We start from the raw sequence: 60948 nt of genomic DNA, 5'->3' as shown, positions 1-60948 counted from the left end.
TTTTAAAAGAACTATTCTTTCTTCCCCAAAGTCCCGCCCTTACCACTGATGTGAATGGGCTCCGAGGGCAGATTGTCGAGTGTAAATGCTGGGGAGTCTTCGTGAGCCTCTGACCTACCACGGGGAGCACAATAGGGAAATCGTAGGTGGAACTTGACCGGGAAATTCCAAACTTCCACGTTGTGAGAATGCAGAAAGTTACCTGAGAAACCTCTGGATTATATCTGGGCCAATATACTCTGCAAAAAGGGCAACATTTAATTAAATGAAAGTGTAAAGTATTTCATAAGCATCATGGAAATCAATCTACTTTTATAATACTATATTTATTGCGAAGTAGAGGAAGCACAGTGCAGGAAAATTGACTGGATTTGAAATCTCGCTGAAGACATTTTTGTCGGGTACATAATATCTGTATGTCGGTACATCTGTATGTGTCTGTATGTTAGGTACATAATATCGGTATGTCGGTTTTACCCTGTTAGCAAATAGACAGGGAAATGTGTGTGGCCGTTGATAAGTGACAAAGCTATAGACGGTTTATTTTAAAATCGGAAGGATATGTTTTGTAAATATATATAATATATATAGGTCATTCCGCCGTATGAAACAAACTTTCAGAGATTTTGAGGCATTCTGTGACAAAGGATACTGCCTGTAACCAATTGTTTGTAAACACTATTATTCATTGACTGATACTTTTATTTTGTGAACGATAGACTTCATTTTTCAAGACAGGGATTGAGTTTGGGGGTGGCCTCAAATTAATGGTCATTGGTGTTGTGGGGTAAGAGAGTTATCCCAAGTGAGCACACAGCCAGTGGGCACTAAAGGTGCTTCAACAGTTCCCAATTCTCCACCAAAGCCAAAATTTTGACAGCCTCTTAGTTGTAAACAATTGGGGGGTTTTCCAGGCAGCACCTTTGCACCCACTATGCAATCCTGCCTCATATTTTGGGATGTTGCTGGAAAGGCCATCAGTTATTGCTCATCACTGGTTGCCATTTGAAAGGTGGCAGTGAGCCACATTCATGAACTGCTGCAATCCTTTGGGTGAAAATACTCCCACTTGCTCTTGGGTTGAAAATTCCAGCCTTTAGGACCATTTATGATAAAGTAACAGCCATAAATTAGCAAGGTGTGTGACTTGGAAGGTACCATGTAGGTGATGGTGCCCTTCTTGAGGGGAGATGGTGCTGCTTTAGGAGGTGCTAGCTGAGTAACTACAGTGCATTTTGTAGCTAGTACACAATGCAGCTAGTGTGCACCAGTGGTGGAGCAAATAAATGTTTTGGTTTATGGGTGGGCTAACAATCAAGCTGACTGCATTGCCCTAAATGGTGTCCTGCTTTATCTGTGTGTTGAAGCTGAACTCATCCAGGCAACCACAGAGTATTTCAGCCCTGAGTTGTGATGTAGAGGAAGGGCTTTGGGTGCTAGAAGATGTGTCACTTGCTGCAGGATACCTAGCCTCTGAACTGCTCTTGCAACATTATTTGTAACTGGATCAATTGAGATTTGGTCATTGCCCAGCCCTTTTGTGGAGCAAATGTTACTGCCAACATATCAGCCCATGTCTGAATACTGTTCACTGTCTTGTTGCAAGGATGGGCTGCTTCTTTTGCTAAAGAGTTGCAAATGGAATTGAACATTGTGAATCATCAATAAACATCCCCACTTCTGACTTTCTGATGGAAGGCAGGCCATTGATGAAGCAGCTATTGATATATGGACCTTGGACAGAACCTTGAGGAATTCCTGCAGTGATGACCCAGGTCTGAGATAATCAAATTCTGACAACCACAACCATCTTCCTTTGTGTGTGGTATGACTCCGATCACTGGAGTGTTTTGCTCTTGCTGCCCATTGATTTCAGTTTTATCTTGCTCCTCAACCCCACATTAACCTCACCTCTGGAATTCAGCCCCATTGTCCAGGTTTTGACGAAGACTGTGATGAGGTTTAGAACAGAGTAGTCCTGGCAAAACCTAAACTGGGCACTGGTGAGTAGGTTACTGGCAAGCAAGTGCCATGTGATAGCACCATCAATGATGGGTTCTGTCACCTTGCTATTGTTTGAGAATAGGCTGTTTGGATAGTAATCAGCCAAATTGGATTTGTCATCTTTGTGGACATAACAAACCTGGGCAACTTTCCACATAGTCAGGTAGCTGCCAGTGGGGTAACTGTACTGGAACAGATATAGCCACAGATAGTTATGGAATGCAATTCATCAATACTACAACAGGGATGATATCTGGTCCCAAAGCCTTTGCTGTATCCAATGTTCTCAGCTGCTTCTTAATATAGAGTGAATCAAATTGGCTGGGCAGCATTCTATGATGGAGGGCATCCACGTGCATCATTTGAGCTCTGGATGAAAATGGCTGTGAATGTACTCACCCATTGGGACCTGCCGTCATTGAAGATGACAATCTTCTTTGACCTTGGAAGTAGCAAGACACCAGCTGAGAGAGGACAGTAGGTAGTTTATTTTCACCTGTCTAAAATGACAACATGAAATTTTACAGGAAATGGAATCAGTGACAACAAATCTGAGGGCTAACTCCCTCGTGCCTGTAAGCCTGTTTGCTCCCTCTGGCGAGTCTACCAGGGGGACAGGGCATACCCAGGGAATGTGAAGGAAGAGTCTGGTACATTCACTATAGGGACAATTCTGTGAGTATGAAAGTGTTAGGTTGTTTCTTGACTAATCTGTGAGACAGCTCCCCCAATTTCAACACTAGTCCCCAAGCTACTTATAAGGAAGACTTTCCACAGTTGACCCTCCATCACATATGGTGGTTGATGCAGGACAGATGTTAATAAAGGACATCTATCATATCAATAGAGAATATGCTGGTAATCTTTCATGTAGCATAATTTTTTTGTGAACCAAGAAATTGAACCCAAAACCCAATAGATTGTGATTCATTTATCCAGTTTTGTAAACTTATTTTGATTTCCAGATGTGTGACACACAGACAAATGGTGGCTGCTAGATGCATGTAGGAACATCAAATGGAGAGAATCTGGGTTTCATAGAAGCAAGCCTTAACTAGAGAGCCAAGGCTCATTTCCCCCATGAATTATGGTGACCACAGCCACTGGGCCCCAATGCACCAAACTTTTTGTGCAGAAAATGTTCCAAACAACAATAAATGAAAACATTTTTCAGAACAGTTAATTTCAGTGTAAAATTAATATATTCTGAATAATCTTCTAGAATTTCTCAAGTTATGTTTGAATACAAGATTGCACTCTGCCGTCATTGGTCTCCCTGCTGAAATTACACATTAGCATTGAGGGAAGAAACTAAAATAGCTGGGGATCTGCAGTTTTTAGTAACCAGAGAGGAACTCATTCTCGCACGAGTTGCGGTTGCTATGGAGTGTAGGGAAAATACAAGTATGAGGGAACTGCAACCTTTCTTCACAGGGGAGGGAGGGAGGGAGGGAGGGGCTGGTGAAAAATGGCAGAATTGTTTCCTGTTATCGAGACATAAAAACCCTGCTTTCAACCCTCAGCGGTAGTTCACTCACTGCAAGCGGCACCAGCCATGGCTAACCTCAACGAGACAGTTCGGAGCTCAGGCATAGACTTTCCAGGGCACCTGCACACACGGCAGTCTTTGCAATATGCTCAGGAGTTCAAGTTTTGTGACACCGACACAGTAATCATTACATACCCCAAATCAGGTAGGAGTATTAGTATATCGGATGCCTCTCATAATTACTATTATTTTTCAAAAGTATTTATATCTTTGGCAATTATCAAAAGCATGAAGGGCAAGTTATGCAATGTGTGTACAAGACTCAGAATTTGATATCATTACACATTTTATCAGGTAGTTGTTTCAGTGACATTTTTGCACTTCCATTCCTGTATTTACTGTGTGTCAGTGTCGATACATGTTCTTGACTGTGTTCCATTGTCTCTGTATATGCGTGTGTTTGTACTTGTGTATGTGAGTGCCTGAATATTCCAAATTGATTGGAAAAGTAAGCTAGATGGAGGGAAGGCAGAGCAGAAATGGATGAAATTTCTACAAGAAATGGAGGAAAGTGCAGGATAGATGTATTCCAAAAAAAGAAAATTATGAATGGAAAAACGGCACAAATGTGGCTAATGAGAGAGGTTAAAGCTAAAATAAAAGCAAAAGGGAGGGCATACAAGGAAGCAAAAATTAGTGGGAAAACAGAAAACTGGGAAACTTAAAAACTTACAGAAAGAAACTAAGAAAGTCATTAGGAAAGAAAAGATGAATTATGAAAGGAAGTTGGCAAATAACATACAAAAGGATACTAAGAGTTGTTTTTAAATATGTGAAGAGTAAAAGAGAGAAACAGGTAGATATAGGACCGATTGAAAATGATGGAGAAATTATAACAAGTAACAAAGAGATGGCAGAGAAACTGAGTATTTTGCATCAGTCTTCACTGTGGCAGACATCAGCAATATATCTGACAGTCAGGGGTCTCAGGGAATAGAGAAGGAAAGCAAATGCTATGTTGGCATTCATTTCAAGAGGAATAGCGTATAAAAGTAAGGATGTGTTGATGAGGCTCTGTGGGGCACTGGTGAGACCCCACTTGGAGTACTGTGTGCAGTTTTGGACTCTTATCTTAGAAAGGATGTACTGATGTTGGAGAGGGTTCAGAGAAGATTTAAGAGGATGATTCCCGGAATGCAAGGGCTGACATACGAGGAGTGTTTGTCAGCTCTTGGACTGTATTCACTGGAGTATAGAAGAATGAGAGGGGACCTCAAACATTTTGAATGTTGAAAGGACTGGACAGAGTAGATGTGGCTAAGTCGTTTCCCTAGGTGGGTGAGTCCAGGACAAGAGGGCACAATCTTAGAATTAGAGGGCACCTATTTAAAACAGATGAGGAGAAATTTCTTTAGCCAGATGGTCGTGGATTTATGGAATTTGTTGCCACATAGAGCTGTGGAGGCCCGATCATTGGGGGTGTTTAAGGAGGAGATTGATAGGTATCTAATTAGTCAGGGGATCAAGGGATATGGGGAAAAGGCCAGGAATTGGGGCTAGATGGGAGAATAGTTTAGTTCATGATGAAGTGGTGGAACAGACTCAATGGGCTGAATGGCCTACATCTACTCCTTTGTCTTGTGATCTTGTGAACATACCAGTCCATATTTCTGGATGTCTGTGCATGTATCTGTGTTCAGCTTTCACTTCCACATGCACCCACCCCCACTAACTCCTGAATATATTTCAGCCTTGTCACCACTATAGCAAGGTCTGATTTTGTTCACGACACTCCTAGCTGATTGTAACCTTGCAGAGCCAGTGAGAAAGGCCTTTGAATGCATTTTTTTTAAAGCAGATAGAACAGATCATATATTGGCCCCAATAGATTGTCATTTAACCTGGCTGTGAGTCAAGGAACAATTTCTAGGTCATTGTCTAAAAGCATAATTGCTTACCACAGCCATCTGAAACAATTGGGGGAGTAGTTCACAGCAGAATGTGCTAAATAGAGTACAATGGGCTGCAACAATGCCCAATTGACAGATGTGGTGCCATTTCAGAATCATTTGCTCAGCTTTATTGGACCAACAAAATACAGAGGTTGAAATAAGATTTAAAAAAGTTCAAGGTCAAGATTAAGTATATTGTTTATAGGCATATATAACCAGGGTATATATGCCATGAAAGTAGCTTTTTGTAGCAGCAGCACAGTAAATTCCTAAATTCCAAAAATTAAGGTGACAGGCAAGCAGAAACTCACAATCCAGCTTGCAGTAAACAAAAGTGTCTGCAAACAGTTCCCAATTTAGAGTTCACTCTCCCTAATACAAAGAAAATTGTAACATAGGCAGTGGATTGAACTGAAATATCTGCAAGCAAATAGTTTCTGCTGGAAGGAGCGTTTGAGGCTCTGGAGTGGGCAGGGAGCAATTAAAAGGACTGCATCTCCCATCACTGCATGGGAAAATGTGACGGAGGACAGGCACAGTAGTGTAGCGGTTAGCGTAACGCTATTACAGCGCCAGCGACCCGGGTTCAATTCCGACCGCTGTCTGTAAGGACCGCTGTCTGTGTGGGTTTCCTCCGGGTGCTCTGGTTTCCTCCCACGTTCCAAAGATGTATAGGTTAGGAAGTTGTGGGCATGTTATGTTGGCGCCAGAAGTGTGGCAACACTTGCGGGCTGCCCCCAGAACACTACGCAAAAGATGCATTTCACTGTGTGTTTCGATGTACATGTGACTAATAAAAGATACCTTATAGGAGTGAACTGGGGTGAAATGAGGGGATGCTCCCTCAGGGACGATGGGGTAAGATGTATTTGTTGCTGGCTCTTATATGACTGAATGTACAAAAGGCAAATATTGCACCAGCATTAGTTCTTTGTTTAATCCTTAAGACTTCAAACTCCCAAATAACAATGAGCATCATGAACTGGAATTTTAAATCTAATTGCAAATATTGTTGAAAATAAACCAAAATATTCATTTTTGTCAATGGTAACTCTTCAACAGGGCTCACAACATTACAGCACCATTACAATGGATTCGTCTGCTGCAGCCATATCCTTAAGTACTTCAGATGGAATAATAACCTCCACCATTACAATACAATAATTCATCCAAATCATCTTTCTGTAGGTACCACATGGATGCAGGAGATTCTCACACTTATTTACAGTGATGGGAACACACTGCCTGCTAAAACTATCCCAAACTGGCTTCGGACTCCATGGATTGAACATTACTATTGTGAGAACGTTCTGGTGAACAAGACAGACCATCGAATTCTCACCACACACCTTCCCTATCACTTCCTTGCCAAGCCTCTCAAACAGTCTAATGCAAAGGTAGGCAAACTCACAGTAACAAGCATGATAATGTAGACAGAAGAGACTACAGATGATGGAATCTGAAGTAAAAACAAACAAACTGCTGGAGGAACTCAGGTTAGGCAGCATCCATGGAGATAAAGGGATAATCAATGTTTTGGGTCAAGACCCTATATCAGGACTGAGAGAGGGAGGTAGCTAGTATAAAGAGGTGAGGGGATGGGGTGAGGCAGTAGTCAGTGGACAATAAGTGGAACTTGGTGAGGAGGGGGCTAATGGGCAGATGGAGCCAGGCAGGGGGGTGGGGAGCAGGGGATGGTAGAGACTGGAAGATGATAAGTGGACACAAAGGGCTGCAGATTCTGGAATCTGCTAAGTAAGGAAAGTGATAAGTGGAACCAGCTAAGTACAGTGGGCAGTTGGAATTAAGTGAGGGAGGGGAAAGAAACTGGGGGAAACACTGCTCCCCACCCCTCCATTACCCAGTTTCTTTCCCCTTCCCCCCCCCCACCTGGTTCTATCTGCCCAACACCCACACTCCTTACCACTGGATCTCCTATCTGAAGCTCTTTGTTGTCTCCAAGCGAAGGAGGAAGCTGTTATGAGGCTACATTCTGTTTAATTAAACTTGCTTGAAAAATACTGTTTTGCAAGTAAATTTAAGAATAAATCTCGATTAATTCAGCATTATTTTATCCAAGGCACATCATCTTGCCTCATCATTTCAGTAGCTTTAATGAAGAAATAGTGCATGCAGCTGTTAGGTATTGGTTTCAATAGAAGATACTTAAAGGAGAACCTGACTTGGCTTGATCAAGGACAAAACCAGGTTTTAAATACCACCTGATTTAAAGACCACTTGAACTTCCTGGATTTTTTTTTCCAGCTAAGGTTCATTTGACACAGTTACTCTTATAGCTACTGTGTAGATAATGTATTCCAAAAGTAAACTTCAACTTGGTAGAATCATCATCCCAAACCCAAGAATAAAATATAGCAAAAAAAAGTTATTTTATGGAGGACATTTAAACATTGGATGAGCATTGGGTGTTCAAGTTAGAGCCCAGCCCAAGAGCAGGGAAATAGTATCAACCCAAGCAGCTTTTTTGGCTGGTAAGGGCCCACTGGGCTGACTGGTCTTTCCTATACCACAAATTTCTGTGCCAATATGATCATAATGAAGAATATCAATGTAAGCATTTATTATTTTGATATTCAACCTGGATATCAACCACATTCAGACACATGTAACACAACACATCATTTACTTTTCCAACATTAGTACAATTCTTCCTGGACCATCTGTATTTTTCCAAATTTTCACAACCATCTCCAAAGTAAATACAAGCTGACACTGAACTATTTGCAACTATGGATAAAGTGGAAGCATAAACAAGGCACTTAGACAAGCAGATAAAAAGACTTTACACACATCAGTTAGGTTGTTTATGATGGGCGAAAATAAGAAATCCATCCTTATGGGTGCTGTTCTATTCTCTTCTATATGTAGGGTTCATTTACCCTAACCATCCTTTGTCAACATTTTTGTCTGATATGTCAAAATAAATTCTTACTTGCTGAACGCTTATTTGCCTCATTTCTGCAGGTGATTTATGTTGCAAGAAATCCAAAGGATGTAGTTGTTTCATTTTATTACTTCCATAAAATGGCAAACTTCCTGCCCGAGCCTGGAACTTTTGGGGAATTCTTGGAGAAATTTATAACTGGAGAAGGTATGCATTTTGATCCTATATATTTGCAAACCACCAGATATATCGGGGGATTTCAATAAGAGGCTCTTCAACCTTTCTGAGAATTGTATTTTTTAAAACAATCCCAACCACTGCAAATATCAGTAAGTTTTGCCCAATTATGATGATTTACACATTTCCTGGTGTCTGTGGAAATAATATTTTCACTTCAATATTTTTGCAGGATTTTAAATTTGAATAATCAAAAAGCATTTGGATTAGATGTTTTGTGCCCGAAGTCCAATAGAGTTGTGCTTTTATATTACTGTTTCATGTATTGCAGAGAAGTAATTACAAGTTAAATTCTGTAATGTAAATACAAATATAGTAATAAATACAGCTACAGAAGCAAAGTCACCTAAATGATGAGAACCAAATCTGTGGTTTGAGCAATCCTTATGCTGCAATAAAAAAGCAGCTAAATTCCAAGTACTCTAGAACAATATAAACAATTTGGGGGAAGAGTAGAAGGGAAATTATGAAAACTTTCTTGTTCATTAGGTCGCTATTTGATTTTCTTTAATGCAAGTTGGACGTGCTTTGCCTTAGTCACATTCTTACTTCAAGTTGGACGGTACCAAAGTTCTAAACCCACTTGCACTTAAAAATGCAAGTTTAGTATGGAGCAGAGCTATAACTATGTAGAACTGCAATATTTAAAGTGCTACTTATTGAAATAAGTAGAAGTTGTCTTTTTTAGGCAGAGTAAGATAGTGGAGAATTCACCTAATATCTTTAGCACCTTTTTTCCTTCAACTTAAAACAATCTTGTTTGTGGGATGTTGATTTGCAAAATTGGCTGCAATGTTTAATTATTTAAAGAAATTACTTCAGAACTAGTTGGTTGCACAAATGAGTTTGCTAAGCTTTAAAGCATATGCGGATTATTTCTCAATTTTTAAGAACACCACAGGATATGATACATTTAAGTTACAAAATGAGACATCACTGGCATTTACTGCCACAAGATTAGCAATATAAGAATTACAAGATTTTTAGCATTTAAAAATCACTTCTAATATTGGATGATAAAGTTTGTATAATCAAATATCCTGCAATTTCAAAACAATTTTATTGTATTTCACATTCTGAACAATTAACATAAATTTTACTAGTGTTGTCAGAGTCTACCTACATTTTCCAGAATGAGTATAAAAGCAAAGGAAAAAAAACTCAATTTGGCACAAATGGCTCCATATATTTTTAAAAATTGTGTGTTTTCAAACATGCATGCTTAACATTTTGATAATAAAGTAAAGAAAATACTTCGGGCACAATACCAAGGTGAGAATTTTGAAAACAGCCTTCAATGATACTTCACCTTTGAATTATGCAAAAAAATGAGAATAAAATTCTGCCTTTAAAGCTTCAAGAAGGTTCAAAATGTTAAAAATTGTTACTCCCTTATTTTAGTGAATTATGGATCATGGTTTGAACATATCAAAGAATGGGAGAGTCACAGGAATGAATTCAACTTCTTATTTATCACCTATGAGGAGCTCATGAAGGTAATAATTGCTCATTAAATTTTGCTTTAATATAAAATTTGACCAATTTAAAGATGCATTTGCAACATTTGAATAAATGGTTTTCTGTTTCTCAAACTGAGATATTTAACTTAAGGGTGGAATTAGTACAGTTTTTAACCAAACTTGGTTTCAATCCTCTGACAGCTGTTTCCCATAACCCTGCCTGCTTTGATCTGGAAGCTTTACTGAAGTCAGTTTATGCAAGAGAGTAACAAACTTGATAAACATCTCATTTGCAGAAGTAATGCAATTACTGAAATGAATATAGTTTTGTATTGCTCTAACAAGTGCTTTTGAAATGACAAATAGCAGCACAGAAACAAGATTGTAGGGTTGGGACCTGGGACTCAGGCACACACGAGATTGGAGGATGATGGGTTGGTTGCAGTGGAACGAGAGGTGGGTGCTGAGAGATGAAAGCCAGCAATTTATTTAATTGGCAGGCTTCTTAACTTGGGGCCATGCTGGGAATATCGTCTTGTCCTGGAGTGCCTGATGGCAGGTGCTCCCGTGACAATATGATTCAAATTCCCACCCCCCACCACCCAAATGCACTGGAGGGGCTTTGCACATGAATGACATCACCCAATGTGTCCCTGACATTAACTGGGAAGTTTGTGCTCAGATAAAACTCCAGTGACAAGAAATGACCAACAAATGATTAGGGTTAATTCCAGAAAGAGAACAATTTTCAAAATGCACACAACCAAAGAAAAAAAAGTTAGGCAATAGAACTTATAGACACAGCATTACAGCCTGAAACAAAATCTTGAAATGTTACATAGCACATATCTGAAACCTAATCCAAACATTTGAGGAAAGTTGGGCAAGGATTAGAGCAGTGCACAAAAATAAGAAGTTTTTTTAAAAATGATACAAAATGTACTAATTTTGGAGTTTTACTTTCATCTATTACTTCTCACAGGACCTTAGAAAATCTGTCATAAGACTGTGCAATTTTTTGGAGCATCCACTTTTACCAGAGGCTGTAGACACAATTGTACGGCACTGCACTTTTGCAAACATGAAAGAAAACAAGATGATCAACTACACACTTATTCCCAATGAAATTATGAATCACGAAAGAGGAAAGTTCATGAGGAAAGGTTGGTGAAAATAATAAGACCCATAATCCAGAAAACTGTTATTCTCTTTGCTCTCATCATGATAGGTTCTCTCTTTTTGTTGTTTCATTTAGGGGTGGTTGGAGACTGGAAGGAACATTTCACACAGGAACAGAAGCAAGCTTTTGAGAAAATTTTTCAGGAGAAAATGAACGATTCCAACATCGTGCTTAACTGTGCTTTATAGTGTTTGCCTTCAAGAACACAAGAAAATATGTTCAGGAGCAGGCCATCTCACCTCCTATTTCAATACAATCATGGCTAATCCACCCAGTGCCAGAGACCTGGGTTCAATCCTGCCCTTGGGTGCCGTCTGTGTGGAGTTTGCATGTTCTTCCTGTGACCATGTGGATTTTTCCAGGTCCCAAATCCAAGACATGCATAGTGGTAGGCTAATTGGCCACTATAAATTGCCCCCAATATGTAGGTGGGTGGTAGAAACAGGAGAGTTTATAGGAATGTGGGGAGAATAAAAACAGCATTACTGTAGGAATAGTGTAAAATGATGGTTTCTGTGCTGTATCTCTCAATGACTATAAAGATGTGAACAATATTCAAGCATGGCTTGATAAATCACATAGCATTCATGTACAAGAATCAAGTATAATGGCAATGAGTATGAGTTGCGACATCATATTACAGTTGTACAAAGTATAGGTTAGCCACACTTGGAGTATTGTGTGCAGTTCTGGTCACCACTCTAAGTAGTACGTGATTAAGCTAGAGAGGGTGTAGAAAAGATTCACAAGAATGTTGCCTGGATTGGAGGGCTTGAGTTAACAGAAGAGACTGGATAGGCTGGGTCTGTTTTCTGAATCAAAGGACAATGAGAGGTGACATGATACACCTACATAAAATTATGAGGGGTGTAGATAGGGTAGATAGACTTTGTTTCCAACAGTAGGGGTGTCCAAAACTGGACACCCCTACTGTTGGGAACAGTAGAGGGAGGAGGTTTAAAAGGGATTTAAGGGGTAAATTTTTTCACAAAAAGAGTATTTGGTACCTGGAATGAGGCTCCAGTGCAGGTGGTGGAGGCAGGAACAGTAACATGCAAGAGGCACATAGAGGCACTTGAATGAGCAGGGCATTGAGGGATTATGGAATTAATGCAGACAACTGAGATTAATATAGATGGTCAGTATAGACGCAGTGGGCTAAAGAACCTGTTTTTATACTGTACAACATTATGACTATGTCCCAAGTGCAAATAGTTATGAAAATGAATAGTCATTTCCAACAGAAGCATCTAACCAAATCCCCCTGATTTTCAATGGCATTAAAAGGGATGGACCCTCATCATCAACATGAAGACCTGGGGGTGGGGGTTAGTCACTATAAACTTAACTAGATCAGCCATGAATACAGCGGGCTCGAACCTACTTTTATAGCCAAGGATTCTGGAGCATACAACTCAACTCTCTACCATCCAAGGCCTACCATCCCCTACAAGGTACAAATTGATAATATGATGGAACACTCTCCACTTGCCTTGACGAGTGCATCTCCAAATGATGTAAGCAGCTCCACACCAGTCAGCCCAATTCATTGGCACCCCATGCCATCCTCTCTGTCAAATGTGCATCAACATCAAAATGCATTGCAGTAAATTACTAAGGTTCCTTCAAAAGCACCAGGAAAACTCCACTGTCTCCAACATCTCAGACCATAAGGCATAAGAATCTGCAAGGTTTCCCTCCAAACTGCACACTGTTCTGATTTGAAAATTTATCACCTTTTATCTGTCATCACTAGGTCAAAATCCTGGAAGTTCAAAACCAATAGCACTCTGGAAGCACCTTCCCCACAAATGGCTGCTGCAAGAATTCAGCTTGTTTCAACGTTCTCCAGGGCATTTTGAGATGTACATTTAACCTAGGAATTGAAGTCAATCAAGTTATTCCATTTGCTACAGCAATTTTAATAATTTTTCACAACATTAATAAAAATGTTTAGTCAAAGCCAAAGACATCAAGACTCTGTAAATAGATTTCCACTGATGCATTGCAGAATATTGTAAATCAGAATAATTCAAGAGCAGTGACCTACTACACAACTGAGGATTTGATTAACCACCTGAATCAGCAAAACCATCTACAATGTATCAATTGATAATCATTTTTATGCATTTTAATTGTGATTATAATAAAATTATTTTGTAAGACCTTGCAATGTTTGTGAATGATCACGTCACTTGTATGTTTAGTGATACACAAAGGTCCAAGTTTCAATCTTCCATCCGTGCTGATTAATTAATCTCAGTGATTGAGGAGAAAATGTAGCCTTCAGAATTCTAATTTCTCTGATGTTATCAATGGCAAATACAAATCACTTGCCATGAATCATTCAGAGGCACCTCTTCCTCACAGGGAGGTAACAAGATACCACAAAGTCAGGATCTATGGAGGGATCAATAATTGTAAGCTGCATAATAAAATGGAACAGTGTAACTATGCTTCTAGAAGACTATTGCAAGGGAAATTTAAGAGATGTCTTCATTATCTTGTAAAGTGATACAAATTTTAAAATTCTCAGACCTCATTTTTCCCCATATCAGACTTGCATACATGGATCACATGTAGCAGATTGATTAATGCTACACCATTTTAATTACAGACAGTCCCCAGGTTATAGGATTCCATTCTTGAGAACTGTTCATAACCCGATCTGTTCGCAAGTTGGAAATGAGAAAAAGTATATGAGAGAGGATCACAGAAACAGCTGTGACAGGAGAGCAGGCAGACGGCCTCATTGACTCAGTGAGTGAATAAGTCTGCTCAACACTCTCAGCTCTGCTTGACTTGTCCCAGACTCAGGGAGCAGGGGGTGGGGGAAAAGGCATGTGGAAATGCCCCATTTCCACCTAGTAAAAGATGCCAGCAGCCCCAGAGCAGCCAGCAAGTCCATCCCCATCTATCCCACAGCTCTCCCAAAAATCACGATCGTACATACAGGGTGTCCATTACTTGGAGAGGACCTGTATTTGGTTTGTGAATTTGTTCACCAGAATTCATTTAACTATAAAAACATGCATTGATGTTTATACAGTTCAGGTCTGAATTTGAAATACAACTATTCAAACTAATACAAAGTAAAGGTTTGAGGGGATCCTAGGAAGAGTCTTATTACCTGGAGGATAGTTGGAATCTGGAATGCACTACCCAATGGGGTAGTGGAGGCAGAGATTCACAATATTTAAATATATAGACAAGTACTTGAATTGCCATGATACAAACAGCTGCAGCCAACTGCTGGCAAAAGGGATTCATATTGATAGTCAGCATGGGCATGGTGGGCAGAAGGGCCATTTCCTGTGCTGTGTATCTCCATGACGATGCAAACAAATATTTTTGTAGAAGGCAAGGAATTGGCAGAGAAAAAAGGGTTGAGTATTTAAGAAACGACGAGGATACTTTGAGGCATCATAGCTTTATTTTCAGATATATTAATTCAGGTTTATTACCACAAACTTGACAGTATCCAAGTCAACATTGTTTAACATTAAGTTACTAATACTTGCATACAAATCCTAAGAAAGCTACACACTGACACATGTAAAACTACCAAACAAAATACAAATAGCAGCATCATGTAGCAATACTATACCCAAGTGTTAATCTTACCCCACAAAAACATGCAAGAATATTGAAATATTTCATTCCAAGATCTTCTACTTATAAATTGACTATTTGTATAATAGTGGCAACTTCCTTTCACTTGCATAGTTCACATGCTCCTGTCAAGATCTCATCATTAAATGATGTTAAACACTATACAGCATGGAAGTTCGTTCCCCTTGTCAGGAGGCAACGGCATCTGTTCCAAACACCAACCATTAGTTTATCAACTGATGTAAATTTAACCGAGTACTTTTACAAAGGGAGCAAGGTACTGATAGTCTTAAGAACAACTGAAAAAAATTGATAAAGATGCAGAGAAAGAAATTAATCTGAATTTACAACTGTCACCAGTTTTTTTTAAATAAAAAGGAAACTCAGGTTTTTAGCAAGCATACATACTGATTTCCAAAACTATTACATTAAAAATTTTATTAAAAATGCAATTTTTCTACTAAAATTCTTGACAGTTTTTGTTCAATCATACCTGAGAAGTCAGTCATCAGGACTCCTATTTAAATTATCAACCTATTCCAAAAACAATGATTTTAAATTTGCCTTAGCATACAGGGTGTTCTGATGCAAAAAGGCTTTAAGCCATGATGACAGTAAAAGTTTCGTTTATAGATCAAAAAATTTTCACTCACCCTATTTGCATGATTGAAGTTGATGATGAGTGCAACTGCACCATTCTAATAATGGTGAAATTTTATCAAACAAAAAGCAAACGGCAAGGCTTCTACATTGTGAAATCAAAAGAAAGTCATAGCATGCTTAGGGTTTACCACCTTTGTACTTAACTCAGTAGACCACCTTGGAACAGTTCTAACCAGCCATCCTAAATCATAACTCCCTTCTATTCCTTTAGTAGCCACTTAATGTAGATAGTTGGAATAACTGCAGAGCTGGATAGTTTCTATATCAGTGGAAATCAGAATAGAAAGCAAAAGAAATGGGTTGAAATAAGAGCCATTGTCTTAGTTATTGAAAACATCAATTATTGACATTTTTAAAACAAAGGCATTGCCATGATAAATATGGGCAGCCACTTTGGTACAGTTAACTTCAGGTCTCAGCGAGAAACCTAGTTAATTACATAGAGGAATGACCAATTGCAGAATAATGTTCTATAAAGATCCTTGCCCTCTCCCTCTTTCCCATTGAGCACCCAGTCCTAAATCACTTGCTACTTAATTATGATCATTGTTCTGAGGTCCAACATACGTGAGCATCAGGAACTAATTTCATCTAAAAGTAAGGCAAGTCAATTTCTCCTCATTAGGCTACCCTAACATGAAACTTTAATCTAGGAATAATTTTTTTTTCTAAACTTGAAACCAATTTTTTTTTGCAACAATGGAAATAGTCACTATCTGTAGATAAACAAACTATCAAGCATAAATTTATTAAGTTAGCCAATGAGAAGATCAAAACATTGAAAAACAAATCAACATTACGCAATAAGTAGTTCTACCACATTATATTAATCCCTGCACAAGTTGTATCCGAGTAAAAGATCAAGCCAAAATAAATTTCCACCAGCCCAACTAGGCATTCTTTAATTTCAGCTTCAATTAAATGGTAACAGTTACATGTACACCGTTCATAAAACTTCTTACTCCAGCTGTTTGTCAATACAGTTTCTTGCTTAAGCATAATAAATATTACTCTGCTGTTATAATGTGAAAAAAATCTACAGCTATCAATGAAACTAAATCAGTATTTTAACTCTTCCAGTTTATGCATTCAATAAAATTATTTCATTGCCAGAAGATACCAAATCAGAAGTAGATGAGATGCTGCAAACTCTTGCCGTGTTTTCACTATGGTATTTCCAGATTCTTTTGACAAGTTTTCCTTTTGGAACTTGTGAAATAGGAGCATTTTGCACAAAATATTTGGACCAGCAGAGCTTTTGTCCCATTTCCTGGAACTTTTTCCTGAAACTCTTGTTTAACCAAAAGTATACAATGCAGCTGAAGAAGCCATTTCCACATGGCAACCATAGGACAACAAATTCCAACCAATCTGGCACCCTCTGGTGTGTTAGAGCTGAATTGTAAATACAATTAGTTAGCAATAGATTAGAGCAACAAGGGTATTTATTACATGGTATAGAGGGAAACTCATCTTACAGGCAACCCCGCATTACGGGGGGGGGGGGTTGATTTCTAGAAAACAGTCTGCATCGTGATTTTCCATTGCACAAAGATGCGCCATCTGCGCATGCATCAAGAATTGAAAAGAAAGCATTTATTTGCTTTTTCTCCCCCACTCCCCCCCCCCCAGATATTCCATGAGAATGAATTTTATTTTGTATCCAAAATTTTTGGGTAGTGATTTGTGAATTCTGTAAAGGTGATTTTCTGTTACCTGAAAGGCCGTAACGCAGGGGGGTGTATGTACGTCTTCAACTAGAAACTAAATTACTAAACCAGCAAATTAAGTAATAGGCAGATCTATTCCTAATAAATGGGAGTTTCTTTTAAGATTATTAACAGGCATTAACCTCCTCCTAATTCATTGTTTGATTCTAATGTATTAAGTTCTCTTAAAGAGTCCCCATACAACAATATTTAAATCACCTTTTAAATCAACAAGTTGGTTGACAAGCAAGGAATAGATTTGTGCTGTGAGCCCCTGCCAATCAGAGGATTGATTGTGTGAACTAAAGTCATGGGGGAAAACAGAGACAATAAAATCTAAATAGTACTATTCTGAGGTGGGGAAGGGGTTGTTAGAACCTGTTGGAGTAGGGAGGCAAAAATAAAAAAGGACTTGTGGTGCTTATCAACACATTTTAAGGTGGTGGTGAAGTTGAGAATACTTGGAACATAGAACAGTACAGCACAGGAAAAGGACATTCAGCCCATGATGACAACACTGACTATGATGCCAATATAAATCAAATCCAACTGCCTGCACAAGGTCCCTGTCCCTCTATCTCCTGCCTGTTCCTGGGTTGGTCTAAATGCTTCTTAAACACTGCTATCATATCTGCTTTTACCACCTCTCCTGGCAGTGCATTCCAGGCACCTATCATCCTCTTTAAAAAAAAAATTGCCTCATAAATCTCCTTTAATCTTTCTCCCTCTCACCTTAAACCTATGTCCGCTAGTATTTGACATTTCCATCCTGGGAAAAATACTGACCACCTATCCTATCTACTCCTCTCATAATTTCATACACTTCTACCAGGTCACCCCTCAGCCTTTGATGTTCCAGAGAAAACAATCCAAGTTTGCCCAAACTCTCCATATAGCCAATACTCTCCAATCCAGGCAACATGCTGGTGAACCTCTTCAGCACCCTCCCCACGGCCTCCACATCCTTCCTGTAATGCGGCAACCAGAACTGCACATGATATTGCATTTATAAGTCTTTCATCTTGTCCCAGAGCCTTCTGAAGATTAGCCAACATTATGGAAAATGAGGCAGCCATACTACACACTAATGTGCCGATAATGAATTTTATTGATGTTCTTTGAGCATGAGCATTAGCCAGGACAGCTGTTCTTTCTCAAAGCAGCACTACAAGATCTATTTCTTCCACCGGAGAGAAAAGATGGAGCCATGGTTTGATGACATCTTTAAAAAAAGCATGTCATTGCACTCAGCTCTGGAATAGGTCTTGACCATACTGTAGTGATAGGAGACTCAGTAGCTAGGGGTATAGACAGCAGATTCTGTGGCCACAAAAGAAAATCCAGGATGGTTTGTTGCCTCCCAGATACCAGGGTCAAGGATGTCTCAGAGTAGTTGCAGAAAATTTTCAAGGGGGAGGGTGAGCAGCCAAAGGTCATTGTACACATTGGTACCAACGACATAGGTAGAAATGGGGATAAGGTCCTGCAGTGTGAATATAGGGAGTTAGGTAGAAGGTTAGAAAACATGAGCAACAAAATCTGCTGGAGGAACTCAGAAGGTTGAGCAGCATCTGCAAGGGAAAAGGAACTGTCAACATTTCAGGTCGAAACCCTGCATCAGAACTAAACAAAGAACCTCAAGGGTTCTAATCTCTGAATTACTCCTGGTGCCATGCACTAGTGAGGTTTGGAATAGAAGGACAGGGCAGATGAATATGTGGCTGAGTAGCTGGTGCAGGAGGGATGGATTCAGGCTCTTGGACCATTGGGAGCTCTTCTGGGGCAGAAATGACCTGTACAAGAGGGATGAGTTGCACCTGAACTGGAGGAGGGCCAATATTCTGTATCCAATATCAGCCCCCTACTCTACTCCCTATACACTCACAACTGCATGGCCAGATTCTGCTCTAACACCATCTACAAGTTTGCAGATGATACCATCATAGTGAGCCGTTTCTCAAATAACAATGTCAGAGTACAGGGAGGAGATAGAGAGCTTAGTGACATGGTGTCATGATAACAACCTTTCCCTCAATGTCAGCAAACCAAGAGCTCATCATTGACTTCGGGGGGGCGGGTGCAGGGGCAGTCCACACACTCCTGTTTACATCATTGGTGCTGAAGTTCCCAGAAGTGAACATCACCAATAGCCTGTCCTGGTCCAACCACATAGACGCCACAGCCAAGAAAGCTCACCATTGAGTCTACTTCCTCAGGAGGCTAAAGAAATTTGGCATGCCCCTTTGACCCTCACCTATTTTTAAATTGATGCACCATAGAAAGCATCCTGTCCAGATGCATCACGGCTTGGTACGGCAACTGCTCTGCCCAGGACCACAAGAAACTGCAGAAAGTTGTGGACAAAGCTCAGCACATCATAGAAACCAGCCTCCCCTCCATGGACTCCGTCTATACTTCTCGCTTCCTCGGTAAAGCAGCCAATGTAATCAAAGACCCCACCCACCCCAGACATTCTTTCTTCTCCCCCCTCCCATTGGGCAAAAGATACAAAAGCCTGAAAGCACGCATCACCAGGCACATGGACCGCTTCTATTCCACTGTTACAAGACTATTGAACAGTTCCTGGGTACAATAAGATGGACTCTTGACCTCAATCTCTCTCATTATGGCCTTGCACCTTATTGTCTACCTGCACTGCACACTCTGTAATTATAACACTTTATTCTGCATTTTGTTATTGTTTTCCCTTGTACTACCTCAATGTACTGTTGTAATGAAATGATCTGTATGGATGGCACACAAAACAAGTTTTTCCACAGCACCTCAGTACATGTGATAATAATAAACCAATTTCTCAATTGATCCTTGCAGGGAGATTTGCTAGAGCTACTCAGAAGGGTTTAAATTAATTTGTCAGGGGGTTGAATCAAAAACAGCAGTGTGACAGATGAGAAAGTTGAGGCAAATATACAAGTTAAAGAGAGCTAATCCAATAGGCAGGACAGGGTTCAAAGAAGGTCTGATAGACTAAACTGCATTTATTTTAATGCAAGGAGCTTAAAGCAAAGCAGATGAACTCGGGGCATGGATCAGCACATGGGATTATGATATTATTGCTATTACAGAAACAGGACTGAGGGACAGGCAGGACTGGCAGCTCAATGTTCTGGTCTACAGATACTACAGGCCTGATAGAGGTGGAGTTAAAAGTGAGGGGGGGTTGTTTTTGATTAGAGAGAACATCACAGTAGTACCTAGAGAGGATATTTCTAGGGGAACAACCAGCAAGGCTATATGGGTAGAACTTGGAAATGAGAGGAGGATGATCACCTTGATGGGATTGTACTATAGCCCCCCCCCCCCCCCCCCCACCAATAGTCAGCAGGAATTAGAGGAGCAAATATGTAGGGAGATTGCAGATAGCTGTAGGAATAATAGGGCTGGAATAATAGGAGATTTTAACTTTATTATTGACTGGGACTGCCTCAGTGCTAGGGGATCAGATGGGGCAGAATTTGTTCAGTGTGTCCAGGTAAGTTTTCTCAGATAATATGTACATGGCCCTACCAGCAAGGTGGCAGCACTCCAGTCACTTGCCCATCCTCATTTCCCAAGAGGAGATGAGGAGTCAGTGGGGGAAGCACTTTGGGAACAGTTACCATAATTCTCTTTGTTTTAAAATGAGAGATGGGACTGATCCACAAGTTCTACACCAGGCAAGGCTAATTTTGATTGCATTAGACAGGAACTTCGCAAAGGTTGATTGGGAGAGGCTGTTAGTAGGTAAGGGGGCATCTGATAAGTTGGAGGTTTTAAAAGTGATAAGATGGTGGGGGGGGGGGGGGGTAAGGGCAAACATGCTCCTGTTAGAATGAAGGACAAGGCTGGCATAGCAAGGGAACCCTGGCTGACAAGCGACAATCAAAGCTCTGGTCAGGAAACACGAGGCATGTGTCAGATATACAGTAGGTAGCAGGGTACAGGCAAATCCCTTGAGTACAAAGCATGTAGGAGTACACTTAAGGAGGAAATTCAGGAGGGCAAAAGAAGGACACGAGATATCCTTGGCAGATAAGGTAAAAGAGAACCCAAAGAAATTCTGTAAGTATATCAAGACCAAGAGGGTAACTAGGAAAGGAATAGGTCCCCTTAAGGATCAGTGTGGTCATCTATGTGTGGAGCCATGGGTAACAGGAGAGGTCTTATATGAATACTACTTGTCTATATTTGCCATGGAGAAGCACATGAAAGCTAGGTAATTCAGGGAAGAGAACAGCAATGCCCTGATATATCATTATTATGAAAGGTGCTGTGAGTGATCTTGAGGCACATAAAATAGATAAATCCCTGGGGAGTGAGCAAGTGTTCCCTAGGACATCGTGGAAAACAAGTGGTGAAATTGATGGGCCCCTGGCAGTGATATTTGTATCTTCCTTAGCCACAGGTGAGCTACCGGAAGACTGGAAAGTGGCTAAAGTTGGGCCTTTATTTAAGGGCTTCAAGGACAAGCCAGAGATCTACAGAGATAGGAAAGTTACTGGAGGGGACTGGAGTAAACATCTATCTGCATTTGTAAAAGCAAGGACTGATTAGGGATAGTCAGCATGGCTCTGTGCATGGGAAATTGTGTCTCACAAATTTTATCAAGCTTTTTTTTTGAAAGTAGAAGTGACAGAGGTTTGATGAGAGCAAGGCAGTAGACATTGCTGACATGGACCTTAGCAAGGCTTTTGACAAGGTCCCCATGGCAGATTGGTCTGGAAGGCAAGATCACATGGGATCCAGAGTGAGCTAGCTAGTTGGATACAAAAGTGGATTGGTGAAAGGAGACAGCATGGTAACAGAGGGTTCTTTTTCAGTTTGGAGGCCTGTGACCAATGGTGTTTGTCATATACACAATTTGGATGACAATCTAAGTGGCACAATTAGAAAGTTTGTGGATGACACCAAATTTTATGGTGTGGTGGACAGCAAAGAAGGTTGTCTAAGGTTACAACAGGATCTAGATCAACTGGGAATGTGGAAAAAGGAATAACAGGTGGAACTTAGCTCCGACAAGTGGGAAGTGATGCATTTTGGGAAGTTAAACCGGGGCAGGACTTGTACAGTAAATGACAGGTACTGTTGTAAAACAGAGACCTAGGGGTACAAATACATCGTTCCCTGAAAGTGGTGACAGGTGGACAAAGTGGCAAAGAAGGCTTGTGCAATGCTTGCCTCATTGTATGGACATTGAGTACAAGAATTGGGATATCATGTTACAGCCATACAGGACATTGGTGAGATCACACCTCAAATATTGTGTGCAGTTCTGGTTACCGTACATAGGAAGGACATGGCTATGCTAGAGAGGGTGCAGAACAGATCCACAAGAATGGTGCCAGAACTGGAGGGCTTGAGTAACATGAAGAGACTGAATAGGCTGGGTCTCTTTTCCCTGGAGTGAAGGCTGAGGGATGACCTTATCGAGGATTATAAAATCATGAGGGGCATAGATAGGGTAGGTACAGCCTCCGGGGTGTCTAAAACTAGAGGGCACAGGTTTAAGATGAGAGGGGAAAGATTTAAAGGGGGCCTGAGAGGCAAGTTTTTCCAGAGGGTGGCAGATATACGGAACAAGCTGCCAGAGCAAGTAGTAGAGGTGGGTACACTTATAGTGTTTAAGGGACATTTGGACAGATTCATGCATAGGAAAGATTGAGGGGGATATGGGCCAAATGGGACTAGTTCAGAAGGCACCTTGGTCAGCATGAACAAGTTGGGCTAAAGGGCCTGTTTCCTTGCTGTACAACTCTATACTGCCTTCTGATTCAGAGTTGAAATTCTGCACCCTTTTTTCTCCAAACATACCTTTGCTCATTGCAGCCAGAAAGTTCTATTTTAACTTCATCAGTCCACAGGACTTGTTTCCAAAATGCATCAGGCTTGTTTAGATGTTCCTTTGCAAACTTCTGACGCTGAATTTTGTGATGAGGACGCAGGAACGTTTGGAGAAAAAAGGGTGCAGAATTTCATGAAAAGAACACCTCTCCAACTGTTAAGCATGGGGGTGGATTGATCATGCTTTGGGCTTGTGTTGCAGCCAGTGGCACAGGGAACATTTCACTACTTGAGGGAAGAATGAATTCAATTAAATACCAGCAAATTCTGGAAACAAACATCACACCATCTACAAACAAAAAGCTGAAGATGAAAAGAGGATGGCTTCTACAACAGGATAACAATCCTAAACACACCTCAAAATCCACAATGGACTACCTCAAGAGGCACAAGCTGAAGGTTTTGCCATGGCCCTCATGGTCCCCCAACCTAAACATCATCGAAAATCTGTGGATAGACCTCAAAAGAGCAGTGCATGCAAGACAGCCCAAGAGTGTCACAGAACTAGAAGCCTTTTGCAAGGCAGAATGGGCAAAAATCCCCCAAACAAGAATTGAAAGACTCTTAGCTGGCTGCAGAAAGCATTTACAAGCTGTGACGAAAGGGGGTGTTACTAAGTACTGACCATGCAGGGTGCCCAAACTTTTGCTTTGGGCCCTTTTCTTTTTTGTTATTTTGAAACTGTAAAAGATCGAAATAAAAAAGTAATTTTGCTTAAAATATTAAAGAAATATGTCATCTTTAACTTTATGCCTTTTGGAAATCAGGTCATCTTTTACTCACTTAGCTATTCACAGTAACAGAAATTTTGACCAGGGGTGCTCAAACGTTTGCATGCCGCTGTATTTAACAATTATATTATGGAACAACTGTTTTGGGTTCTTCCCTCTCTCTCCCTTAACCCCATTTGTATTTCTGTACATCATTTAAATAATGTAAGTTTTCTGCTTTATAATTTTTCATTTGGTTTCTCTTTGCCTTGGAGGATCTCTCAATCTGATCAGATGGCAAAATCTTGTCTCTGCTTGCCCTATTCAACTTCATACCTTTGAAGAGCAAAATGCTATAAAACAGATTCAGGGGCAGGTCATTTTAAATCTTATAATGAAGCACTGAGCTGAAACGTGCAATTAATGACAAGCTAATGACAGTAATATGGGGAAAAATACAGTTCCACAAAGAAGCATGGAGAGAGCCTGGCTCCAACAGGTATAGCAAGGCCTTGGGCACCAAAAGGGATATGTTTCTCTAAAAGTCAGGTTACCACCAACTCTATTCATCAAATAGCGATCTATACTAATCCCAATTACAGTCTTTGGTCCATATCCTTCTATGCCTTGGTGATTCAAGTGCTTGTTTAGATACGTCTTAAATGCTGTGATAGGCTGTCTCCATCTTTCTTTCTATCCACGTAGGGATAGAAAGAAAAAGGGAGAAGATCACCAACTCACAATAGTTACTAAAAGAAGATTTGCTTCTTTTGCTCACCCTGGTAGATCATGGTGCAGACGCAGGGACTCCAGCAGATGTAATAAACAATGACCACGGGCAGCAGGATTCTGGAAGCAGCATCGTGCCTCCTGCTCACCCTCGACGGTTTAAACCGATTCCTTTGACTCCTGGCTGCAAACCAGAGACGGCAGTTAGCGAAGGTCATGATGAGTGAACAGGGAAAGAAGATGAACGCCGTCAGCATCAGGGTATAAGTCACGTTGCTGGAGAACTCCAGATTGCAGATCAAGGACGCTCTGGAGAAATAAACTTTGACAATCCCACGTGGGATGGATAAGGATCGGAGGCAAGAGCCAGACAAGAGCAATGAGGGCTTTGATTCTGCAGTGGGTCATCAGCCTATCGTACCGGAGCGGGAAGAACACGGCGATGTAACGCTCGATGCTGATTGTAGCCAGAGAATAGATGGAAGAGGTTAGGATGCTGGCGTCCAGAAACACCACGATGTGACAGAAGGCAGAGTCAGTTTGCTCATGGAGCTGCCGCACACTGTTCACATACAAATTCAGGGGGATGACTATTAGTGCCAGGGCAGCGTCCGCCCCCGTTAGTGAAATCAGGACAAGACGACTGTTTCTGGACCACCCCGCGACAGAGGAGGAGATGACCAAAATCACAGCTGCATTCCCCAGGATGATCAAACCACACATAACAGCAATAATGCAGATTTTCAAGGTGGCCTCTAGCTCTTCCATGGGACTTGGTCGGCCCGACGCCAGTCACGTTGCCTTCAACCATGCTAAGACCCTCGGTTCTGAGCTCTGCTAAGAAGAGGCTGGGGGCTACTGTTCTGTTACTAAACATTTATTTTAAGGAGTTAAGAAAATTAAATCGTTTAAACCAAAGTCATTTAGAAACAACTCCCCCTGCTCTAGCCTTTCAGAAGAAATGTAGACTAATAATATGAGGAAAACAAACTTGGTGCAATGCAATAATTAAATGGTGGCTACCACCTGTTCACATGTTAATCAGACAAATCCTCGTTAAAATGCGTTCGATGTTTATTAAATGTAATTAAAGAGAGACAGGTGTCTGCATGAATTTAAACTGGGAAGTGTGGGATAATACTAAGATGTTTCTGTGCGGAGTCTCTGGGCTTCGAGTGACATCTCCCGCCCAGTCCTGTTGGGAAAGTTTCCTCTCTGGGAGAGCTCTCGTCGAGATTCCAGCCTGGCTCTCTGGTGTCCCCGCCTTCTCCTCACAACAAACCCACAACAGTCTCCCGAGTCCTCCTCCTACTCATCTTTATTCCTCTCACAGTCATTGGTCCTTGCCCCACGAATTACTAAATGTTATGGTCAATGGGGAAGTAAGGCATTAAACTATTTAAGGCACATGTTCTTTTTACTGACCGGTTTACCGTGTTCCTTGTGGATCCTTCCAAACACTTAGGGAAGGATTTAGCGTGGTTCTGCCGAATATCCCGCTTGGCCCGCGTGGGTGTCAGCCATCAACGCCTTTTTTCCCTTGAAATTTTCTGCCGGTGAGCGCCGATGGCAGCGGTTCAACCTCATCCCGCCAGTGAACAGGCCTGTGATGTGCCGATGAGAGGGACGCCTACAAAACCGGCAGAAAGGAGCACACTTAACTCTCCCAGGATAGCTTCACTTCCATCTTTCGTGCTTCCACAGTCCCGCCAAGCCTTGGGCTTTGTTTTGGAAATGAGCCAATATTTAAGTGGACAACAGAGAGACGATAATTTGATTGGACTGTTAGCAAACAAAATCCATCTGAGGGGTCTGTACTTCCTAATTTGCACAGGTCAGTAGGGCTGCCCGCTCTGGTTCGAAGTAGCCCAAGAGGATTTTCTTCAAGAGATCCTTTCTCATGATGTGCCTTGGACTTCAATCATAGAACAGTACAGCACAATACAGGCCCTTCGGCCCACAATGTTGTGCCGACCTTTAAACCTCGCCCAAGAATATCTAACCCCTTCCTACCATCTTTTTAAAATTCCTCCATATGCTTATCTAGTAATCTCTTGAATTTGACCAATGTACCTGCCTCCACCACCACCCCAGGCAGCGCACTCCATGCCCCAACCACTCTCTGGGTAAAAAAACCTGCCATCCAGGTTACTTGCTGTTCCATTACATCGCATTTCAGTGATTCAAGGAGTTGCACCAACATTTTTCAATATCCCCCATTTATAAAACATTCTGCTTTACTAGATTTTCCTCCAAGGTGTTCAATAAGGATAAAAGATTTTGATATAACTTTAACAAAACCCTAGGCATGTGAATCAGCTTTTAGTGGGCTGTCTTGAATCAAAACATCATTGGGAGCTGCTGATGGTCCTCCTATTCCCTTACCACAGAAAAAGATGTCACCTGGCCCATCGATCGCATTCCTCCACTTATTAAGGCTATAAGGCAAGAACTTGAGAGTGTAAATTGGGATGACATTTTTGAAGGGAAATGTACTATGGAGATGTGGTCGATGTTCAGAGATCTCCTGCAGGATGTTAGGGATAAATTTGTCCTGGTGAGGCAGAGAAGGAATGGCAGGATGAACGAACCATGGGTAACAAGGGAGGTGGAACAACTAGTTAGGAAGAAGAAGGCAGCATACGTAAGGTGTAAGCAGCAAGGATCAGATAGGGCTCATGAGGAATATAGAGTAGCAAGGAAGGAACTGAGGAGAGCGAGAAGGGGACATGAAAAGGCTTTAGCAAGTAGGGTTAAGGAGAATCCCAAGGCTTTTTTCTTGTATGTGAAGAGCAGAAGGATGGCTAGAGTAAAGGTAGGTCCAATTAAAGGCAAAGGTGGGAAGATGTGCATGGAAGCTCTGGAAGTGGGTGAGGTTCTCAGTGAATACTCCTCTTCAGTATTCACCAAGGAGAGGGGTCTTGATGATGCTGAGGACTGTGTTGGTAAGGGTAATGTTCTAGAGTATGTAGATATCAAGAGAGAGAATGTGTTGGAGCTGTTAGAAAATATTAGGACAGATAAGGCCCTGGGGCCTGACGGAATATTCCCCAGGCTGCTACGTGAGGCGAGGGAGGAGATTGCTGAACCATTGGTTAGGATCTTTGAGTCCTTGTTGGCCACGGGAATAGTATCGGAGGATTGGAGGGTGGCGAATGTTGTCCCCTTATTCAAAAAAGGTAGTAGGGATAGTCCAGGGAATTACAGACCAGTGAGCCTTACGTCTGTGGTGGGTAAGCTGTTAGAAAGGATTCTAAGAGATAGGATCTATGAGCATTTAGAGAATCATGGACTGATTAGGGACAGCCAGCATGGCTTTGTGAAGGGAAGATCTTGTCTCACAAGCCTGATAGGGTTCTTTGAGGAGGTGACCAGGAAAATTGATGTGGGTAGTCCAGTAGATGTGGTCTACATGGATTTTAGTAAGGCGTTTGACAGGGTTCCACATGGTAGGCTTCTTCAGAAGGTCAGAGGCCAAGGGATCCAGGGACGCTTGGCCGTGTGGATTCAGAATTGGCTTGCCTGTAGAAAGCAGAGGGTTGTGGTGGAGGGAGTGCATTCGGATTGGAGGGCTGTGATTCGGATTGGAGGGCTGTGACTAGTGGTGTCCCACAGGGATCGGTGTTGGGACCTCTACTTTTTGTGATATTTATTAGTGACTTAGATGAGGGGGTGGAAGGGTGGGTTAGCAAGTTTGCAGATGACACAAAGATCGGAGGTGTAGTGGATAGTGTGGAGGGCTGTCGAAGCTTACAGAAGGATATTGATAGGATGCAGAGCTGGGCTGACAAGTGGCAAATGGAGTTCAATTTGGAGAAGTGTGAGGTGGTACACTTTGGAAGGACAAACTCCAAGGCGGAGTACAAGGTTAATGGCAGGATTCTGGGCAGTGTGGAGGATCAGAGGGATCTGGGGTTCATATCCACAGATCACTGAAAGTTGCCTCACAGGTGGATCGGGTAGTTAAGAAAGCTTATGGGATGTTAGCTTTCATAAGTCGTGGGATCGAGTTTAAGAGCCGCGAAGTAATGTTGCAGCTATACAAAATTCTGGTTAGACCACACTTAGAGTACTGTGTCCAGTTCTGGTTGCCTCATTATAGGAAGGATATGGAGGCATTGGAGAGGGTGCAGAGGAGCTTTACCAGGATGCTGCCTGGATTAGAGAGTATGGATTATGAGGAGAGACTAAAGGAGCTAGGGCTTTACTCATTGGAGAGGAGGAGGATGAGGGGAGATATGATAGCGGTATACAAAATATTAAGAGGAATAGATAGAGACAGCCAGTGCCTCTTCCCCAGGGCACCAATGCTCAATACAAGAGGGCATGGCTTTAAAGTAATGGGTGGGAAGTTCAAGGGAGATGTCAGAGGGAGGTTTTTCACCCAGAGAGTGGTTGGTGCATGGAATGCGCTGCCTGGGGTGGTGGTGGAGGCTGATACGTTGGTCAAGTTCAAGAGGCTGTTAGATAAGCATATGGAGGAATTTAAAATAGAGGGATATGTGGGAGGAAGGGGTTAGATAGTCTTAGGTGTGGTTTGAAGGTCGGCACAACATGGTGGGCTGAAGGGCCTGTATTGTGCTGTATTGTTCTACAGTTCCCAGAATGCCCATCCACTCCACTCTAATTCTCCTACCACCCCCCTACACCAGAGATAACTTAAAGTAACTGATTAACCTACAACCAGCATGATTTTGGGATGTGAGTGAAAACTGAGGCACCTGTTCACGGGAAGAGTGTCCTAACTCTACGCAGAGGGCACTGCAGGTGAGGATCGAACCTGGATTGTTGGAGATGCGAGGCAGCAGCTCCACCTGTTGTGCCACTGAGTGCCTGGTAAGTCAATACAATGAGGGGAAAGTCTTTGTACATCAATACCTAATGCTTTCAGTTCAGTGCATTCCATTAGGCTGATGATTCCTCTTGCATTGCTGAACCTGATCAGGGCTTTAACCAACTTTGAACACTGCAGGATAGAGTGGCGTTGTAGCAGGGGTGTCTGTAGCTCTCTCTAGTGTGCCTGAGTAATTTATCTAATCTGTCTGCTTTATGTAATCTGAGTGTTCCTCTTCTTGTTTGCAGCCATTAATAACAAAAAAATGAACCCGCCTGCCAGAAGCTGGCCTACCTGGCATGGTGTTGCATTGTTTCTCATCCTCAGAGCACAATTCCATGGGTGAAGTATGGCTTGAGCTTCTTAAGGCGTTTTAAATCCTGGAACAATACTTTATTCTTGCATCCTAGTGGTCTCTGATACCTGTTGATTGGCTTGTTGGCAGCTTGCCCAACTTTATTCTCATGAACTGATCCCAGAAAACCAGAGCATCACAATCAACTTTGTGTTGCGTTGTAGCTGCACTCTCCCCTTATGATAGAAAAACCTATCTTTTATTACTCGCAAAGTTTCTCTGTGCCATTGAAATTTTAAATCAAGTGGTATATCTATCTGACCATGTAGTAATTTATAACATTTTATGTGGTAATAATATATATTTGAGTGTACAGTTGATAGTTGTCCTCCTCCAAGCTAGCAAGGATCATGGTGCCTTTGGGGTGTCATTGACATTGGATCATGGTGCCATTGACTTCTCTTTGGTCAATGCTTTGTGTTTTTTTGGCAGATGCCATTTTGGTTGATTTCTCTAAGGGCTGCTTGTTCAGACATGTGCACTCAGCAGGCTAGAAGAAAGCAAATAAACTTCATAAAGGAACCTCGAGTCCACCTTTGCTGTTTGTAAGTGTCTAATGTATTAGTGACAAGGAAAATCTTTTCCCAAATATAACAGGATTGAAGGGAAACTCTTTTTCATAAAATAAAGGGGGGATAGAATGGAAGTCTAAAAATAATAGGGAGAAGAAAATGACCACACCATTAGGCTGCTTTGCAGCATTTGCCTATCACACTCAGACATGGGGGAAATATTGTAAGATACAGTCATATTCCTTTGCAGATGGCACAATTGATGAGGATAAACAGAGGCAGGAAACCTTGGTTCATACAGGAAAAGTACCACACTTGTGGTTTAGAAGGCCACATCATCAAAGCTTGCAGGAATAAGCATAAAGTGGAGCAAATAAAATGAAAGATAGGACACAATGGAAGTTGCTCGATTTTTGAAGTTTCTCGCAATGTAGATGAAGCATGTGAAGCGGTAAACATTTACTTGGTATTACAATGTTTAAAGAAAATTGGGCTGACTAGTGGTCAACACAAGTAGAGTCATTGATTGTTGTCGTGATAATGAAAGGCAGAGATGTGGCATTTGAGCTTGACACTGGGTCCAGCATCATAGTGGTGAACCAGATTGAATATGCACAATCAGAACACAATATACTTGAAAAAGAAAATGCATAAATCAAAAAACCTATACAAGTGAAAGCATTGAAGCAGTTGATTGCTGCTATTATAGTGATATACCAAATAGAGATTAAAAATTACCTCCTGTAATGGCTGCAGGTCCAGACCAACCCTGTTGGGAAGAAGCTGGCTGAAAGAAATCCTCCTGGATTGCAGGAACATTCATCATAGGTTGTATATTTTAGCAGGCTAGTCCCCTGAAAGTGGAGGTTCTGGTAGACAGGGTGGTGAAGCAGGAATTTAGCGTGCCTGCCTTCAATCAGGGCATTAAATACAGGAGTTGGGATGTTTTGTTACAGTTGTATAAGTCGTTGATGAGACCACACTTGGAGGATTGTGTGCAGTTTAGTCGCTCAGCTACGGGAAGGATATCATTAAGCAGGAAAGATTCAAGAGAATGTTACCAGGACTGGAGGGCTTGAGTTATAAGGAGGGGTTTGATAGGCTGGGACTTCTTTCCCTGGAGCAAAGGAGGTTGAGGGGTGACCTTGTAGAGATTTATAAAATCATGAGGGCAGTAGCTAGGGTAGATGGTCTTTTTCCCATGGTAGGGAGGGCATAGATTTAAGGTGAGAGGGGAAAAATTTGAAGGGGACCTGAGGTGCATCTTTTTCACACACAGGGTGGTGGGTATATGGGTTGAGCTGCCAGAGGAAGCTGTAGAGGAAGGTACAATTACAATGTTTAAAAGTCATTTGGACAGGTTTGTGGACAGAAAAGCCTGGAAGGATGTGGGCCAAACGCAAGCAAATGGGACTAGCTCAGATAGACATCTTGCTTTCCGTAGATGAGTTGGGCCAAAGGGCCAGTTTTGGGCTATCTCTATGACTTGATAGTAATGGTAGTCTGAAGATTATGCCTGGCCATTGGGTTATTGATATGGTAAACTAGAATCCCATGGCAGATGATAGTCCACAGCACCTCATGAATGCCCTGTACTGGGCTGATAGATTCTTTCTGGATCTATCCTATTTAGCACAATTATACTGCCAGAAGCAAGATGTGTGGTGCCCTCAACATGAAAGTGACAGTTTAGGCCACAGGTCTCAAAGCATGACTAGGTTGCTGAAATATCCTTGGATAATTATACACCACCGGGAAGTTATTCTGAGGAACTGCGAGGCACAACACCTTCAGAGATGTTTCCACTGCAGACAAAGGTATTGAAAAACAACTTGTTTAATCTCAAGTGATCAGAAGCTCTACCAGAGAGAGGAGTTCTGCCTCATATTTGAAAGATTTTGTTAAAATAATGATGAATTAGTTTGGGGGAGAGGAGAATTGGTGGGAGAAATTGAATGTGTAATGTTCTCCTCCAAACCAACAGGTTATAGTGCTTTTGGGAGCTTGTGTCACTGCTTTATTCTTTGGCAGACATTACTTGATGTCTGTGCTATGTTTGCAGATATATACAATTGTGAAGAAAATAAATAAACTTCCTAAAGAACAAAACTCAGCCTCCACATTTTTTGTATGTTAAAATAATCCCTCAATAATGGTCTGCTTTCCTTATTATGATATTTCTATATTTTTGTTTGACCTTGATATTCCACAAATAAATCATTTTTCACTGTCTGTACTTAATCTGTGCAGACCTGTCCTGAATCAGAGATTCATCCAGGTCATACTCAATTGCTCTGCTGGTGAGCAAGCATCTTCTTCGAGCATCTACATGTTTGATGGTCTTGGTGCCATATGGGAAATTTGTAGATATCATCCCAGTAACTGTGAAGGTATCGTGATACCTTTCCAATCCAAGATGATGGTTAACTTGGACAGCAACTGCAAATTGCTTTCATCCACCACAAGGGTTCGCACTTTTGCTTGGATTCTACTTATCTCCAATGTGTGTTTACAATCATGACAGTTCTTTTAATCTCTGATCCCTTTTGTCCATTTGCACGTGAATTTTGTTGATACCTGTGGTCTGAGTTTATTTCTCCACTTGGTCTTTTCTATTTGCTTTCCTCCTTTTTCTGTCACCTCTCTCACTGCTCTTTATTTGAACCTTCTGGAGTACTTTCCTCCTATCCTTATCCGAACCCATCACCACACTTCTACTTGAACATTTTCTAGCCATCATCTCAAGTTTATACCCCCCTATCGAATAAGCTCATTATGCTTTTCACCTTTCTCAGTACAGTTCTGAAGTACATTTTACAGTCTTCTTCTCAGTTGCAACCTCAAATGGCCCTCGCTAATGTCTCCATCAAACTTACTGGTGGTAAATCCCTCGCCAATCCCTCCATTCCATTCACCACTTTATAACACCTTGTACTCTAATAACAGGTGAAATATACTGATTTACATCAAGTGTCATTTCTGGATTTTACAAAAGACAATGTACTCAGAATTAAGTGGATTTGAGATTAAGTTGGTGGTAACATAAATTGGTAGAGCTGTGGACTGTTGGTGGCAGTACAGCACCACACATTGATGGTTCAGAGAGAAACCTACTGCTGTTTGAAAGCAGATAAAACTAGAGGTGTTGCTTTTCTGATGACCTGCTGCCATCATTGGGCTTAAAGATTAACTCCACTAGTTCCTGCCTCCCTATTTACTCCACTTGTTTCTTTTTGCTAGAACATGTCTGGCAGCATAAAACCAGTCACCCAAACAAAAAGTAAAATCAAAATTTTCTGTTTTCAGTGACAGGCACTAGGCTGCATGTTCTGGTTTCCAATATTGAAAGGTGATGGAAGAGTTTAATCAGGGAATGGGCTTGTGAAAGATCCTCAAGATTTTGTTGTTTGAGCAAAAATAGTTGTTTTATTTCAGACATGGAAGCTGATTTCTGCAACAGGCTTTGGATATTCTATGTTGTGAACTTCCTTTATAACTCTCCTGTGGATGTCATAGAATCCCAGCAGGGAAGTAACTAAGGCCGAAAGTTGGTTGGGGGTCATAAAATGCTACAGAATTTGGTGATCCCAGTTTTGAGGAGAGTTGCACAGCAGTGGCACTACTACTTCACAGTTCCAGCGATCCTGGTTTGCTCCTGATCTTGGATGGTGTGTGTGTAGAATTTGCACTTTCTCCCTGTAATCTCTGGGTGCTCCAGTTTCCTTCCAAAGACATGCTGGTCAGTTGGTTAATTGGCTACCATAAGTTATCTCTAGTGTGGGTCTGTAGTAGGGGAATATGTTGGTGGGAGGAGTTGCTGGGGATGTGAAAGGAAAAAATGGGACTCGCGTAAAGAGGGTCAGCATCAACATGATGGATCAAAGGACCCGTTTCCGTACTGTATGACTCTAGGATGGAAGCAGGTTCTTTGGCCTTCTGCGTCCATGCTGACCCTTAACTACCTATTTACGTCAATCCCACTTTTACCTCTCACAGCCCCATCAACATTGGATCTTTATAAAACCCTTATTCAGAAAGGAAACTTGCAATTTTACCTGGTCTAGCCTATGTGGCTCCAGATCTGTGGCATCATGGTGAACTCCTAACTGCCACTCTTACTTACCCAGTTAGAGGGCAATGGATGTCTTACCTCACAAGTGAAGATGATAAAAGAAAAATTTTATTTTAGTCAGGCTGAGTAAGTACCAATAAACTCCTATTTTCAATATCTAATTCTTTTAAATATCATCTTAGCAAAAGAAGATACATTATTGCTGCTGGCAGCACATGGGATGGAGAGTAGAGGAGTTGGCCAGAGTCTCCAATTATTGAAAGGAATGGAATGGAGGGATTGGCTCGGGGTTTACCACCAGAAAGTTCGACAGAGAGGTTAACGAGGGCCATTTGAGGTTGCAGCTCAGAAGAAGACTCACACTTATTCATAGGTGGGGAGTATTTGATGGGCAAACATAGCTTTCCCTAAAACCAGGCACAGGTTTAATTGCAATTTAATGTTATGTACAATCACATGTTAGTCAGCAAACACCAGTGCAGTGCAGTGCTGCTGTAATGTTAACAATCCCATCTTAGAAAATTAGAAACTGACAGCACAGAAAGAAGCTATTCAGCTCATCATCCCAATGGTGGAGATCATATTTTTGGGATAAAAGATCCCAAGTCACTACTTTAAAAAAGAGCAGGACAGTGCCCACCAATGTCTCTGCCAATATTTCTTCCACAAGAAATAGTACTCTAGTTATATATTCATTTTCATTCTCTTTATTGTAAGAGCTTGCTTTGCACAATGGTTGTTGAGTCACAATCATCAGAAAGAAGGTGATTGAGTGTCAAGTGCTCAAGGGCATCCTGAGGTCTAAAAGAGTTTTTTTCTTTAAACCAAACTGTCCTTTAAACCAGTTTCCCCACGCAGAGTTCTTCACAATTCTCCCCATAAATTCACATTGCGTTTCTCAAGACTTTTAGATGCTGTAACGTTATCAACATTCCACATGGAATCTCATCGTTTTTATGTAAAATGAAGGAAAGCATGAGGACAGGGAGAGGAGTTCAATAGTCAGCAATTTTTGGGAATGGAATCCAGAGAAAGTCTGATGGGCAAGCCTATTTTGGAAAAGAGACCATGTGGAGACAGGGTTAAAGTGGAGAAGAACACAGAATCAAGGCTAATACGGGGGAACCTGGTGTGGTGTATGGCTTGGTGGACAAGTGAAGACATGAAGCAGCAGGGACAGCTTGATAAATAGACTTATTTGTGTTCATGAAGCTCAACACATTGATGGAAGGAAAGGACAAAAGGGCAAGGTTAATAAGGGGGTAAAAAGGAAAAGCAGCAGCCAAGGTTTCCCCTACCCCACAGTTCTTAGGGATGATACTGGAGTACAGCACCCTTCACCAAATCAATTATAACTCCCATTTCTTTTATAGAGTCATAGAGTTCTACAGCACAGAAGCAGGCCCTTCAATCTTGTATTTGCTTTGGCTGATGTTTGTTATGCTACAGTAGTGCTAACTAAGTAAATTTATTCTAAAGCTAGGATATCAAAACATACAGAGTTTAGATATAAATCAGCTACAATTTAACTAAAAGTCAGAATGGACTTGAGTAGTTAAATAATTGACTCTTTCCCTGTATCTTATGTCCTTCACACTCTGCAATGTCAAGAGTAAATAAGAAGGCCTCCAGTTATCAGTGTGTAAGTCACAAATTTGTGACGTTTTGGAAATTGAAAGAAGTATCAAGAACCAAATGGGTATCATAGAGCATACAGGTTAATGACGTGCTGTCTTAATGTGTGGGATTATCTTTTCAAATGACTGTAGTTTTATTTTATTTATTGATGTTTTTTCAGTATCTGGGCACTACTCCCAAGGCTACCTTTTATTGCACATCCATAACTTGCACTGCAGTGGTGGTGGTGAGCCACCTTCTTGAACTGCTGCAGTCCTTCCAATATTGAATGGGGAGTTCCAGAATACAGACCAAGCAAGGATGAAAGAATAGCAATACATTCCCAAGTCATGATAATGTACAAAGGATCATGTGTTATTTTTACCATGCACCAGATGTCTTTGTCCTTCTCAGTGGTAAAGGCTGCACATTTGCAAGATGCTGTCAGAATACCTTAGGTAAACAATTACAGTGCGTTTTGTAGATGGTAAACACTGCAGCCGCAATGTGTTGGTGATTGAAGAATGAATGTTTAGGGAGATGGATGTGGTACCAATCAAGCAGACCCCTTTGTCCTGGATGGCATTAAGCTTTGAGTGTTATTAGAGCTCTGCTCATCTCACCAAGTGGGGAGGATCTCATCACACTTCTAACTTGTGCCTTGTAGATTGTGGAGAGGCTATGAGGTAGAGGAGGTATTTCCCACATACCTCCTCCCCAAGAACATTAACTTTGGGGATCTTGGTGATGATAATACCATTTAACATCCAGGATGGGTAGTTAATTGGAGATGGCCATGGGTTGGCATTTATGTGACATAAATATAATTTGCCACTTCCCAAAACATGCCCAACTGTTGTTGAGGTCTTGCTGCATTTGGTCATGAATGCTTTATTTGCTGAGGAGCCGTGAATGGAATAGAACATTTTGCCAGTATATCCAATTCTGACCTTGTGTTGGAAGCTCATTGATGAAGCAGCTGAAGATGATTGAACCTTGGACACAGCCCCAAAGAACTCCTGCAGGGATATCTTGGTGTTGTGATTGACAACCATCTTCTGTGCAAGTTATGACACCAAACCATTGAAGCGTTTGTTTCTCCTTAATATCCATTGAGTTCAGTTTTATTGGGGTTCCTGATGCCACACTTAATCAAATGTTGCCTTCGTGTAAAGGGCAGGCACATTCATCCCAATTCTGGAATTCATCCCTTTGGTCCATATGTAGACCAAGGCTGTGATGACATGTTGAGCCAATGGTCCTGGAGAAACCCAAACTGGGCATCGGTGAGCAGGTTTCTCGTGAGTAGATGCCACGTGATGGCCCTGTCCATAGCACTTTCCAACAGTTTTCAGGTAATTCTGACTAGACTGGTTGGGCCAGATTGGATTTGTCCTCCTTTTTGTCAATTTTGGGCAATTTTTCAGGTAATTGTTGGTGTAACTATTATTGAAAAGCTTGGCTGGACAATGGCTGTTTATGGAACTTGGGTCTTCAGTACAACCGCCAGGATGTTGTCATCATTAATGATAGCAATCGAGCCTGCCCCGTTATACTAAGCATATTAAACACATTCAGTGGTGCATTACAAGGGTTTAGCAGAATGGCTTCAGTGAACAAAAAACATGCAAAGAATCAGCAGGATAAAAACTTCCACAAATATTCAGTATACTGCAGCATTGATCAACTTTACAGCTTGACATTCTGAGACTGTTTTTTAAAGGATTTATTTACAAAGGAGACAGCACCAGAAAAAGGCCATATTTTTACCTTCTACAACTTAAAACAAAAGCTGCACAGTTTCCCAGAGAACAATACTTCCTGCATGTCATTATTATCTATAATTTATCCAATTTTTTTTAATTATACAGTCTCAGTAACCCTGTATCCAGAAATTATGTAATATCGTAATTAATGGACTTAAAATAAAATTGCTTATTTATCTGCATCTAGTCCACACAAGAACATGAAGTACCCATTATTCAAAATGCCTGATTACAGAGTTATGGAAGGAAGTACAATAAGATTAGCAATTAAAATTGCCCAGTTCTTACAGAAGTTCAAGCAATTTATTATTTAATGTCAGTTGTAAGTTACCCAAAGTTGTCAGATAAGATTATAGAATATTTGACTGAGATTTCAAAGAGTTTGGTTTGTTATTAATCAGTTGCCATGCACCTTGCTATCAAATAAAGAAACAACATCTTTTTATGAGCCCTCTGTAGCATTTAGAAGAGCAAGATGAATTTGTGAGGAGCCAACAACTGCACCTTTTAAGATTGTATTAGCACCTCGCAGGATACGTGGCATAGGAACATTGTCACCTCCAAAATGACTGACAAGATTACAGACCATCCTGACTTGCCATTTCTGGACCCAAATCCCAGCACTTCCTATTCAACTGTGCAGTGAAAATATATTCACCACAAGAACTGCAGCCATTAACAAAGGTGGTTTGCCACCATATTTTCAAGGGCACTTGGAAATTAGCATAATAAACTGACCTTGTCAGTAACACCCACAACCTTTCAATAGCAACGCACAACAAATTCACACCCATCTTCAGGAAAAATCATGTAACAAAACGTCAGAGCCAGACACAGTGACATAAATTCCCTGCTATCATACTGGTGTATAATTGAATCATCTTATTGAAGCTCATAACCATGAGTCATGGACCATGTTGCATTTATGTATCCCCACTACTGTTCAATGGGCTCATTTACCATGACTGAAGAAGCCAGTAATCCATGAAGGTATTCAAAGAATTGAGGAATTTTAGACTGTGCTAGATTAAAATATGAGTACTTCCTGATGATAAATGTTCATTTGTAATACAATTTTCTGTGACACAACATTGCAAAGGCATCACTTAAATATTAATTAAAGTCTTTTCTATTTGAAGCCCCATCAGAAAAAAGATTTGGGTTTAGATGAGGAAAGTCAGGAGGCAGCTTGACTGGAGCATCAATGCTAGCATGAATCTGTGGCATAAATCCTATCTTGTGATGAAAAACAACATAGCCGGAACTTGATGCCTTTGTGGATTGCAGATTGGTTGATATGGAATGCTTTGGAAGTACCTATTTTCACTTCTGTGGTGGAGGTTACTTGTTGGCTTACTTGAAACGCATTCCATGCTGTTGGCCACTCACCAGATGCAGTAGAGGTAGATTTTCATAGATTTGTCTGGAATAGGTTGTAGTAGGCTATATGTATGGTTTGTAGAGTACCAAAGAACATGTGCAGAGGAATGTTGATATTACATTGGCATCTTCTCATCCCTTCTATAAATCCCATAATATGAACATTACAAGACTGACATTAGCTAGCCTTAGAATAGAATACTACAGCACAGAAACAGGCATTTCAGCCCATCCAGTCCATGCTGACTTGATCTTCTGCCTGATCCCACCTACCTGCATCCAGACCATATCCCTGACACTGCAAGCTTTGATAGCCTTCCTTGCTGACCAATACGCCCCCGAGTCTTGGTGCCACCCACAAATTTGCTGATCCAGTTTACCACATTATCATCTAAATCATTAATACAGAACACAAACAACAATGGACCCAGCACCAATCCCTGCAGCACATAGGCCTCCAGTCAGAGAGACAACCATCTACTTCCACTCTCTAGCTTCTCCCGCTAAGCCAATGTTGAATCCAATTGACTGCTTCATCCTGAATGCCAAATGACTTAACCTACTGGACCAGCCTCCCATACGGGACTTTGTCAAGGGCCTTGCTAAAGTCCATGTAGGCAACGTCCACTGCCTTTCCTTCATCAATCTTCTTGGTAACCTCCTCAAAAAACTCTATAAGATTTGTTAGACATGACCTACCACACACAAAGTCATGTTGACTATCCCTAATTAGGCCCTGTCTATCCAAATACTTATATATCCTGTCAACATTAACTACCCTCCAGTCCTCCAGCACCTCACCGGTGGCTAGGGATGTTTTAAATATCTCTGTCAGGGACCCCTGCAATTTCTGCACGAGCCTCTCACAAGATCCGAGGGGACAGCTTGTCAGGGCCTGGGGATTTATCCACCTTAATTCACCTCAAGTCAGCCAGCACCTCCTCTTCCGTAATCCGGATATAGTCCATGACCTCACTACTCTTGCCTCAGTTCTATAGTCTCTGTGTCTATCTCCAGAGTAAATACAGATGCAAAAAATTCATTTAAGATCTCCCCCATTTTTTTCAGCTCCATGCATAGTTGACCATGCTGATCTTCAAGAGGACCAATTTTGCCCCTTGCTACCCTTTTGCTCTTAATATAGCTATAGAAACCCTTGGGATTCTCTTTCACCTTGTCTGCCAGAGCAACCTCATTTCCTCGTTTTGCACTCCTGATTTCTCTCTTAAGTGTTCTCTTGCATTTCTTATACTCCTCAAGTGCCTCGTTTAATCCTAACTGCCTATACCTGATATGGGCCTCAATATCCCTTGATAACCAAGGTTCCCTAAACCTTTTAGCCTTGCCTTCTATTCTAACAGGAATGTATAGATTCTGTACTCTCAATATTTCACTTTCGAAAGCCTCCCACTTATCAAGTGCCTCTTTGCCAGAAAACAGCCTATCCCAAGCCACGCCTGCCAGATCCATTCTGATGCCATCAAAATTGGCCTTACTCCAATTTAGAATCTCAGCCCAAGGACCAATCCTAACCTTCTCCATAATTATCTTGAAACTAATGGCATTATGATCACTAGATCCTAAATGTTCCCTTACACACACTTCTGTCACCTGCCCTGTCTCATTCCCTGAAAGGAGATTCAGTGTTGTGCTCTCTCTAGTTGGGACCTCTACATATTGATTAAAGAAACTTTCCTGAACACATTTGACAAACTCAGTCCCTGATGAGTAATGCCATCCCGTCCCCTTTAATACTTCCCTCTCTATCATGTCTAAAACATTGAGCTGCCAATCCTGCCCCTCCTGCAATCAAGTCTCACTAATGGCTACAACATCATAATTCCAAGTGCTGATCCATGTTCTAAGTTCATCTGCCTTTCCTACAATACTCCTTGTATTGGAATAGATGCATCTCAGAACATTAGTCCCACCATGCTCATCAACCAGTCGATTTCTATCTTTGCTTTATATCTAACTCAAAAATCCTAGGTGATTTTGTAACCTACACCTCTAGTGGAATCTTGAACAATATGGGCTGTATCACTTTGCTGAATTCTGCAGTAATATTACTCAATGAGAACCATTTCAATCTAAATTGCTATTACTGCTCACTCACTTACCACCTATATAGAAAAGTTAACTCATGAGGATAAAAATCAAACACTTATTAGACATTGTTGTAGGAATTGTTTAGGATGTGTCATGGACCACCTTCAGCTATTTCAGCTCTCCACTTTAATGTCAAAGCTAATGATAAATGCAGAATGTTCAGATCCATTCACAACTCTTCAGATAATGAAGCAGACTGTGCCAGTACTCGAGTGATAAGTAGCAAACGTCAATTGTGGCACACAAGTAGCAAACAATGGCCATCTCTGCCAAGAAAGAAATTAACATCTCTCTAGATATACAACAGCAGTACCATTGGCAAATTTCCCAACTGATGACATCCAACAGTGGGTTGGGGAGGTGTGATTACCATTGACCAAAGCTAAACTGAAGTAGCCACATAAATACTATTTCTACAAGAGCAGATCAGAGGCTGGACATTCAACATCAAGTGACTCGCCTCTAGAGCCGGGCATTCTGTAGCAAGTGACTCACCTCCCGAGTGCCTAATGCCTTTCCAGCAATTTCAAGGCATGTGCTTTGTAATGCAATACTCGCTATTTGTCTGCAAGTGCAGATCCAACAACACTCAAGAAGACAAACACCATCCAGGAAAAAGCAATCTGCTCGATTGGCACCCAATGCACTGTCCTGAATATACATTCCACCCACCACTGGGAAAGCAAAGCCAATTTTCATGGCATTTACTCCATGGGTATGTATGCTCATGACAATTAACTTGAACTTGTACTCCACAAAATACACTGCAGCAACTCTACGAGACTTCCTTGATGGTAAATCCACAGAGGGGCAGCAGGCACATGGACTACCAAAACCTGCAGGTTCCCTTCCAAATTATGCTACATCATGACTTTGAAAACCCTCACCATTCCGTTATCGTCATAGGGCCAAACTGTGGAATATCTTCCTACCCATCAGCACTATTGGCATGTCTTCACCAAAAGGTCTGTAGCAGGTTCAAAATAGCAGCTCACAACTACATTCCATGGGCATTTCAAGATGGATATTAAATTCTGGCATTGAGCATCACCCACTTTACAAATTAAGAACAAATCAACTAGAATTTTCTTGGACCACCACTGTGAAAGGCATCAGGACCCAATTGCTCTTGCCAGACATCCAGCTGTCAAAAGACTTGTACCTTCAAAAGATCAGGAGAACTCATGCAACTATTTCTTTCACCTAGCCACTGGACCAATGAGTACCAAAGATTTCTTATAAAAATGAGAGTCAACAGATGGAATGCTTGGAAGTTGGAGTACAGTCTTGAATCAAAAAGTCCAGTATTTTGTGCACTAATGATAAAAATTAGTTTCACCTACTTGATTTTCAATTTCAAATTTTACTAATCCCATCCTTAGAGTGACTCTTTACCTGTGCCTGCCTACCCACAAAACCTGCTTTCATCTCCTTTGGGGCCCCTAGCAAACCTCCCCTAGGATATCGGGAGGTTGATCAAACCTCCAACGTGATCAGTGAGGCCATGCATAGTGCAAGACCTTCTCGTTGTAAATCCCACAGAAAAACTTTAGCAGTCACTTAAACTGTGCCCCCAAACTAAAACTAGCTGTCAATCAGCTTGTATGTTTGTAAATGTTTAATATTCATAAATCAAAAATTATCTAAAAATTGGAATGATAATCCTTACTAATAATCACAACATCCAAAACACCTCGGCAACATAGGGCCTAGGCTCTTTCACTAGCAGCTCATCAAAGGAAAAGACACCTTGGAGCAGCACAGTGGAACAGCAGTTGACCCTGCTGCCTCACAGCTCCAGAGCCTTGGGTTTGATCCTGGCCTTGGTTGCTGCCAATGTGGAGTTTGCACATTCTCCCTGTGACTGCATGGGTTTCCCCCGGGTGCTCTGGTTTCCTTCTTCATGCCAAAGACATACTAGTTGTTTCACTGTCACAGTTGCTAACGTGAGATTTATTTAATTGATTGATTTTAAATTCCCCAGCTGCACTGGTAGGAGTTGAACCTGTGTCATTGGATCATTAGTCCAGGCCTGTCTGCTATTAGCTTCGTACCCTACAGGGTACCAATAAAAAAAATGATAATCTAGATTTGAAAAATAATAAGTTATAAAATATGAATTAGTCGCAGTGTCAATGGGCTGTGCAATTTAGGAAGTTTCATCACGTGGTGGTTGTATTAATTGGCTGACATTGAATGGCCAGGTCGAAGTTGTGACTGTTGGTAATCACCTGACATATTTAACATTGTGGATGGTCAAATGCAAGCAGATGAAAAAAGTAAGTCACTTTGCGATTCAGTCGTATGACCTGTGTTCATTTTATGATAGTTTGTCTACTGCACAACACCCACTCATGGACTGGGTTCAACAATAAATATGACATAGTGGGCATGTTCAGGATCTTAGTACGATGAACTATTTACAGCTAGAAACAGACTATCAACACGAATGGAATACTAATAAATAGAAAGAAAATGTTAGCAGTTGCATCAGTTGAGACATATTAAAATGTGCTGGATATAAAGGCAATGTAATAAATGCACTCCACACAGTCAGATTCCATTCATACCTGTTTGCTTCAAACCTGATTTAACCGAACCCTGGTCTATCTTTTGCCACTTGTGAAATCCAAAATGAAAACATTAGTGTGGTTTCCAGGAAAGGAGTATAGATGTCTCGCTGAAAGATAGAAATTGGCATCAGCTGTGAACATTCATAAGCCTATTTAAAATGGTCTTGAACCTCATAGAATGTACTCTGCCTCACTAGCATCTAAAGTGCTGACGTGGGAACAAACATGAACCAAATCAGTTGCATGATGTCAATGCCAGTATGCTTATGTGAAATAGCACTGGAGAACAGAAATAGCTCAGAGTGAATGTGTATACTTGATGCTTTGGAAGATGGGATAAATAGGCAGGTGTGTGTTTGTTTGTGTCCAATTGTCATTTTTAAAGCATGCCTTCAAATGGGAGACTTGGCAGAAGCCCCACTGAGGGAAATTGAAAAGAAGAAGAAAACAGTATTTAATATTTTTGAACTCAACATGTGAAATCTTCTGGGTGAGATACAGCAAAGTTGAGGAAGCTTTCTGGATTTTCCAGGAAGAAGCAGATAAAAAAATTGTTTTGTGTGCCATGCTGGAGTAAGTCACAGTACTGTTGATCATCCTCTTTCACCCCAAGAACTTGGAACCACAGACATATTCAAAGTCCTGACAAAGATAGGCAGGTTAAAACACCAACTGCTGAATGACTTTTCCTCTCTCTTTTCAATTAAAAGCTGCATAAATCTTACTTTATCTCAGGACTTTAAGTGAAGTAAACTCTTTTTGCAATAAATTTCTTCAAAAATGAATGAGTAGAAAATAAAAAAGTAAATTATATTGGATATCTTCAAGTCCTCTGTGTCTGGCATACTGAAAGGAGCTGGGTTTTCCTGGTTATTTGCCTGCTATTCCCATGATAATCCCCATTTAGAACCCTTGGGAGCATTGATGTACAGAGGGATCATGAGGTCCAAGTGCATAGCTCCATGAAAGTAGCAACATAAGCAGATAGGGCTCTAAAGAGGGCATATGGCATGCTTGCCTTCATTGGTCGGGGCATTGAGTATAAGAGTCAACAAGTCACATTGCAGCTGTATAAAACATTGGTTAGGCTGCATTTGGAGAATTGTGTGCAGTTCTGGTTACTCCATTATAGGAAAGATGTGGAGGCTTTAGAGAAGATGCAGGAGAGGTTCACCAGGATGCTGCCTGGATTAGAGTACTAGCTATAAGGAGAGATTGGACAAACTTGGACTGTTTTCACTGGATCATCAGAGGCTGAGGGGAGACCTGATAGAAGTGTATAAACTTCTGAGAATCAGATGGGGTAGATAGTCAGAATCTTTTTCCCAGGGTAGAAATTTCAAGTACTAAAGGGCATGCACTTAAGGTGAGAGGGGGAAAATTTAAAGGAAATGTAGAGGGCAATTTTTTTTTACACAGAGAGTGGTAGGTACCTGGAACTCGCTGCCAAGGGTGATGGTGAAAGCATGATGGTAGTGGTGTTTTAGACAGGCACATGAACACACAGGGAATGGAGGGATATGGATCATGTGGAGGCAGATAGGTTTAGTTTAATTTGGCATCATGTTTGGCACAGAATCATGGGCTGCAGTGCCTATTCCTGTGTGTGCATTACTGTTCTATGTTCAGTTTGGGGCAGACACCTGTGTGCAAGCGATGAGGTAGGAAACTAATGTTTGATTTGAAAATTAAAAGATTAAATTAAAAGTATTAAAATTAATATCCCACTGGCGATGTTCTATTTTCAACAATCTTAATAGTGTAAGTGATTGTCTTAATTCTTTCTTGTGTTAAGTAAGAGTGCTGAGGGAAAGTCATTGACCTGAGAAGTTATATTTTTTGCTTTCTTCAGAAATGTTTTCTGACATACTATATATTTCAAGCATTCCGTTTTTATTTTGGATTTCCTGCATCTAAAGCATTTAATTTTATGATAAATTGTTGTGCTATTGTCTATTCACTCTCTCTGTGACTCCCTTGTCCACTTCTCACTCCCCAGAGATGACCCTCTTGGCACTTTTCCCTGCAACTGCATGAAGTGCTAAACCTGTCCCTACACCTCCTTCCTCACCACCATTCAGGGCCTTAAACAGTCCTTCCAGATGAGGCAGTGCTTCACCTGTGAATCTGAGGGTGTCATTTATTTCATCCCGTGCTCCCGGTGCAGCCTCCTCTACATCAGTGAGACCCAGCGCAGATTGGGTGACCGTTTTTTCAAGCACCCTCGGTCCGTCCGCCACAAAAGCAAAGATTCCCCTGGTGGCCACCCACTTCATTTCCACATCCCATTCCCATGCTGACATGTCTATCCATGGCCTCCTCTACTGCCACGTTGAGGCCAGACGTAGTTTGGAGGAATAACACCTCATATTCCACTTTGGTAGTCTCCAAGCTGACGGCCTCTACATCAATTTCTCTAACTTCCAGTAACCCCTCCCCTCTTCTTTCCCGCCCTTTTGTCCCCTCCTCTGTCTTCCCTCATTCCTGTGGCCCCCTCACCCCTTCTCTTTCCCCTGCCCCCACCCTCATGACCTGCCCATCTATTCCCCAATTCCTTCCCTTTATTCAATGGTCTACAGCCCTCTTCTACCAGATCCCTCCTTCTTCAGCCCTTTGCCCCTTCTACCTATCACCTCTCAGCTTCTTACATCTCCCCCTCCTCCCCCACCCTCCTACCTTCCCCCTCTCACCTGGACTCACCTATCACCTGCCAGCCTGTGCTCCTCCTCCTCCCCCCCTGACCTTCTTATTCTGGCTTCTGTCCTCCTCCTTTCCCGTCCTGATGAAGAGTCTCAACCTGAAATGTCAACTGTTTATTTCTCTCCATAGATGCTGTCTGACCTGCTGAGTTCCTCCAGCATTTCGTGTGTGTTGCTATTGTCTGTTGTGTTTCTTGTGCTGGATTTGATATTCGTGTTTATCATTGCAGTGAATTAAGGCAAAGGCCTTGAGTGAAGGAGGGCAAGGGTATCTGTATGGAAAGTAGTAACGATTAACTCCATTGGGAATGGGTAGGCTGGTTTGGGTGCAATACCCCTAATTCTAGCTCAGTGTGATACACTTTTGTTTTTCAGCCAAAATATTGTGGGTTCAAGACTTAGTTCAGAGATTTGAGCATAAAATCTAGGCTTGCCATCTTGTGCATGACTTAGGAAGTGTTGTACTGTCAGTTTCATCTCTTCAGAGGAAACCCTCTTAGGGTGGGCATAAAGGATTTAGCTCAGAGGGTTAACCCTATTTATCAATCCAACAGTTATTCCTCTATCAACATCTGGTCATCATCACATAGCTGTTTGTGGTAGGTTGCCATGCAAAAATTGCTACTACTTTTCTTACATCATAACAGTGACTACCTTCATTGACCATAAAATACTCTGAGGCATCCTGAGATACAAGGCTACAGATGCTGTAATCTGGACCAAAAAACAAACTGCTGGTGGAAGTCAGCAGGTCAGACAGCATCAGTGGAGGCAGAAGGATAGTCAAAGGTTAGTGTCCTGATGCAGGGTCTCGACCTGAAACATCGACTATCCTTCTCCCTCCACAGTTACTGCTTGACCCACTGAGTCCCTGCAGCAGTTTGTTTCTTGCTGAGGTATCTTGGGCTAGCCACTCAAATACTTTAGCTAACAGAGGAGGTCAGGGGCTTCATTTTCAGTGATTAAAACTCACCTCTTGCATCCTTGATCACCTACATGGCACAAATCAAGGGTGGGGGGAATATTCTACACTCACCTGGATGAGCACAATTGCAACAGCAGTTCTACAGATCGTCACCAGCTGGGACAAAGCAATTCACTTAAATGTCATGTTGTCCAGCAGCCTTAAGTTCCAAACATTCCACCAGCAGTGTATCATGTCTGCAGTGTCTTCTACCTACTTTGGGACCCACCAAGGTTTCATTGGCAGCCAGTCCCAGAACTACAGTCTTCACTGTCTAGAAGGACAAGAGCACAAGATTCTTGGGAAAGTCATCAGCTCTAAATTGCCCACTTCATGTTATTTCATCACTGATCTTTGCTGTCATCCCTTCATTATAGTTGGACCAAGATACTGGAACTACCTCTCAAATAGCACTGTGGCTTCAGCACAGTGATCACAGCAATTTAAAACTACTTCCTTGGGAAAAAGCAATGGACAATGGCATCCTGTCATACAGCTCAACAATTAATAGAAGCACCAAAAAGATTATATTGCATCAATGGAATCATGAACACTGTCACCAGGAAGCCAGAATCCCTTGCAGCCATTGAAGCTCCACTATATTCATTCTGTATCTAAACGCTAAAATTAATTTTAAAACCACATTTTCTTAGATTGTTTACTGATTTTAGTTTAGCACTGTCAACCTTTGGAACTATTAATGATCTGGAGAAATCGTGACTAAATTTGCATTCTTGGGTAATTTTTGAATGTTGCTCTGTTTTAATGAGCAAGACTCATAATGATTAATATTGTCCAGCTAAATTTGACAATGTGATAGTTAAACTGGATTTGCTCCAATGGATACAGATAGTGGTTGTATGTCAGATGGTACAAGGACAGAAGAACCTTACCCTGGAAGCTATTAAGAACCAGGCAGGGTGGATGGGGGCAGAAAGAGGCAGGACAGAGGCAGAGAAAAGACCAAAATCACTCCAGAGGTCAGTTTACCTCTGCAGAGAGACAAACAGTTAACGTAAGCAGGTCAATGACTTTTCCTCAGAACTAGGAGTAATTAGAGGTAAACAAGATTTAAATTGCAGAGAAAGGCAGGAGAATAGAGAACAATGGGGAATATCTGTGACAGGCTGGAAGGCAGGAAAGAATTAGTGACAAAAGGGGTGATGGTGCAAGCTAAAAATGGTGAGGAGATGGAACAAAAGTCTTCAGGGGGTCAGTGCAGAATAATTAACTGAAGTTACCAGAAGCATATGGAATATATGCTCCTAGCTTTCCTACTTCTATTAAAAATTTCCTTAAAACTGCCTTTTTTTCTGATTTGGTGTCAGGTTCTTTTTAGGTTTTTATTTGCTGATGTTCCTGTCAGGTACCTGAGGAAGTTTAACTACCTCAGAGGCACTTTTTATAGGCCAGAAATAGTCAGTGAATGTAAAAGATTGTGGATGTTGGTATGTTAGACTTTGGTATCCCATGATCAAAAGACAGACTAAGAAAATCCTTAAATTTGGTACTTAATAAATAATAAAAGTTGCAATTTACACCCAATGGAAAAGTTAACGTTGATTGATCTGCACTATTTAATCAATTCTCAGTCCAGTGTGACATCAGGGAGACCATGACCATTTTCCATGTTACAGCTTCAGAGGTTTGAAAGATGCTTCAATTGTTGTCAGTAGTGCAGTAGGCTGGATCCTAACTTCCAAAAAATAGTTATACTGGGGTCCTGCCAGAAGTTTAAACACATAACAACCTGGAACAAAAATTAAACCAACCACAAGCCCATCACATTTCCAGTATTCATGGCAGCAGGATGAGATTAAGGCTGCCAGCGTTCTCCCAGAAGGTGGGTTGGTCATTTAAATACTAAAATGAGGCTGCCTTTCTACAATCACTATCACTGACTTTCTCTGGCATCGGGAAAACTCAACAGCTGAAGCCAGACAAAAAGGACGGAATTTGTGAGGCAAGGGCTGTCACAGCACCGCTTGTGATCCAGGAAGCTTTTAATACAGACCCAAGAAACACCCCACCTGTCTATGCACTCCACACCCTCTCCCACCTCTCCCCTGATTACCACTGGACCCCCATCAGAAACCCACAATAATTGGAGTTCCTCGCTCTCATCAGAATCCAGCCTCCACATCTGGAATCCCTCCAAACTCTGGATATCCCTCCAGGACTTCCTTTTGCTCCCAGATTGCAGCTTTGTGAAGCAGATTCCCCCATGTCATAAATAAAAGCGGAAAATACTGGAAACACTCAGTAGGTCAGGCAGCATCTTTGGAAAGAGAAATAATGTTTCAGGTCTCAGACTCTTCATCAGAACTTGGAACTCTAGCCTATCAGTCAGACTACCTGTAAATTGGTGCTGGGGGAGTACCCCACCCCAAGGGGCCCTCCAGGTTTTTCAATCTCAAACATTGCACATGCATTTAGAATACAGTAAGTTAATTAGCTGCTGTAAATTACTCCTTAGTATTGGTAAATAAAAATGAACTAAAAGGGGAGTTGATGGGCATGTAAAAGAAAATATTACAGAGCTACTGGGAAATGGAGGGGGGTGGGGTGGGGAACAGGAATATTGGGATTGTTCTGTTAAAAGCCAGTATGGATTCAATGGGCCTCCTATCTTGTTATAATAGGTGTATAGCTCCAGGTTACAATCTAGGCCAAGTGATTAGAGGTCAAATATTACATAAAATTAAAATGAAAAGAAATTCCTTCTAAGAGACAGTTGGTGAAAAGGGGCAAAGATTGCTCCTAACCACAGCTGTGTTTTAGAATACATACACCAATGTAAAGTGAAGATAATTACTTGATGATGATTACTTTCTATAAAAGTCACAAAAACAAATAGAGGGTAACATTGATTGAATGCAAATTCGCATTATTAGCTTTTCACCTTTTTTTCATTAACGAAATGCAAATGATGATTTCAAGGGATTAAAAGCAAAGGCCACTTTTAAAACTGTGGCCTATGCTTTGCAGCACAGTGGCTGTTTTTCTTGCATTTAGTGCCTAATTAAAACCAGGGATGCAAAAACCAATTAAGACCAATGGACTTTACCCACTGTTTTGTGCAATTTCAACAGTCCTCTGAGAGTTTCTCAGCTGTCCAAAAATGATGGACATTCCTGTGCCATGTTTCCTCACATCTGTAATTTTCCATATTCTCTGTGAACTGTATATTTATTTATTTTCTCAGTGATTTCCCATTTTTATTGAATTTTCTGTTTCTTAGCCCCGGCTTTCTAATCTCTGTGCTTCAGCAGCTGGGTGTTGATTTAGATTCCAAGATTCTTGGAGTTTACATGCTACAAAGATGTATAGTTGTAACTCTTCTTCTTTGTCTTTAACTGACACAGCTTCTACATACCAAGTTTCTAACTCTGTTATTGCCCCAGAATTCGCTGGTAGCAGCAAGTCATGTGAGCTTGCTACTCAATTACCTGATGACCATTCTTACCTTAAGCAGACATTCAAGTGGTAACTTCCTCAACAAAACCAGCTCCAACTTATTCGATGAGGCCTGCGTAGCACATGACCTTCCAGATGTAAATGGCATCATGCAAACAAGCCCACCTATACAGAAAAATACATTGACAATTGGCCAAGCTTAACTAGCTGTCAAACCTTTCAAGCAACTGAAAGATTTGCGGATATCTCTGACATTCGAAGGAAGCCTTTCCAACTTCTCAGAAAGTTCGGGACTTCCATGTTCATGCACTCATTCATGGGACTTCCAAGCTTCCTGACACATGAAAATATCAGCAGTTGTCAGGAAAATCCAGCAAAATGTGTTATTTAAAAGCTCAATTATCACATGAAGTATATTTTCCCATTTTATCATTATTTTGTTTTTTTATTCACAATATCTAAAGAGCCTGGTCAATTTTCAAGATTCCAGGCTAGTTTTATATTTTTATTCATGTTGTAACTATCTGTTAGACAATTATATTTTGAGCAATATCCATTATGAATGAGAATGTTTCACTATAATTAAGGTTTGGTTCCTATTGCTTCAGCAATGCAGGAAAGAGGCAAGGATGTGGGCCATCCATTTTGCTCTGTTCTTTACCCATTTTACCTCAGGACTAATAGACAATTTTGGCATCTTTTGACTTAAGGTTGTGGCCAAATATACATTGACATGCATTCGATCGCACTATTCCCATTTTTTGGGTGCAGGAAAAGTAGCTAATGATCCAGTGTGTTCAGCAGCAAGCAAGCTCAAACACTGTGCCAAAGGCATCCTGCTCATCCCACTGTACACTATACACTTTTAGACCACATGTCAGAAATGTGCAAAATATTATTTAGTGCTATGCTGATTTTACAAGTGATTCAGGAGTCCATTAAAGGCTGACCAGTATCTTTCCTCAGAGGATTGGTGAGGATTTTCTACACTGGAAGGCTGAGGATGCTCGGTCTCAAGGTTAGTAGATATGTAGGACACAAGGGGAATTGGAACATACGGTGATCTAGCCGGAAAGTCATGTAAGCACAGAGGGATTCCTCCTCCTACTAACGTTCTGATGAGACACAGCAATGTATGTAAGTAGGAACAAAAAGTTATAAAAGGGCTGAGATGGTAAGTGGGGGGGCAAATAGGGATTGCAATGGGTTCCATTAACCCTCATACCACAGCTGCAACAACACATCACCTGCTTGACCATGTCTGTCTTAAAATATCTTTTAAATTTAATCAACTTATTTAAATCTTTCATTTTCATCCTAACGTCACAAAAGCCCCTTACTTACCAAAGCCTTCACTGCATGGATGCTGTTCTCAGTGTATGTAATGCTAAAAGCTTTTAGATGTGGCACTCATTTATTTTTTCAGGAACCTTACTTGAGTCAACTGACTAAAATTAACCAGTTCTAGCTGGTGACCCAATTACCTAGGAGACTAAAGGCTACTTTATATCACTGCAATTTGAAATAACAAGGTTAAGAGAATTTAGCTGTAACATTAAATTAAACAAATATTTTTTTTAAATGAAATAAAATCATCCCTTTACTCACCAATGTCCACACTGTGAACACTACAATGAAAGGATGCAGTGCTTAAAAATTTGCCTGATCAACTCCATTAATAATCCTTTATGAATATCTGCACCTTATATTAGCAACTTAAGCCCTCAGGAGAAGAATATTTTCCATCAACATGTTTAAAAAGCCATCTGGATTGAATGATAGATTTTAAATTATTTATTTGTGAAACGTATGTGTCTGGAGAGAAGCACAGTCCTGCAATAACACACTCAGTTCACACTGAATTGCTCAAATCTTGACTGTCTTGTTGCTAAGTAACATTGAAAGCCAGTTGCTTCATTCATGATTAACCTCGTCAGTCCTCAGCTGCTGTACTGGTGAGGGTTGATCCTCCTGGGGAAAACCTGACATCCAGACATTTCACCCATGACAGCACGTCTTCTGCAAACTGACACACCGAGCAGCCTCGGCTAGGAATATGCAACTCTGTGCTCTCTCTTACCCAGTCTTTTTCACTGGAGGACTAACTCTGAAGTGAAGAGTGGTAGAATACCTCCCCATAATTCTTTCAGCTAATTCCAGTATTTATTCTACTTTCTTTTTAAGCCTTTTTTTTAGTAATGTAATTATACAGCATCTTTCATAACCTCAGGACATCCCAAGGCACCTCATAGCTAATCAAGTACTTTTGCAATGTGGTAACACAGGAAACAGGGCAGTCAGTCTCTGCACAGCAACCTCCTACAAACAACAAACATGATAATGATCAGATAGCTGCCGCAGATTTGATTGAAGGTAAATGCTTTCTGACATTTAGTGTACATCATTAAAAATATCAATTCCAATGATGAACATAGAATATATTGAAGAATCTGTCCACTGTGAACAAATTCTTATTGACCACTTAACATACAGTACATAGTTTGGAAATTGCTGTTTTTCTGTTGAAAAACTAACTGCAATGCAAGCAAAGTTATTTAGTATTACTGTATATCACCAGGTGAGATATGAGCAATACATTGTTGACAGTCCACTTTACTTACCACCTGATTTTCACTGAAGTCAAATAAAAATTATCCTATAGAGGGATTGCCACTATAACAATAGAAAGATTTCTGATGTACGCAACTCAGTCCAGAAACACACAAGCCCTTGGTATTCAATAAATTATTCTTTGAAATGGTCATTTTGGCTGTTAGTTCTACACAGAAAAGGCCATGTGCATTTTAATAGTTTAGTCATCTTATTATCTCTTTTACCCTTTGCTAGGATGAAGATTTGCTACACAGTGGCAGGGATAAACAGAGCAGATGTGAAGCTATCTAACACTACTAAGCAGAGTATGAGGGAGCATTAAGTGGAAAGAGTAAAGATGCTGTTTGCCTCCCTTCACAACACAAGAAAAGGAATTAATGGAATAGGCCATTCATCTCCTCTGAGCCTTCTCAGCAACTAGGTAAAATCAGAGCTGACGTTCACCTTACCTCCACCTTCTCACATTTTTCCCCTAGCCCCTCATTCTCTTGCGATCCAGAAACCTATCACTCTCTATATTGAATACACTCAATGATTGAGCATCTTCAGTTGTCTGGGATGGAAAATTCCAAAGCTTTGCAAGCCGTTGAGTTAAGAAATTTCTCTTCACCTGCCCTAAATCTGAGTCTGCAACTCCATGTTTTCAACTCTTCAGCTAGGGAAATTTTATTCCAGCCATTTACCTTGTCAAGTTCTTAAGAATTTTGTGTGTCCAGAAGACCACCTCCCTTTTTAAATACCTGGGGATGTAGGTCTAGTCTAGTCAATCTCTTAAAGAATAAAAGTGGTTTTGTATGAATTCTTTTGAGGAATGTTTAAGGTGTATGAGACCACCGAGTATGGTGAGAATAATAAGTGTGTATTGAGTCTCTGAGGGGATGATTTGATGGTTTGAGCTCGTGCGCAAACACAGTGGGCCAAGTGGCCACCACCTGTGGTGTACAAATATATTCCAATCTGTTCTGTGCTTTTGTGGGAATGTCATGGGAAATAAGGAAGGGAAGATGTGTTAGTAAAGTTTTGCAGAGCTGTATAGAGAGAAAAGATATGAAGTGGTGTCTTCCCTAGGCAGTTCTTGTGTGATTTTTGTTTTTTATTCTATGTTGCTACTAAGTCCAGGGACTATGCTGGTGGTATTTATTAACTCTGTTGCCTTCTCTGGAGCTGGTGACTAACTTATCAGGGCACCATTGGAAAGGAAAAAGATCTTTCTGCTGTTGACATGATCAATGAGCCTTCTACAACCAAGTACATGGGAGCTGTGACTAAAGTCACCCTTCCTGTAGTTGTCCGCTATCCATAATGAAAAAGACAATTCCACTTTACAACCCCTTTATTATTTCTGCCGGACTTCCTGCCTTTCTTTTACTTGTTTCCTTTGTTTGAGGTAGAACTCCAGCCACTGGAGTGTATTCTCTTTGATGCCCATGACTTCAGTTTTACCAGGGTGTCTTGATGCCCTACTCAGTCAAGTGCAGCCTTGATGTCAAGGGCAGTAAGTCTTGGCTCACCCCAGTTGTTTCTTTCATCAGTCCATGTTTGGACAATTTGAGGAGGTATGGGGTTGTTGTCCTGGCAAAACCCAAATAGGGCTTTGGGAGTAGGTTTTTGGTGAGTATGTGATGCCTTGTCACTAACATCTTGCATCATTTTGCTGAGGTTTGAGTGTAGGTAGACAGGGCAGCAGTTAGTTAGATTTATTTGTCTTGCTTTATCCAAACAGGACTGACCTGGGTAAGTTTCCATATTGTTGGACAGATGCCAGTGTTGTAACTGCACTGGACTTTCTTGGTCATGAGCACAGGTCATGCTGAATTTCAGGTTTTCGGTACTACAGGATTGAGATGTTGTCTGGTTCCGTACCATTGCTGCACCTAGTGTTCTCAGCTATTTCTTCATATCACGTGGAGTGAATAGATAAGATATCTTTATTAGTCACATGTACATTGAAACACACAATGAAATACATCTTTTTGCATAGAGTGTTCTGGGGGCAGCCCACAAGTGTCGCCACACTTCTGACGCCAACATAACATGTCTACAACTTCCTAACCTATACATCTTTGGAATGTGGGAGGAAACCGGAGCACCCGGAGGAAACCCACGCAGTCACGGGGAGAAGGTAAAAACTCGTGACAGACAGTGGCTGGAATTGAACCCGAGTCGCTGGTGCTGTAATAGCATTATGCTAACCGCTACGAAACACACAGACGCACACACAGAGTTCTCTCCAAACCCCTGCAATACCCAGTTCTTCTGTAATGGTGGGGATCTTGAGAGGAAGCAAAGTTAGATAATCTATTCACTGTACATAGTTGTGAATGCTTTAGCCTTTTCTATAGTACTCGCATGATTGGCCGTGCCTTCTTTGAGGATCCTAGGAGCCTTCTCCTCCTGTTAGCTGTTTAATTGTCCATCACCATTCATGGCTAGATGTAATTTACTACTGGCTGCCACTGCTGGTGCAACAGGATATATGAGGGGAATGTGATGGAGGAGTCTGGCACACAATTATGTGAATGTGATGCTGTTAGGCTGTTATTGTGGGACAAGTTACTGAATTAAGACACCAGACCCCAGGTGTCTGTGAGGAAGACGTTGTAAGATTGTCCTGACCAGGAGTGATTTTGCTGTGACTGAACTCAATGCCAAGGTCAATGCCAGGTGATCCATCAGTTTTCAATCAGCAAGCTGTTTCAATGGAACCCACAGCTTACCATCACATTAGGCCCAGTGACGATGTTCTCATGGCTCCTGTGCCAAGGTTTTCACTCACACTGAAAAAAATACTTTCTTGCCCCCCCTTCTCTCTCTCTGATTGCTTCATTTGTGCATAATGTGATCGTGACTCTCTGGTTAAGGCATTTAAGTAATGTGAATGTTTATTCAAAATATAAGAAAATATAGGTTTCCTTTTTGATAACCAATTATATTTTTCAACTTTAATTTGAGTTTTTAAAATTTTATTCCATAAAATTATTCTAACATTTTTGCAATAACACTGTACAGAAAATATTGTTACTGCACATAAAGATGTGTTTTGTGAAATAAAACAGAAACTAAAAATACCCAACTGACCTGGCAGAACTGTGGGGAGAGAGAGTTGACCTCTTATGTTGATAATCTTTCATCAGAGCTTTTTCTAGCACCTACAGTATTTGGCTTTTAGATTTGTAACGGAAAACAGAAAATAGTATTCAGAAGCTGCAAAAGTACTCTGTACTCAAAGATTTTAGTACTAATCTGAAAGTGAGAAGAGAGTGGCACCAATATCCAGCAGAAGATGGTGGTGTGTGGTCTGTGTAGATGATTGTACCAAATATACTGTAGTCAGAGGGCAGTGTGGTGCAGCAGAGGTAGGTTTGTAGAGGACCTTTGTCTTGAAGATGTTGAATGCAATGCCAATGGTCTTGTATCCTTCAGTGAACAAACATTAATGGCTGGCAGCTCAGCCTTGGAGGTTGAGGTGATCTTGATCCTGGAGTGTAATCACTGTAGGTTGTAAACTTTCCTCTAAGTTCTGAAGACTAGCTCCACTCCTTGGTGAAGTTTGTTGAAGGTGCAACGCAGTGGCAAGAAAGATTGAGACGAGTGTCAGGACAATAACAATCTTGTTTAACACTGACCTTCACTGAAATTAGCTTTGTTGTAGACCTAGACAACTTCCCATAGCTCAGATGCTACCTCTTGGCAAAAGCAGATATCAATGATGAAATTCATCATTACCTCTATTTGCCATCACAGCCTTTGGTCGATTGAGGAAAATGAAACATGAATATCAAGACCTCATGCCTGGCATATGGTTATCAGGGCAGCAGTGATCCCTGCTGTCATATGTGCTTTCTGAGACCTGGGTTAACTATAGCAGGGTCCTCAAAGCACTGGGAAGATACCACTGACGATGTTTTTACAGACTCCTCTAAATTCATGGGTAGTATAAATGAACCAATATCAGCATCGTCTCCCAGGCCAACATCCACAGCATTTCAGCCCTTGGTAGACTCAGCTCTGTTGGGCAGTCCACATCATCCAAGTGCCTAGACTCTGAAACAGACACTCTATTCCAAGCTCTGTAATGGGAAGAAGAAATGATTCAAAGATGTGCTTAAAGTCTCCTTACAAAAATGCAATATTCCCTTTGAGTCCTGGGAACTATGTCTCTTGGCTGACCAAAGTGGAGAAGAAGCATTTGGGATGAAAGTGAGAATTTCAAGTCCATGCATCAGATGGACATAGAAGCCCTTCCTGAGAGGTGGAAGGAGTGAACAATCCCACAAACTAACCACTGTCCAGCCTGTTATGCACCTTCTGCCCCATTGGTTGAAGAGTCTACAGTTCCCACATTGGCCTCATCAGCCACCTCAGAACCTGCAAAACTGGAGTGGAAGCAAGTCATCCTTGATCCTGAAGAACGAGGAAGGAAAGAGGAGGAATAGTAATAATACAGTGGTTCCAAAAGTATTCATCTATCAGCTTGCATAACCTACAAGCATTTTCAAATAACTTTAAGCAATCCCAGGATAGTTTCATTTCAAAGAATAAATAGTTTGAAATAAATGCTTCTTCTCAATTCATAACTGTTAATCTGTATGTTGAACTAATTTTGGAAGGCCAGTCACTCAGATACAGGACTTCTTTTTCCCTATCTACCTGAAGCTTTTATGCACAATTTCTCTACAGCAATCTTGATCCTAGACACTAGAAGTGGATTAGGATTTACTTTTTAATTTACCTTTTTCTCTCCTGAGGGGACTGATTTTTATTAAATGAGATACTAAGTGCAAAGGCCAAATTTAATTTCAGACAACATCATGAAGAGTGAAAAATGAAAAAAGACAAGGAGCTGTAACTGGCTGATGCCAAGCTTCAGTTTTAAGACCCTGATGATTGCAGTAGGAAGTCTGCGTTAGGACTGAAGTTTGGATTTCTATAACCAGGAGAATTGGCTGCATTTGAAGTTTGAGTACAGATGAAAATTGAGAATAAAAAAATATTCCTTGACTACAATTTGAGAATGATGATTCATTCCAACAATATTTTCTGCAGCTTTGAGAATCTAGGAAAGAACAGATAACAGCAGACTTCAACAGATTCAGGGAGGAAGCAGATGTGTATTGTATCATATTTAAAGCTTAGGAGGAATAAGAGGGAAAAGGTCAGATCTCAATAATACAGAGGCAACAAAGTCTTTTAACCTCCTACCTCTGTCAGAAGAATTAGTCATCATAGAGTGAGTTTTAGCCTTGTTCCCCATTCAGTCAGCATGTGTGCAATTGACGAGCCATGTGATGACATCCTCATTGATCACAGGCAGTTCTAGTGGTCCAGTTCTGAAATTAGTCAGCAGGTAGTCATTGACAATAGACAACGTGGGTTGCATTTTGCCACGGCTACAGTCAGAGTTATGGCGGAGGATTGTGGCATGTGGGCCTTGCCTTTTCCGAATCAGCAAAGCACACAAATGATGTGAGAGATTGAAAATTGTAGGATCTATGATAAGGAAATCGTTTCTATCTGGAGAATCTCTGCTCTGTTCTCAGGGCTGCAGTTTGGCCACAGTGAATATTGTGACAGTATATAACCAGTAGGCAGATTTAAAATATCATCAAACAGCAGCAGGCTGGCATTGCTGTCGACCTTCCCCAGCAGTTTGCTTATTCCAACCTTTGACTGAATATAGAATCGCGGAAAACAGGAGCAGGACTAGGTCTCTTGTCTCTTTGAGCCTGCTCTGTCAATCAATACAATCCTCTGTCAATGTCACATTTCTACTGTTTTCCCTTGCACCTTGATGCATTTTATGTCTAGAAATCCATCTACCTTCTTCTTAAATACATTCAGCAACTTGGCCTCCACCACCTTCGGTGTTGGGGAATTTCACAGGTTCACCACCCTCTGTGTGAAGAAATTTCTCCTCAGTCGTAAATGACTTGCCCTGAATCCTGAGTACGTGACTCTTGTTTCTAGACTACCGAGCCAGCAGAAGCATAGTCTCTGTATCCAGCCCCTTCAGCCCTGTCAGAATTTTGTACATTATAATGATTAACATTGTTTAGGACAGGGAGCCACAGTAGAAGGCTCATCAGTGAATGTAGCTGCACATCAGAGTTTGGTACATGACAACAGAGTACAAGTGGGGAAAAGATAGTCTGTTTATGATTGAGTCTCTTGCACTACAGTGTTCTGCACTTGTCTTCAGTTTAGATGCTATTCAAGAGGAAAAAAGAAAGCTTGGTAATGGGAACAATATTCAAATTTTACCTAGCCACATGTCTTTAAATTTTTTTAGAACATTTGAATGTGCGGCCAGAAAGATGGATTTGGCATGAATAAACATCTTGGAGCTGGTAATGGAGCAGACTTGAGAATGGAGCAAACGCAATAAGTAATCATTATTAGAATGTGGGAGCCACCAAAATGTAGAAATAATGGCTGATTGGATGCTTGGTGAATGAGATTAATTATAAAGGACCGCAGTACAGTTGTCATTGTCCTACGAAAAGGAGGGGAAGAAATCAAAATGAACTGTGTTGGCCAATTTTGCTGAGAGAAGTCTAAAAGTCATGAGCACCGAGAACATCAGTTAGAGCCAAGAACTGGGTGGTGCACAGACAATGTCATTCGCATGCTGACACCAGAAGCAGGAACTGTACTCCTACCTCTGTCATGGTGAGAGGTTGCTGCGGGGACAGAGGAAATACATAAAAGTTATCCAAGCTTGCTTAGAAAATGTAACATTCCCACCAATCATGAGAATTCCTGGCCCATTATCAAAATGCAGAAGGACACATCCCAGATGGCACTGAGAACCTTGGTTCTTTGCTGGAGTATGCAGAAGTCCAATGAAAATGTGGAAGGAGTGCAGCACCTCCCATCCACCTGCTCCTGACCCATCCGGCAAAGTCTGTGGATGCCACGCAATGGGACTGGAAGCATATTGTCCCCAAATGCAAGGGCACTGCTGAAGAAGAAGAAAATACTTGTAAGACATTCCTTTATCTGATCTTTTAGTCAAAGTGTTAAACCTTTCAAAATAAATCACAATTAGGCATCTATGTGCTGATATCGAACAGTAATTTCTGTTTGTCCAATAGCAGATTTGAACCCACAACTGGGCCAGTAGCAAGTGAGCTATGAAGTCAGGCATTCATGTATTAACACACTACGCTATTGTACCTGTTTTTGAAATCCAAGAGGTATCCTGCAAATTAACCTGGTACTCAGTGCTTAGCTTTCTTGAAGGCTTTTTTCCATTTGGTAAATATATGTTGTGTAATCACTGGTATTGGTGGCAAATAACTTGAAAACATTTTGCATTCTTTCAACAACATTTCATAGAACCAGCAATGATGGGTAAATGATGAAGCTGTTCTTCCATTTAGCCAGTTGAGGAATACGATACATTATTTTATTGAAATGTAAATCTCTACCTTTAGTACAGGTTCCTGCACAGTGTCTCCCTTTCATTTCTATTCCCAGCTGCTCCTCCTCTTCCTGGCTACTACCCCCAATTCTGCAGTGCTAAAGTTAGATATACTGAAGCATC

At 41.1% G+C, this 60948-nt stretch overlaps 2 protein-coding genes across 2 annotated transcripts; one reads left to right on the top strand and one right to left on the bottom strand.

Annotated features, from left to right (window-relative positions):
* Positions 1-201: 201 nt before the first annotated feature.
* On the top strand, positions 202-13400 carry sult5a1 (sulfotransferase family 5A, member 1). Its single transcript, XM_052028138.1, has 7 exons — positions 202-401; positions 3528-3698; positions 6634-6842; positions 8431-8557; positions 9989-10083; positions 11030-11210; positions 11303-13400. The coding sequence occupies exons 2-7, from the start codon at positions 3560-3562 to the stop codon at positions 11413-11415; spliced, it is 864 nt and encodes a 287-aa protein (XP_051884098.1). The 5' UTR covers positions 202-401; positions 3528-3559; the 3' UTR covers positions 11416-13400.
* A 3183-nt stretch (positions 13401-16583) lies between these two features.
* On the bottom strand, positions 16584-25259 carry zgc:162592 (uncharacterized protein LOC561993 homolog). The gene is given in 3 exon segments (XM_052028697.1): positions 16584-16897; positions 24541-24839; positions 24841-25259. Coding segments are annotated over 3 exon segments (1032 nt in total).
* Positions 25260-60948: the final 35689 nt, after the last annotated feature.

Source organism: Pristis pectinata, chromosome 13, assembly GCF_009764475.1.
Source record: "Pristis pectinata isolate sPriPec2 chromosome 13, sPriPec2.1.pri, whole genome shotgun sequence".
Classification (NCBI taxonomy): domain Eukaryota; kingdom Metazoa; phylum Chordata; class Chondrichthyes; order Rhinopristiformes; family Pristidae; genus Pristis; species Pristis pectinata.
This window is presented reverse-complemented; position numbering and strand designations above follow the sequence as displayed.

Bases quoted from the DNA above. Each gene is read 5' to 3' on its own strand.
- sult5a1 (XM_052028138.1), top strand. From the start codon at position 3,560: ATGGCTAACCTCAACGAGACAGTTCGGAGCTCAGGCATAGACTTTCCA. The intron at 6,843-8,430 runs GTAGGCAAACTC...TCATTTCTGCAG, and splicing joins TCAAACAGTCTAATGCAAAG to GTGATTTATGTTGCAAGAAA. The intron at 11,211-11,302 runs GTTGGTGAAAAT...TGTTTCATTTAG, and splicing joins AGGAAAGTTCATGAGGAAAG to GGGTGGTTGGAGACTGGAAG.